This window comes from Tauraco erythrolophus, chromosome 5 (genome assembly GCF_009769465.1).
Source record: "Tauraco erythrolophus isolate bTauEry1 chromosome 5, bTauEry1.pri, whole genome shotgun sequence".
NCBI lineage: Eukaryota > Metazoa > Chordata > Aves > Musophagiformes > Musophagidae > Tauraco > Tauraco erythrolophus.
In genome coordinates this window covers 31196658-31257605 of record NC_141469.1, presented here as the reverse complement: position 1 = coordinate 31257605, position 60948 = coordinate 31196658, and the positions used below count along the sequence as shown (strand labels likewise).

Sequence of the window (60948 nt, the reverse complement as noted above, 5' to 3'; positions counted from 1 at the left end):
TTACTACCAACATGAAAAAAACCACTGTTTAATTGTAATGGAACCTTCCTACAAGTTACTTTACCTTTCCAGTTTGTGAAAAATATTTTTTCTTCAAAATATTTGTCCAGAGACTTATTTTTCTCTGGTGGGAAAAAAAATATCACTACTTGCTGTGCACTGTTTATAACTTAAGTTATCTGCAGCAGCTATCTATTCAAAATATATGGAATTTCACTCTTGTTAGCTCTTTGCATTCATACCATAACTTTTTTCCTTCAACATTATATTTTTTCTTCCGTTTCCATTTTCCTGACTTTTAAAATGTTGTGTTCCTTCTCTTCTCGGTAATTACTAGCTTTATTTGGAGACATTTACTTTGCCACTTTGCCCAACATGTTTTTTCCCCCATCTTTCCTTTCATCACAATCCACTTCTCAATTGCTTGCATGTTTCTCCATGTCTCTTTTTCTTACCTGCCTCCCTTTCATTCCATTTTTACATCATTTTCAAAGTCACCTGCCTCCAGGCCGTGTATTTCCTCCCCTATTTATTTTTTCCATTTGCACCATCTGTGCGTATATGAAATACAGGCGCTTCATTTAGTGAAAGTGATATCATACTGTGTTGACCCCGTTACTGCCCTGAAAATAAGAAATTCGTTTTCCTGTGCTACAGCTTATTTGTTGATCACACTTCTAGAAGCCATGAGGGAGTTCCTTTAATGTCATAGTGACAGCAATAAACTTGAGTAACCCCTGATGTGCTCCCCTTGAATACTTATTACACTCTAAACTCCCTACTCATACAGATACAGAAGCAGGGTCTCAGTTTTGCAAAACCAAGAATTCTACTAAGCGTTTTAATTCTAGGCAAGTCTTTCAAGTTATAATTAGTTTGAATATCTCAAACATTCAAATATCTTTACCTGCAGCTAACTGTCCCATATAGATGAGAAATCTGTGCCTACCTTAAAAAAAAAAAAAAAAAAAAAAGACCAGAAAAATCACTAAACTTATTTTTTCAGGTAAATCTTCAATCTTCACTAAAACAAAACAAAACGAAAAAAAAACAGCAGCAAAAGGAAACTATGAGTATGTAGGGAATTTTCAACCTGTTGTCAAAAAAAGCATTAGAAAAATGCTGTCATACATGAAAATAGATTTGTCTACAGCAATTCTGTGTTCCCTCTCCGAACAAAAACGGCTAGAAGACAGGTAATCTGGAAGGATGGGGATAAAGCTTTTTGTTAAAGTGATGAGGTTTTAAAATTGATTTTCTAAATTCAGCTGCTAAAAAGAAAAATGTTTCATATAGAAATAAAATCTGACAACCTTCAGAAAACACCACTTCCTTTAATGCAGTCCTGTAAAACAATGTCCAGAGTCTCATCTAGAATGCTGTGTGTCATTCTGGTCATTTAAAAAGGATGAACTCCAAGAGCAGTATCAGCAAAACAGTCGTCAGAATAATCTCTACCTTATAAAAGAGTGTTATTCTGAAAAAAAGGCTGCAGGGGACACAACCTCTGACTTTCAAGAGTAAACCTTACAGAAAGCAGCAAAATCACAGTGGTGATACAAGAATTGGTATAAATTGACCAGAAATAATCACAGAAGCAATCTTCTAAATTTCAGCTTACTCATCTGTAATGCAGCTGCTCTTAAAATTCTGGGGACAAAACACCTAATTCATTTTAAGATACAGCTACACCCATATACAAAAGGGATTATACAACATGATTGCTTGTGGTAGCAGGCAAGGAATCCCGGGATTTCCTCCATTCCTGTGTTCCTACAGCTCTGGAGTAGCAGAGTAATCTCACAGCAGGTAAGGAGAGAGGCCACCGACTGACTCTACGATACAAGGTTCACATATGCTGCCATTGTTATTGCTCTTTAATTGGATTTAGTTGCTATGAGGTTCAAGTAGATAATATCAGTAAATATTATTAACTCCTGTGGAGTCAAGGGAGAATTTCTTTGTATCTTACTGTGAACAAGTTAAAGTGTCAGGAAGCACTAAAACATGGATACATCAGCCTACCTGAATCTGTGACGGATCTACATTTGGAATGTGTAAAACCATACATAGCAAAGCGCAGCACATAGATTCCCTCTCTCTTAGCCGGCTGTATGACAATGCTCTAGCAAGCGTTCTGGTCATCTATATGACGTTAGGAACCATCCTGCTTTTACCAGGAGTTCTGGAGGGAGAGGTAGAATAAGGTTTCATGATTCTCTTTCAGACATGACTAAGTCAATTTACATAGAGAAAAGTATGCGGAATTTCAGTTTTACTAACAGTCAGCTGTCACCCTGTCTTTGCAGAATCACACCAGACACTTGCCCTTTTTCCACCCAATCGCTGTAGTACAGGTGGAGTAGAGGAAAGTTATTTCCTTTATACTTCAGCAGCCACCATTTTCTGCAGGTTCAGTCTTCTGCTACATTTGCATTATCTTGTTATCATAATTTAAACTCTGTAGGAATGGGCCACATTTACATACTTAATCATTCTTAATTTCATACCTGCAGGATCTTCTAAGAAGTGTTTCCACATGTTATTAATTTGCTTGGTGACTATAGCCTTTATCCTGTTCACTAAGCATAATTACAGATTAATTGGTTGGGTCTGGGTTTTAAAATAGTTTAGCTAATATTAGCTTAGGCAACAACACGTTAATTTGTATAGAAAAACACAGATATCTTCAAAAACAGAGTTTCAAGAGCAGACATTATTTAACAGTGTGAATGGAAAAACGGCCTGGTTTCCTAGTAATAACATTAATTCTATACTTTCTATACATCTATATCCGAATCTAACCTTCAGTCTTGCAGATATAGTGAAAGCAGCAGAAATATTTTTTCAAGGAGAATGCTGAAAGAAATGATATATAGGGAGTTCAGCTGACGAATTTTTGAATTTATGTTAAAGGTTATTTCAATGTCATATTTCATTGAAGAACCAAACACTTGCTGGTACTTCATTTTAACGATTTAAATACAATCCTTTATGCCTCCAGCTCCCTCTCGTGGTGTATCAATGTTGATCTGCCTTACAGACCACACCGTGAAACGTCTGATTGCGTACCGAACTTGTCTGCCACCAGCAAACACTGCTGTAGAGGTGTCGAATGTTCTTCCTGACTTCCATCTCTATATTTTGGGCCTCAGTATAGGAGATCTTTACACTGCAATTAAGAATCAAAAATCTTTGACCGCGGTTATCTCTCCCAGTATTTTCACTGTCCCAAAGCATGCTATCTGCCCAGCAATAATAAATAAGTTTCTTCTTTTTTTTTTATTTCATTTGATAGATTATATATATATATGTATATATACACACAGTACAATATTTTTCTTTTGTGAGAATAAATGAGAGTTTTCATTGCTGGTTGTTCATTAAGTCAACAGATTCCAGTTAATAATGAAAAAAATTAAACATTTAATATCAAAAGCAACTTCAAGTATCTTCTATAAATTTTAGTATTCAGTATATAGTAAGGTGGTTTGGGGGTTTTCTTTTTATATCAAAAGTGTATTTGAATAGACTATTTTTACCCTAATACTTTAGAGTACTATATATCAGGCATGGAGTTTAAAATGACGTATCTCGTGGTCCCAACTAGCTCTTCACAAGAACCATAGGTCACTTGTACAATCACGGCGTATGTTTCAAAATAGGGTTTAATCATCAGCAAAGTCATGATGCAATTACCATGTTTAGAAATGCACTATTTCATTCTCCTACAACAGGTCAAGCTATAGTCCTCGATGTGAAGCAATATACAACACCACTGTTTGTAAAACAATAGCTGACCTAGGCATAAATAGTACTGAAGTTCCCAGAGCTATTCATCTCTTAACCTTTCCGTACAAAAATAAGTCAACTTAGGCATATATTGCACTAATTTTATCATACTGGACAGCTCTCACCCTGCATCACCTGTTCTTGTTGCTTAACTAAGATTACACTAGGGTTTTAATTTCCATGGAAAACCTGGGAATAGGGCAACAGACACACATACGGTGTGCATATAAAGGGATATCCATAATATCAATAGTAATCTCATAATCTCAGAGGCATTCACAAAAGAAACTACACATTAGATTTGGAGATCATTTTCTCCAGTAGATTCATCATTCTCTCCTGTAACTGTAAGCTTTGAACTTGAATGATGTTTTGCTGATCCAGAATCCTGCGCACTTCTCTACAGGTTTCTTCCATAGCTCTACTCAACTTCTTTTGTTCTTCCAACATGGCCTCCATTAACTTTAGTTTCTTCTTTTGGAAGCTGCAGCTTTGCATTTTTCTTTTCTTAACTGGTCTCTCTTCAGCTCTGAAATGTGAATATTTTTTAACAATTAAACTCATATTTATAAAAAAAAAAAACCCCACATGTTAAAATCTAAAATTCTATACTACATTCTTGGCCAAGCTACAATTTTGTCCTAATTTTAAGCCCCACTGTGCTCTCCAATAAATTCCCTCTCAAGCTCATGACAAAACATAAGTATTTACTGAGTATTAACTGTATTATTGCATAGTATTACAGACCGTAAAAAAAAAAAATCACATTGTTTTTAATGAGAATTTTCCCTGCAGAATGGCAGTACTGAACTACACATCTTAAAACCTCTAGTTACAGCTGGATAACTTCTAACTTAAAGTGGCAAGTCTACATGTTCATTCACACTTGTTGGAACTCAAGACTGAAGTCCCCAACATCAAAGTTATCTCATGGTAGGTCTTGAAGTCCCTTCGCACAAACAGCAATCTCAGCCGTGTTCTGCCAAACACAGTATCCTTTCTGGGTGAAATGCAAAATGAGATAGCACAGTTGTGAGTAGTATGCCATGTCAACACCTTGCAGATCTCAAGACATCTTTGAATAAAGGTAAATTGAACTCTTGAGGAATGTGTTTTTATTCATGTGAAGAAGGGGAGTGGAGAGAGGTCACTCAGATGTGGCAGATTTGTATCATAATTTCATTCATGTTCTTATGCTACTTGACAGGCATCGTGCGACAGTGAGTGTGACATTCAGATCTCTCAGCAAAAGAAATGAATAATCCTAAGCACCTGAAAGACTTAATGCAAATATAACAAAAAGACACAAGCCCCTTGACATTTAAGAGCGCAATGACCCGAAAAAAGATGAGGTCTATGAAAAGAAACAAGTGGATTAAATTTAATGCTAATAAAATATTAGAGAAAAGAACTTAGAATTGGTCTTGAGGGAAACTTTGAGTACTGCTCAGTCATTTGAGTGTGATGTCCCCATGTGCATAGGTAAAAAAGAACAACAATCTTCCCTTATAAATGTACGCTAACTTGGTGAACAAAGACCACTGCCTTTCAGACTATTCAAGAATTTAATGTTACATGTACAATTCAAAGGGCTTTATCACCGTTACACTGCTACAATGATGCTAAGGGGAAAGGAGGAGTCATCGTCTTCATGCTAAGCAAAACTTTGGAAAGTATACAAAATAAACTCACCTCTCCAGATTCTATCATATTTGATTTTGGGCATCAAATAAATGTGCATAAAATAAATGCACGCTGCTCTGCTCAAACTGTGGGTCAAGCTTGCAGCTGATCACTGAGATTGTCACAGCCAATCCTGCAAGAGTGCATCTTGACTGACAGAGAATTCTGTTTGTCCCCATTAACTCTAAGGGCCAGAATGGTTTGAAATGTGGTTCTCAAGGAGGTCAAGCGAGTGGAAAAGGTCTACAGCAGTCAAAGGACTGTAACACTGAATCTATTATTCCAAGGTTCTCATCACTACACTCACATTCACAAAGAATGCATGCTTTCTGTTAGGCAGAGCAAGAAAATTTCTGGAATGATGGTATTATTTCAGCTAAAGTCACCTTTTGAATTTAAACTTATCTTCACAGAGGATTTAATTATTGAAAACTCGATGAATCTCTATCCTCTTCCTTATACCATACTAGAAAGTAGCTATGGTAAGACTTGTTGTCTGAAATAGGTAAGAACTGGCTCCTAGAGCCATAAAAGGGCTTGTGTCTTGTCAAAGTAAGCCCTGATGAGACTGTTCCTTAATAAGGAATGAGAGAGGCACATCAATGGTGCTGAGCTGCACTAAGTACTGCGTGACTTTATTGACGATCGTGGCTGCCATTTGGTTTTTAATTTCAATCAAGATCAAAAAAAACTTATGAAAAAAGGAGATGGAGTGATTTGGATTGAAAGATCTATAATAAGCCTTGTTTGTGAGAGAAGAATAAAAATCTTTCAAGTATTGTCCTAGAGTCTGTACAGGATTTTATCTGTTTTTCAGTTGAAGAAATGTGGTCCATCAAAAACCTTTAAGACATATAACCGTATGTCCAAGACAATAACTGTCTTGTGCAGCTCCAGAGAGGAAAAACAAGCAAAACGTCTGGTGGTGATGGCAGCTACCTGGGGAACTGTATCAGCAGTATCTGCAGTCAGCTAATAACTGAGAAAGCACCCGCTGACAAGTGCTTGCTCCAAATCGGGTTTCAGCACAGAGAAGCCTCCCCAAAAGCCAGGGCACAAGGAGTCTTCAAGGTCTCCTAAGTACTCTCTCTGTTTTCTTACAATTAACAAACAAGACTTGGTAATTAGACAGCCTTAATTGAAAAGAAATACTTATTTCACACATTCTTAGCTTTGGTGGTGTTCCCAATCTCCTTTTCTTTCCAGCCATAGCGACTATCAATGAGAGGGTTTTATGATCACTCACAAGTCCCTTTTAAGGTCTTGGAATTTACTCTCTTCTCGCAGAACAGCTCTTGAAGGAGGGCTCTCCAGAAAGCATCTATAAAAGAAGGATCTAAAGAATCTAATTTACCAGTAAAGAACTCTTAGCAACATGAAACAATGTAAAACGTCCAGTGACGCCTGAAGGAGTTATGTGAATACTGAAGTGCTTCCTCAGATACTGAGCCATCTTTCTTGAGAAGTTCTGGGTCTCCTAAGTAGTGTGCTAGAGAGACCTCTCCAGTGTCAATAACTTTTTATAATCAAAAGTCAAGAGGGAAGCAGGGATAGGAGTATGGGTTCAACACTGAGTAACCCACCAGCATCAGTATCCTCAGATAGTTTCAGGTAGGAGTATGTCTAGTTTGGCAATCCACAGGCACCAGCATGAGAAATTATCAATGTTTGCTGTAGCAGACACCAATTGGTTCCTGTTGCTGATTCTCCATGTTGCATTCCTGGACCAACACCACTATGACAATAGAGGTGCAGCAGATTCTCACAGCATCCATAGCCTCTGCCAAAGAAGCATCTCCACTCTTTGCCAAGCCTAGTCTCTGAAGGTAGATTTTGAGATCTGGAGGAAAGAGGGGTCTAGGATACCCAGGACATCAAACACAATCTGCTGATACTCTTGGGCCTTCAGTGTCTGTCGGGGAGCCTCCAAGAGAATTGACACTGATATTCCCCTGACCAAACAAACAAAGTGCGGAAGAGCTCTGGCATTGGGACCATGTTCCAAGCAGGACCTTTCCACACTATGCTCCAAACCAGAAGGCAGGGTTCAAGTGAAGTAGACCAAGGGGAAAAAAATGTTCCTTCTCATCTAGGACGCTGAGCAGAAGTGGAAGTGTGCATTGGGGACCAAGGGGAAACAAAGCAAAACCTCCAGATGTAATTAGGCAAGATATTAGGCCTCAAATGTATTTGCTATCTACCTATCTAAGATCAATTTAATTCACTGTTCAATTGAAAGTTCCTCAATTGATTGGCTACACTTACCTAATAAGGTTCATTTCAGGGATGCGTGTGAATAATTAATGAAAAAGGAGTTGAGTACAAAGAGTAATCTGTCCACCAAAATGTGTTACCTTCACAAAACCATAAAAACAATTCTTCCTTTCTGACTACTTCATGGCAAATGAGTTTCTGGAATTTATAGCTTTCAACTGTTAACTGCTGTCTCCAGCTTGGTTGTGCTTTTTTATCTATGTACAAATCTGAGTAGATCTCCATAACCCGTAGCTTTACAGAAAACAATTAACAATGATCTGGAAATAAATAATACTAACATTAGAGATGGCACAAAGATCTTCACAGTTTGAGGACTGAGAATCAGGCAACCTGGATCTTCTGGTAGACTAAGCTCATTCAAATACAGCCAAATGCATTCAGGAATTAATGCGGCTCATTCTTGAAGTAAAGTATAGAAAAGAACCACAAGAATGGCTTGGAGCCTGGGCAAAGCATCTTGCTATGATAACAAGTCTGCATAATGAGTTAAGATGCACTACAGAATGAGCATAGCCTAAAGTTCAAACTTCTTTGTAGATGCTGCCTCTTCAGATTTTAAATAGCCATGGCATGATTTTAGAAAGATTAAAAGCTTTGCCAAAGCTTCTATTTCCTGAATTTGCATCGTCACCAAGTTTTAATGCCCTTCTGTTAAACAATTCATATCTTGATTAACTTATGTTACCAATTCTTACTCTTTCTCCATTTGTAAACCTTCTGCACGAAATTATTTAATCTACATTTAATAATTAAAGAATACCTAAGATAGTATGACCATGGTACAAAACTGCCTTGAGGCAAAAAGTGAAAAATACTGAAAGGGTCTCCAATATACTGAAAAGAAATATAAATAGAAGCAACATCTGAAAGTTTAATTTACTATATCCACATCAGAAACAAGACACTGGTTTAAGCAAGGGGTTAATCACTGGAACAGATCCCTACAGGGAAGACTGAATTCTCCGTCTTCTGAATATATCAGATCTAGACTGGATATCTCGTAAAAAATTTCCAAGAGTCATAGAATCCTAGGAACAAAGAAGTGGAGGACAACAGAGACATGGGGCTTCTGAGTGCAGTAGTCCTCTGCTGAAGGGGAGCATGTCACAGCACCCTCTCCATAACATTTCTGGGCTCCACACCACAATAGCTAATTCAAATACATGGATGGTATTTAACAGGAAGTCAGACTAGATGACGTAGTGGTTGCATTATGGTCTATTAATCTATGAAAGTAACTCTTTCATGGCAGAACAGATGAAGTCTGAATCACATTCACAGTCTGTATAATTGTGTTCTGTCATTACTTTAACAATGAAAATAAAGACTACAAATTAGTCCACAGGGTGAAAAAACACTGGTTTCAATTAGATAAAAAGTAATTTATAGTGGTGTCAGGAATTTTAATTTTAAAAGTTTAGGCTGCAGTATAAGACTCCACCACATTGTGTTATATTATCTGACCATAATAGAATAATTCTATCATTGTCAGATGTTTTACGGACATTGCAGTATAACACAAGCTTTGTTGAAGCCCAAGAGTTAGAACAATGCTAAACCAATCGCAGGCGCCCCATTAAAGGGAAATAAGGATTCCAAATGTTTTTGTCATCTGCAAATTGCAACAAAAATAGAAATTAATTTTATCCCATGTTAATTGTATTAGTACTAACTAGCGAAATTTGTTTTTTGTAAAAAGGTCCCACACTCAAAGAATTTAAATAAAACACAAAGACGCCCAGTTTCAAGTATTTTTAGCTTGAGAGTATGCATGTATTGATTGAAGTATAAATCTTGACATTTTTCTCTGTCATGAAAGCTAAACATTAAATTCAATAATTTTTTTAAAGTTGTAATTTATATAGCCAAGTAGCCTCCTGCTATGTTCAAGGATAGTGTGGAAAATACAAAGCTGACACTCAAAAGCTGTTTGAAAGTTTAAGGGAAAACCAGTAAAGTTTTCAGAAGTTTAAAAGCTGGCTTTAAAAAAAGTACTGTTTGAGATTTTTTTCACTGCCCATTGTTGCTATAACATCATGATTTTTGTTGCTGGAGAAAAAAATCCTATGGTGTAAGCTTACTTTCCACACCTGATTGATCTGTGTATGGTAGGCTTCACAGAAAAATAAGAAATATACAATGGTAAAATATACAGCTGCAAAATGCATCTATATTTAACATATAGATTTGTGTGTATATTTTTCAAAATATGTTTCAAAATAATTGTTTCACATAGCTGTAAAGTACTAAAAATTGAGAGAGAAATGGAGGACCTGAAACATTCTTTTAACTTCAAATCCCAGTATTGTCTTTTATTCCTTTTCTGAATCTGTTAGACCAACTGTGTACTGGGTAGGGGCAAGGACATTTACAAAAAAACCAAGATGGACACAAATTTTGTGTGCTAATTCTTTTCTTTTGTTGGCTATTTCAAAGTGGTTTGCAAATACAGGATGGCACACTAATTGCTTAAGCTGAAAATTGCTTCTCAGTTCATAGTTTTCCATTAGTAATTCCAAAAGAATTATCTTCCTTGTCTTACCACGGCAGCTCTAGGTAATTTTAACCCATCTGATATTATTAGCAAGCGCTATATTTCCTTCTGGCCAAAAAAGGGTTCCCTGCTCTTCTCTCATGGATCAGGCTAAACTAAACAGGTCAAAGCTGTACAAGCATTTCAAAACCTCCTATGACTACTGTAATACCACTTTTCCTCCTTCCGGGTACCTGCCCCATTAATACTACAAGTGCCTTCTAATTTTTAATCCAATCACAATGCTCACCTGAAATGTTACACAAGTCTCCTAAGTGGTATCTACTGATGAACCTTTTTTTAAACAGCAGAACTGTATTTCAGCTTGTGAATATGTACCTGTATCTTGCTGTTAAGTGATATGCACAATATCATATCGCACAAAATTCTTTTATAGTAGAGGCTATGAGAGCATGGTTGCATTAGTAAGTTAGGGACCAACGTATCATGGAGGTCCTACCACACTGACAGCTGCCCTTCCCTGTAGCTCTCAAACACTGTTGCACAGCCACCCTTAGCAGGCAACAGCGGTGCTGCAGCCTGAGCTACTGCAAGGACAAAGCATCCTTACCTGCCACACAGACTTGCAGCCAGTTGAAAGCCAGCCTGTGCCATTAAAGGCTAGATTTAAATCATAGGATCAGAGAATCATAGAATGGTTAGGGTTGGAAGGGACCTTAAAGATCATCTAGTTCCAACCCCCTGCCATGGGCAAGGATACCTTCTGGTAGACCAAGTTGCTCAAAGCCTCACCCAACCCGGCCTTGAACACTTCCAGGGATGAGGCAGCCACAACTTCTCTAGGCAATCTCTTCAGTGCCTCAACACCCTCAGAGTGAAGAATTTCTTCCTTAGATCTAATCTAAATCTACCCTCTTTCAGTTTAAATCCATTGTCCCTTGTCCTATCACTACACACCCTTGTAAAAAATCCCTCTCCAGCTTTCCTGTAGGCCCCCTTCAGGTACTGGAAGACTGCTATAAGATCACCCCAGAGCCTTCTCTTCTCCAGACTGAACAGCCCTAACTCTCACAGTGTTGCTTCATAGGAGAGGTGCTCCTGCAGTTTCTAAATTGGCCAAGTAAAGTTAAAATATTTTTTTTACTAAAACAGGTTAGGTAAATACTTTGAACAAAATAAAAGAAAAAGAAAAATCAAACCAAAACCCAAACCACTGAAACTGAAGCTGGTACAAAAGGTACAAAATCTGGGTTGTCCTGCAGTTGTCCTTAAGCTGAAGAAACTTAACATCTGGCATTTTTTAAAAGTCCGATGTTATCAAACAGTCTATCGAATAAACTGTACCTCTTGCTTGTGGAAAAGAGACCGTCTAATTAAATATTAAACAGTATTCTTGGAAATCAAATAGTGAATTGGGAAAAAAGTTATTGCATCAGAAATGTGACCTTGGAGCTTGCAAATCCTACAATCAAGACAGACTGTGTATTAGGGATATCAACTACTTACAATGAACTACGATGAAAAAAATTGTCACTTGTGAACAGAAGGTTGCTACAGTTCAAGACTTATACACCCTAATACATATTCAGTTGCCAAAAAAAAGTCTTTAAAAAATCATCAGCTATTCAAGAACTATTTGCTTGAGTGATTGAATGAATTTACTCTAGTTTTATTCATCCAAGAATAGGGCTGGAAACAATAATCCAAACTTGTTAGGATGGTGGTTCTTCCAGCTCAACACCTTCTCAGTTGCATGACTGACAGATAATTTTACTCTTATAGTTAAAGCCTCACAGACTCATGATAAGGATCTCTAGGATCAACTTTTTTTCCTGCCAGAAAACTGTAATCAACTCTTATTTCACACCACTCTGGATGAAAAATGAGACCAGTAAAGTCTGAAATTTGTATCAAGTGTACAACTCTGCCTTTTGTTAAAATGCTGCCTTCCAGAGAACTCCAACGTTATCAAAAAAAGGAAACACATGTTTGCATTCTCAAACTAGCATTTACTTTGAAAAAGTGACATTCTCGATTGTATTTAAAATGTTGCAATGTACTTTCAAACTGCATAAGTAACATTTCAGTGTCCACAGAAATACTTAGTTTGCATCTTTTCACCATTTTAATAATAGCTGAAGCCAGAGACATTTCATACTCATATCAAAAGCAAAACTAGAGCAAGCCAAAAACCATCTAAGCAGTATGTTACATCTCTGATTGCACTGCAGGACTGTCTTGAATATGCCTTATACTCCTATTACAAACACTCTACCTCATGCGAGCAGTGACACACATGCCGAGTTTTGGCAATATTGTACAACTTTTTGCCCAGTCCTCCTGCTCCCTTCCAATCTCTCATAAAAGAATAAAGAAAACGCCCTAATTTAGCAAAGTGGCTGAGACTGGGGAACAGATCTCATCTGTGATTTACAGAAAAGATACAATGGTTATTAGAAAAAAATTTGGTAGGACCGCCCCTTCACGCTGCAGATCCAGGTCATTCTGTGAAATACAAGAAAGGGGGAAAAACAGACGCTACCTCAGCTTGTAAGAAAGTAAGCTTGATGAGCTCTCTGAATGCTCATCTTCAAAGCACTCTTCCCTTCCTTCATATGTAAACTGGTTATATGGCAAATACAGAGGTGTAGACTTAGCTGATGGAGACTGCGAGGCCTCCGTCTGTGACGTAGAAGGACCTGGTTGCTGACTTTCATGCATTTTCACATCGCTGTGGTCTGTCACTTTGGATAAGATCCTGTCAATGGTTTTGTAGTAAGGCCAGTCAGGTGCAACAGTTTCACTGTCAGTCATGCATTTTAATTTCCTGTAAGAAAAGGCATACAACATTAAAGCTTATTTTCCTATAAAAGTAATTTTCACACAGATCCTCTGTCTCAAAATAATCACATTCTGGTCGCATTTAGGAGTCAAAATGAATGCTTTTACTGGGAATAAAATTAGACACTGTTTTCTTTTAATCTCCAATGAAGCCTTTCCGTTTCTTTTCCTAGTTTTGCATGTAAACCCCAAATGACACTCAAAACAAATAAAGAACATTATAACCTCTAATGGAAACAGTATGATGTTGGTCATGGAATAAATTTTCTTCGCCTTACAGAATGCCAGACTAACCAATCTGACAGCAGTCCCTGACAACTGTGAGCAGGCAACACACCACAGCCTTTACCGAACTATGGCCAGCCCTGTCCTACCGTGCTTTGATGAATGAGTATTTATTTTCCATGATGAATACAGGTGGATATAAATATAATTCATATCCTTTTCCTAATATTGACTAAAATCTCTGAATTGCCCAGGTAAACATCCTACTAACAATCATGAGATGTAGATGTCTGTTCATCTGTTACAGAATAAAGTCAGTGTAGGAAGAAGTATAGAATTTCGTTAATTTACAAAAAAAACCCACCAACAAAACCAGTTAATAATGCATTATAAACAGCATATACAAAAACATTACAGCAAAAGGACTATCAACCATGACCTTGTCTTTGACATACATCTTATAATAAGATCTATTATGCAGTCCTAAGGCAAAGTTCACTGCTATCCCACTTGGTACTCACCGTTGTTTTATTTACTTTTACTCAGAAATACAAAACTGAAGTGTATAGATGAATTATACAACTCAAAGAAGCTCCAGTGCCCAGCTAGAGTCCCAAACTTCCTTTTCATTTGCCTTTCCCAGTTGGGATCCTGTTACTCTGAATCAAAATGTAGTAAGGGAACAAAAGAGGAAAGGCAACACCAATGACAATGCCCCATTTTCAAAAACAAGATTTCATTCAAATTAAAGAAAAGCTGAACCAAATCTGATTCTTCCAGCTGGCAAGAAGCTTCCATTTCCAGAAAAAAAGGATTAAAACTATTCCTGGACACCTGGCCCACCCCCTTTTCTTGAAGCCTTTCAAGTTTTTCCTCCTGGGAATCCATCCTGCCTACACTGGTCCTGCAAAGGATAGAATTAAATAACATGTAAACACGATAAAAATGGTGCCAAACTTAAAAGTGAGAACTTGAAGTTCTTCCTTTTAAACAGCTCTCAGCCTAGGGTAAGGGGAAATCCACCAGTGAGAAAAGAAGGCAAAAAGATTTGCTTAGATTTTAAAGCCATTTAAGGATCCTTCTTTTTCTTTTCCCATCCTTGCAAGGTCTGATGAGCTTTTCCAGCTGTTTAGAAATGCACATCATAGTCCTGCATAGCAAAGCCTCCACAGCCGTCCATATTTTTATGCCCTCTATGCATTCAAAATTTTAATTTCATACATGCTTCACAACCTACTGCTGCGATTTCATAGTCAGAGATCAGAGAATATCTTGTACAACCTACAAATACGTGCATATCCATCAAGCACAAAGATAAAATAGCTAAATACAGGGCTGACAGCAACTATCACTTGATATTGATTGGTTTTTGTTTAATTGTTTAGGCTATTTGCATGAAAAGCATATCAATTACACCACTATAAGCTACTAGCCAAGTCTACATCCCACATTTGTTTGCCCATGTTGAAATCTCCAGCATATTCGAGCAACGGAGTTCAAAACTTTGCCATCTCAGCTGCTCATTCACCACGGTTGGTCATCCCCGTGGGCAAGAGAGCAAAAAGCCATGCGCGAGCGCAGCTCAGCCATGGCAGTGCAAAGTCCAGCAGCTGCATTAAGACTTCACAGGACATGGTTTGAGCCTTGAGGACTGCAAAACATTGTGCCAAAAAGGACAGGAAAAGGACTGACTCAGAGCCTGTCCATCCTCAATCTGTATCAGTGCAGGGGATTCGACCATCCCAGGAGTAGGACTTTGTGTTTGTCCTTGTTGAATATCGTGAGGTTTCTGTTGGCCTGTTCCTCAAGCCTGTCTGGGTCCCTTCAAACGGCAGCCCTGCCCTCGCATGTGCGCTCCAGTTTGGCATCATCTACAAAACAGTGAGCATGCACTCCATGACCTCCTCTTTCAGGCTGTTGATACCACACAGGGCATGTCGCAGTATAAACCCCTGCAGTCCCCTCGCTTGGAATGAGCCTCTAAGCAGAGTACAAGCAATTACTCTTTGAGCCCAGTGGTCCAGCCAGTTTTTCACCCAGCTGGTAGTCCATCCATTTGGAGTATAACATCCCGACTTGGATACAAGGATGTTCTTGAAGAGCGTGTCAAAAGGGTTTCTACTGTCAAGCTAGCCAACATCAATTGCTCTGCTGTCATCAACAGATCTAGCCATTCAATCACAGAAAGCAAGCAGGTCTGTCAGGTATGATTCACTCTCAGTAAGTCCATTCTGGCTATTTCCAGCCACCACCTTCTCCCACATGTGACTGGAAATTGTTTCCAAGATGGCTTGCTCTGTATCTTCCCAGGAGTTGAAAGGAAGTTGATCAACTTTTACTTCCTGTTCTTGCCTTTTCTGAAAAATGGGTTCAACAGTGGCCATTCTTCAGCCCCCAGGGATCTCCCTCAATCTTCACAAACTTTCAGAGATGATTCCTGACTCAGTCCTTTTCTAAGACTGGTATTTCCTCTAACCCTGCTTCAGGCACACCAGACAGAGACCTGAGCATTGAAGACTGAGATAAAGAAGGTATCCTCAGCCTTATCACTTGCACCTGCCGTCACTAAATCACCCACTCTCAGCAGAGATTTTCAGGTCAATTCCCGGTATCAATACAGGCTGATGGATGAAGGGATTGAGAGAAGCCCTGCAGAGAAGGACTTGGGAGTGCTGGCTGATGAGAAGCTCAACATGAGCCAGCAACCGCATCCTGGGCTGCATCCAAAGCAACGTGGCCAGCAAGTCGAGTGAGGTGATTCTGCCCCTCTACTCTGCTCTCATGAGACCCCACCTGGAATACTTCCTCCAGCTCTGGGGTTCTCAGCACAAGGAAAACATGGACTTGTTGGAGTGAGTCCAAAGGAGGGCCATGAAGATGATGTGAGGGCTGGAGCACCTCTCCTATGAAAAAAGGTTGAGAGAATTGGGGTTGTTCAGCCTGGAGAAGAGAAGGCTCTGGGGACACCTTTTGGTGGCCTTTCAATACTTAAAGAGGGCTTACAAAAAAGATGAGGACAGACTTTTTAGCAGGGCCTGTTGCGATAGAACATGGGGTAATGATTTTAAACTAAAAGAGGGTAGATTCAGACTACTCAGAAGAAATTTTTTAGTATGAGGATGGTGAAACACTGGAACTGGCTGCCCAGAGACGTGGATACTCCATCCCTGGAGAAATTCACTGTCAGGCTCGATAGGGCTCTGAGCAATGTGATCAGGTGGAATATGACCCCGCCCATGGCAGGAGGCTTGAACTAGATGATCTTTAAAGGCCCCTTCCAATCCAAATCATTCTGATTCTAGGATGCTATGAAAATTTTTCAGGAGCAGGTATTTTGCCAGAGCAGGTTAGTGCCTTATTTCTTTATGTTTGAGCTCAGCTGTGTACTCAGACCGCATTTTTTACAAGACTGTCATAGAATCACAGAATCATTTAGGTTGGAAAAGACCTTTAAGATCATTGAGTCCAACCATTGACCTAGCACTGCCAAGTCCACCACTAAACCATGTCCCTAAGTATCACATGACACCTACACGTCTTTTAAATACCTCCAGGGATGGTGAAACAACCATTTCCCTGGGCAGCCTCTTCCAATGCTTGACAACCCTTTCAGTGAAGACCTTTTTCCTAATATCCAATCTAAACTTCCTCTGGTGCAACTTGAGGTCACTTCCTTTTGTCCTATCGCTTGTTACTTGGGAGAAGAGACCAACACCCACCTCGCTACCACCTCCTTTCAGGTAGTTGTAGAGAGCCATAAGGTCTCCCCTCAGCCTCCGTTTCTCCAGACTAAACAACCCCAGTTCCCTCAGCCACTGCTCCCAAGACTTGTGCGCTGGACCCTTCACCAGGATTTTTTGCCCTTCTCTGGACACACTCCAGCACCTCAATGTCTTTCTTGTAGTGAGGGGCCCAAAACTGAACGCGCTATTCAAGGTGCAGCCTCACCAGTGCCAAGTACAGGGGGACAATCACTTCCCTAGCCCTGCTGGCCACACTATTTCTGATACAAGCCAGGATGCTCTTGGCTGTTTTGGCCACCTGGGCACAGTGCTGACTCGTATTCAGCCAGTTGCTGACCAACACCACCAAGTCCTTTTCTGCCAGGCAGCTTTCCAGCCACTCTTCCCCAAGCCTGTAGCATTGCATGGGGTTGTTGTGACCCAAGAGCAGGACCCAACACTTAACCTTGTTGAACCTCATACAATTGGCCTGAGCCCATTGATCCAGCCTGTCCAGATCCCTCTGCAGAACCTTTCTATCCTCAAGCAGATCAACACTCCACCTAACTTGGTGTCATCTGTAAACATACGGAGGGTACACTAAATCCTTTCATCTAGAATAAGATATTAAACAGAACTGGCCCCAATACTGAGTCCTGGGGAACACCACTTGTGACCGGCTGCCAGCTGGATTTAACTCCATTCACCACCACTCTTTGGGCCTGGCCATCCAGCCATTTTTTTACCCAGCGAAGAGTACGCCCATCCAAGCCATGAGCAGGCAGTTTCTCCAGGAGAATGCTGTAGGAAATGGTTTCAAAGGCTTTACTGAAGTCTACGTAGACAACATCCACAGCCTTTCCCTCACCTACTAAGCGGATCACCTTGTCGTAGAAGGCGATCAGGTTAGTCTAGCAGGACCTGATGATTTTGAAGGAAGAGGTGCTGTTTATTTTCTGCCTACACAGCTGTAAAGTCGCGACTATATAAACCCAGGTATTTCTCTGGCTCTGAATGCATTGAATGGATACTAATTCTTCCATTTCTGATTGCCTACCATAGCTCTGGGCTAAAAAAACTGGGATCTACCAGCAGGTAGGCGAGAGGACTTTGTTAACTTAAAAGCAGCACTAGCAGCAGCCATCTACCTGTATGGAGTCTGGCTCATACATGAAGAAAAAAGGATGAAATACATGGAGAGATGAGAAGTTAAGGGGGGAAAAAAGGTCCTTCGGAAAAAAGGTAGGAACACTGCAGTTGGAGACAAACAGGGAGAACGTTCAGTGGAATAGTGGTGATGGTTTAGCTTTCTGGTAAAAACAAACCAAATAGCTAACTTGGTAATATTAATATCAAGTTTCAGGATTCAATGTTGGTTTTTTTTCTGCAACTGCCAGAAGTTCAGAAAACCTAGTGAGACAGCTGAGAGTTTTGCCTGCTTCAAGGTAAGCATAACCCTGGCAGAACTGAAGTCTAAAGCAAAGATGGATTTTCTGCTGTCAGTCAGGCATTACTGTACTTCATCACAGAAGGTCTCGGTTGCATCCAAGGAGTAAAGTTGCTTTTTTTGTTTGTTTTGTTTCCCTGTGGTTTTGGGTTGTTTGTTTGTTTTAATGAAAAAATGAAGAAGTTAGAAAGAAACAGGACAACAGTAAGGCTGAGATGCAATAGCCCAGAAACAAGAAAGGAAGATGAGCCAAACATTCAACACTTTGAAATTGGGTAAAACAGTGCTTGAGCAAGCAAGCCAGGCAGAAACATTAGGTAAGAAACAAAGGTAAGTGAGAAAGTCAGCAGAGCTTGCAAAATAAATTCACACGGAGTTTATCTAGACCTGTTGCTGTTTCGTGAGGCTCTATTAAAATCCAGCTGGGAGCAGCAGCAGCTGAGAACTCTCTCCAAAAAACTCAGGGACCAAAGTCGAGTTTCCAGTGGACAAATATCTGAAGTACATTGTCAATCCAGTTAACCTGAAAGATGATTGCTTGTCCCATTGCGAAGAAGTGAATAAATTAATGGGTTTTGACATCCTACTGCCAAAATGTTAGACTGAATGGACTGAGACACCAGTTAAGTAATTTGTGCTCTGTTGAACCACCTTCAGAGTTTGTTCTCTGTGCCTGTTAATCCACCTTCTAAAATAAATTTATTACAATAAGATGTACTAAAGAGTTTTTTTAAATTATCATTATTTAGTCAGTAAAAAGCAAGCAATCTATCATTTGCCTTTTATTTTTTAGTCTTTGCTCAAAACGCTATTGCTTTTTTATTATTATTACAGTATTTGATATTACTACTTGCCTTAAGGAATGGATACAAGATCCACCTCTTGAGGTTTCTGAGAAAAGCTTTTGAAATAAATAATAAATAGGAACTGTTCACGAACCAATCAATGGTGAGGAAAAGAAAGATGTATGAAAGTACAGTACTAAGTTGTGCATCTGCTATAAATTATTGAAATTAAAGAGAAAGCTTGTAAAATATTCAAATTTAACTTTCTGCAGTAATTTAGCTGCACTTATATTTTATCATTTGCTGTAGCAGAGGTCAAATATTCCAGTTGCTTAATGTCATAGAATGTAACAACGGATTACACAAGCAACGATGTTTAACTGCTATCATGTACACATGAAAATAAAAAATTAGACTAATCTTTTATTCAAATCATGAGACTGATTCAAATTTACCAATCATTAACATTAATTGACTGCAATTCAAATCAAAAAGCAACAGCTGCATCCTGCTTCCTAGGCTTTGGGGAGGGTGATGTTTTTGAAAACAATAAATTTGCATTCACACAGTTATTTTTGAACATCAGAAGGAATCAGTCAAAGCTGCGGACCACTGAGCAAGCTTTACAAACCCTGCTTCCTTCTTATAAGCCAGTATGTATTATGTCAGTGGAAATATTATACCAGATACAGTGCACTGTTAGACATTAAGATCAGCATATTAGCTGTGACAGGACAGTACTTTCTTTTAGAAGAACTAATTATAGGTTTATATGTGCTGAATGCCCCAAGTAGCCTACATAATAGAAAGAACTCAGCACATACTGTAAGTAATGCGAAACTGCAAGAGCTGGCATGCTAATCTCTGCAAAACTTTTGATGGCCAACACATCAGAAAGCTTAACTTTGATTTCCAGCACCTCTGGCTCAGCCCTTCCTCCTTCCAAGATGGATAAATAAGGAGGTTCAGGCAGCTTACTGCACAGGTGCCTTTAAAACTATACATTAAAAACCTGGTGGCTGATCTATCCACAGCAGATATTTCAGATTATTCTGCAATTCCTAAAAGTGGAATTTTACTCAAATGCACCTGCAAAAAAATTTTCCTTCCACCTGTGGTGCTGTGCAGAATTTTCCACCCAGTCAATTTCCACAGTGGATGAAACAGTCCTTTGATATACTGAGATTCCAGTAAGAATTACCTCAAGTCATGGTATATTTTTCCCTTAATAGTTTCCTCCAAATGCTCTTGGACTACGGTAATGCAGAGGAATACAGGAACCGCTCCCAGATCAGCCCATCGAACCGCTGCCTCACTTCTGACACAGGTCAGTGCGAAACACTTCAAAAATTATTTTGATGGACAGGTTTTGGGGGGAACACTTGTCCAGAAAGACTCTTGCTTTTTCCATCAACAACTAGTAATACCCTGAAATCCATTGTCTTTTGTAACTCTGTCTAATTTGAAGAAAAACAATGTTTGCATTTTTATTTAATAAATCTAAACTTTGGTAAAAATAATAATAATACAACAACCTACCCTCTCTTGGTGTCAATGATTTTCAGTGGTAATGAGTTCCACATGCTTATTGTGCAGTGTAATACAGATTTATATGACTTTAACTAGTTTTACATTTCTTGTTTTGTAATTCCAATAAATAACTTGTTGTATTATGGCAAAAGAAATATCTGCTTTATATTCTGAAAAATAGTACTGTATATTTTTATGCACCTCTAGAACTCCTTTATATTTCTTTGCCTTCTTTCCAAGTGAGTCACAAGCTTTTCCTTTGCTCTTAATAAAGAAAGCTTTCCACATCTCAGCCTAATTTTGTGTAGTCAGAAATAAACACAAGAATTCAAAGAAGAAATAATGACATAGAATAGATTTATATAATAGCATTTTAACATCTGAATAATGTTTTTACCTCAGATGTGGAGGAATGGGATACAATCACCCTAAAATTGCTTTTGTGACAGATGCTCATGCGCACTGAACTACACCAGAACTAACTTTATCTGACAGCAGAAAATTCCACGTGGGATCCAAACGTTCCTAGAACCAGGGTGAATGCTCGGGCTATGAGCCCGTACCGAGCTCTGTGCCACTGTAACTAGCAGCAGCAACTGCAATAATTACTGGCTAAGAAACACTTCTCCCCTACCTTTGAATATGTTCATCTAACTTTGTCTCCTCCTGCACAATGAGTAATGGCTTTCACTGAGCAAAATCAGCAAAACAATATTTACAGAACTGCATCTTAAAATGCTATGGGATCCTCAGACTGGAAAGCATTGTTATAAAAGTGCTGTCTGCTTTCGATTTCAGATCCTTTAACGTTTCAGATCATTAATATCTGTTTCAAGAGATGTCCCAAGATAAGACGCGCCAGTTTTAACACTGAACTTGAATATTTCTACTAGTCCTTTTAAACAAATACTGCTTTTTTTTAATAGAAAAAAATATATGTATACATGCATATACCTACATATAGCTATTTGTAGGACACTGATTGTCTTTATGAAATTGTGACACATCGCTAAATAATACTATTATCTGATTAAATATTCCAACTCGGTTAATTTCTGACTATCAAAGTAAGGCCACAGATCATAGCATCTTTGCAACACTGTAAACAGTTGCCTAAAAAAGTAGTCCTGAAGCAGTGGGAAGAAATAACAGCTGGGGTGCAGAACACCCCCCTCTTTCCTGCTGGTGCTACGTTCTCCCATGCCACATTTACTAACTCTACGTAATCATTACAATGTATTATCTCAAAATAGAGCATTTCCCCCACTCTCAGGATCATCTTTTTCAGTTTATGCCACAGTGCAGTGATGATGCCCAGAAATGCAGTGAAGTAAAGCATTTTCCTCAACTATCCTCCAGGCACCAAGACGTGGATTAAAACTCAGCTGCCTCACAGGAAAGCCAGCAGTCGGTGGCAACTCAAGTCATTTACAGTTTCATCGCAACGTTTCCTAACCTCACACAGCAACAAAAAATACACAGAAAAACTAGAAATTGTAAGTCACAGCTTTTGTTTGTCCCTGTTTTCTCTACCACCTCTCCCTGAAAGCGAAGCACAGGGGTGTACTTTGGATAGGGAAGAACAATAAAAAAGATGCATTTCATAGTCAAGAGTACAAAATGAAACAGCACCGTGACAGTGCAAGGCAGTTTTCTAACTCTCTTAAATGAGCAGCTTAATCAATAAGTAGGGAGCTACAATGCACTGCAAAACAGAAAAGCAGCATAACAACGGGCAACAGAAGCAGTCTCAGAAGTTCACAGAAACATAAGCAGAATTTTTTCTTAAAGTGCAGTGTTTCCCCCAACACACACAATGTATGTACACGAGTGATTTGATTTTATTTCTTCCCTTCCCTCGATGCAACTTTAAAGTAAATGCATAAAGTAGAAAAACCCAGATGGTCTGATCGATGACAACACTGAAAATTTAGAACAAAGGCTGACAGAAATAACCTATTACACTTGACAATTACGGCGCTTAAATACCGTGTGGTGTTGCTAGACACCTGTAAAATCTCGGTGCCACGAGATGTATTTCTCAGCAGGGAGGACTGCAGATTTCGCAGACTAAGCGAAGGCCTGGGAGCCACCAGCTCCCGACTTCTAAATCTGCATCCGAGTGTGAATTGCTGGGTGATGCTGGGCAAAAATTGATCTTACTTCCAGCTTTCTCATCTACAGTCTGGGTGAAGAAAATTGTAAGGATTCCAGCAGGGCTCGTACAGCGTTTTGGAGCCCTTAGCATTTGCTACAAGACATCAAATTTAATATTATGGGAAATTATGTTTAAGATTATGCTTGTAGATCATACAAATGTAGGAGGACATTCAAAGTTAAGGGGTTTACAGGATTTCCCCTAGTTTTCTATTTGATGAGTAGTCTCTGCATTAAATACAGTAAGGGTGCCTTATAGAAAAGCGAGCAGTTTTAACATGGTTGCCTGCTGTAATAACCTTTTTTATTATTAATATGAGCTTTGAGGAGAGATTAAATAAGAGTCACATATTTGATTTTCTTGCATTACAAGCACATAGCTAAAATCACCACTCAGGATTTCCAGTATGAGGCAGTTTGTGCCTCACAGAGATAAGAATTAAAAAAAAAAGATATGCAAATATTTCTGTTAAGTTCTAATTATTCCCCTCCCCCCCCCCCCCCGGCCCCCCCCATACAACAAATGCACAAACGCCTCGCATTTTCTAAAGCCAACTTCCCCTCCTGACTGACACTGCCTGTTCTTTATCATCCCCTTGTAGACACCTCTGCCCTCCCCCCGGCTCCTTTGGAGCAGTATTGACTCTGCACATTGATTCTCTCTCTCTGCAGATATAATAGTTCTTTCGCTGCTGCTGCTGCTTATAATTATAGCAATGTGTGTCACTCAGTAATAAGACATTCAATTATTCTTGGCCCCACGACATGTAACCCTGCAACTCATGAGAACACAATCTAGGAGCTTCAACTCCCCAAAATATTGTTCTGGGTTATTTTGGTTTGGTTTTGGTTTGTTTTTTTTAAAAAAAAAAAAACTTTGCCTTGCAATACCGATTCTCACTGGCCACTTCAAACTGCAGGAGTTTCACTGCAAGGAAGTGCTGCCCAGCGAACACAATCAGTCCCCTCAGCAAAGAGAGAGAAAAAAAAAACCAAAACCAACACTCTCTTTTCCCACTAAATACATTTCCATCCCTCTGCATCATAAGAACGCTAGCTAATTATAAAGAAACAAAGTTGCCCCAGAGTTTGACATGAAACGGAGGAAAAAAATTAACAATGACGTAACAGCACTGGCAAGAGAGAATTTTAAAAGCGATATGAACAATCTTCAATCTTTTATCGACAGATTTCCTCTAGGAGGCTTCTTTCTGAAAGGCAAAAATCACTGCGTCGTCCCTGCTAAAATCTCTTAAAATAAAAAGAATTAACTGAAGCTTACCTGTACTGGAATGTCATATTTGTAATTTTTATCTTTATTTCCTCTCCGTGGCGAATTTCTCCCGTCATTTCAAAGAGTTTGTTAGCCATTTTCTCATAAACTTTGGCATTCCTTTTAGTTTGTTTCAGCTCATCAAAAAATTCTTCCCAAACCAGCATTAGACCTCTCATTTCTGCATCGGTCCAGTTTCTGGCCCTCCTGTGTTTCTCAGTCTGAGAAGAGACAATGTAACTGGGAATTTCTGCTGCAGCCATTGCTGACTGACCTAAAAGGGTTTTAAAAGAGGACACTTAATATAGATTGAGTTTTTAGCTTAGGTTTTTTGTAGTGCAAGACATGCATATGTGGATAAAGAATTTGAATGACAACAGAACATATGAAACCTTTTTGCAACAGCTTGAAGCTTGAGTGCACAAAATGGGGCCTACATCTGACAGGCAGGAATTTAGTTAAAAGCTTTTAAACAGAGAAACGTCATTTTGATGTCACGTTTCCATAGCAACAGAGCAACTGCATAAGCTACAACAACAAAAACCTTTTAACTGAAAGCCAAAGAATCAGGACAAAGTTGACAGGCCATCAATATTAAAGCTTTTAAACACTTTAGGTTTAACAAAAAAAAGATCCATGCAGCCTTTGAGAAGCTACTTTTAAGTTTCTACTTCTTTTTTAGCTTTCCCTTACCTTTTAGGCAGACAATCTGCTGGCAGGGGGTCATGGTCGCCTGAACGAGCTTTTAAGTTGCGCCTTGACAGACTCTCTAGGAGGTTGCAAGGACTGAGGCCATGTACACACACACACACAAAAAAGCTTTTTTTGCAAAGATATTCTGCAAAAAAAAAGCTTCAGCCAGCTTTATGAAAACTATACATCTCTAAGCTAATAAATGTTTAAGCAGGCAGGCTCATTAAAAAGGAGCCGGCATCTGGGTTTAAGAACATGCACAAAACAGTATTTAAGTGTTTAAATATAGAGAGAAACGTATATACAATTTCAATATAAAGCCACTTTTTTTTTTCCCCGAGATGTTCTGCTGCTGATAAGCACACACTGCAGTCCTGTCAGTATGAATTTGCCTTTGTAGGTATGTATTACTGTATGTGTATTTTGTATTCCTAGTAATTTAGATGCTATTTATGCAGCCTGTGTTCTGCCTTAGGACTGCAGCAGAAGCATTTCACCTGCTTTATGGGGAACCTAAAAGGATTATTCAATGAGTTAAAAAAAGGCTGCGAGATGCTTAGAACTGTGAATAAATTGCTTTGCTGTAAAACAAGCATTTTGAGCTGGTTCCTGTACAGGGCTAAATTCTGCCAGCAGTTATGCCAGAGAAGCGCCACTTATTCATCGTATTAAATATTGTGCAACACCAGCAGTGGGCCAAATCCTGCCCCTGCTTACACTCCTGCAGTCTGACAATAATCTTTCACAAAACAGTGAGATGCATGAACTGCATTAACTCAAGCAGTACGACCAGCTAAAGAGAAAGACGTGAATTCCCTACAGTCCCGATACAACCCTGTTATGTAAAATATAAATAAACAAACCACGGACCTTCCTTATTATTATTTTCTGTTTCAGCATATAACAGCAATAACGACCTCACTGCAGGGCATTTCCTGAAGATTAATGCCAGGCAGGGGTTAATGGCCTGAGGCTCACCCAGTCACTCGCTAATCCCCAGGAAATGTTCTGTGCCTCAATCCTTAATGCTTAAGTATCCTATAAATTGTAAGTCTTCTCATAACCACATCCTTGATCTTAACAATAGTTTAAAAACACAGAGCTTGGTTTGCATCCTGGAGATGGCAAAGAGAGCACATAACGTTCCTAAAAGGTACACCAGTAAAATGTGTAGTATCATGGCCTTCTCTCTATTTTATTTATTCCATTGTTTATTACAAAAGGCACAACAGCACCCCAGAGAATAAGAGGGGGAGGGGGATCACATATACTGTACATAGGAACTTCCACTGCTCCAACCCTAAACATGTCTCTGTCAGAAACATATCTGCTGAGTCACTGGCTTCCTCAAAAAAAAAAAAAAAGAAAAGAAAAGAAAGAAAGAAAGAAAGAAAAAATCCCCTAGCTTCCAAATAACTACTTTTAACTACTAGTTTGACAGCCTAGCAAGTATTACCTTTAAAAATGTGTAAATAGCAGCATATGTTGTGATGATGATCTTGCATGGTTTGTCTCTTGGGTGGCCAGCTGGGAGACATCACATGATCAGGGGACAGATGGTGGTCAGAAGAGGATCAGCTGGTGACACGTTCATTTTATTAATTTATTGTTTTGGTTTGTTTTGAAATTCCTATCACTTAACCTTGGGCTCCATGTAGCAGCTACGTTCGTGAAACTGTACCAAATTGGGCTGGCTGCAGGGGCTCGGGATCTCCGGGACAAGTCCAAGGAAAAAATATGGTGTCCGAGACAAAAGCACCACCGGTCTCTCCTGTTATGGTGCTAGGTCTGACCTGGGACCAACGCACACTCCTGCAAAGCCACGCTTGCTTTTCAACCTTTAATCATCCATTTGAGGTTTGGTTTTCCCCTCCGGACGTTAATCCACCTAGGTTCTGAAAATGCCGATTCACGTCACTGGAACCTATAGCATGATATACATACGTTGTAAAAAACCCAAAGATGATCTCTGCTTTAAAGGATTTTTTAAATCCGGTTTCAAGCATGACAACCAGGACAGGGTGAGAGAGAACCTGTCCAGCTGCAACAAGTTCTTTCTGTGATGGTCCGCAACTATTCCTTCCCCTTTTCATCCACACGTGCCCAGCATATGTGCAGCTGCTCCTTGTGCTCCGTGCCGTCTGCTGAGGCCGTACCCGGCCCCCGGCCCCAAACCCAGGACCCTGCAGAAGGGGAGCGGGTGTTACCCTGTACAATTCACATCTCTTAACTCTTCTATACACTGTTTCCTATTAGTGTAATTGACATATTGATATAGTGGTATAGTGCTATTTAACATCTGTTAAATAAAAGAAATGCTTTCTAATAATACCTCCCTTATTCCCCTCCGCTCAGCACCAGAAGGGAATCTAAGTTTCCAGGACTCAGGTTTTATGCCCTCCTCTGAGAAAGTCATTGATATTAATTATGGAGACTCCGCATGCTTCTTCTGCCTCGCTGAAGCACACGTGCCAAGTGGTTGATAAAGTGACTGTTTTCCTACGCAGAGCTGAAAGCAAGGAAAGCCTTTTTACTCCCAAATAATCCCTGCAATCCTCACCAGAGCCAGGGGAGGAAAAAAAACACCTCTCTCTGCTGATGTCCCGCAGATCTGCCCAGTCCCTGGGAGCCTCTAACCCTTTGTCCTGGTCCCTGAAGCAGGAGGAACAGCTGAGACAGGACCAGCAAACCTTGAGAAGATCAGCCTGGTGATGGCAGCAGAGCTGTCCCTCCCCAGGACCAGGGCATTTGGAGGAGATGCTCCCTTAGCATTCGGCTGCTTCTTTCCTCTCTCAAGCTAGAGGCCAGACAAGATTTGTCATCTGTCTCCAGACTTGCTGGTCACCAGAATAACTGCTGGCACGACGAGCTGCACCTCTGCCAGACCAAGGCACTGGCAGCCCTGCCCTCACACACTCTGTTCTGATGTCTTTGCTGACATCAGAGTCCTTCACCATCAGCCACCTCCAGGCTGAGGACCAGCCTGGCACCAAGTGCCTCACAAACAACTGAAGTTGTTCTTTTCAGTAAGGATGTTACTTCTCTTGGAAACCACTGAAATACGTAATGGTGCTTCTGAGGACACCTTTGTAGATGACTTCCCTCTGTAGGAGAAAGCTGTTCTCCTCCTCCACTCTCCTGGTCACTCCAATCCCTCCTCTGACAGGCACCGCAATGCCCATCTAGAAGATATTCCTATGAATGCTGACGTCAGTGGGCTTGAGGATCTCACTATGCCCTTTCTTTCAACGCACCACTGCTCCTAAAAGCTCAGAGGAACATGAATTTAATGATCTTCTCACAAATCTGTTCTTTGTATTATCTGTCTAAACTTCCTACCCATTTTTTTTTTTTTGCAATGGTTATATATCAGCTTGAATAATAGCTCTCACAGCTGTTCCACCTTTCATGGTGATCGCTAAAGATAAACCTCAAACAGGGTAAAAGGGTTTCTAACTTGCAGATGTGGATCTAATGAAGTTCGCCTAAAGATGTTTCTATCACAGAGTTCAGACAACTCCATTAATCGTAAAACAGTTGTTGACTACGCTTCAAGAGATCTGTGCTAACCAACTGTATGTACAGCCTTCAGCTTTGCAAGTGTGGGCTAACACATGGCAAATAAAACTTCCTTTAGCCAAGTTTTAGGGAAAGGGGTTTTCCCTTGCATTTGCAGGGAGATAACAGCTTTAGTCAGTCAATTATCGGAACTCAACCCACAAACTGTAAGCCATTAAACTCTGATTACAGAAGAGCATGTCTGATCCTGCTGATGGGGATTGTGGTGGAAGTCAGGCAGCACCTCCTTGGCAAATCAGAATTTATCCCATTAGGACGCAAGAAATTTCTGCAACTCCTTCTAAATGTACTTCTGTTTCTGAAACCCCAATGGGCAGCTGCCGGCAGAGAGGCGCTGACATGCAGGTCACTGCCTATCTGCATTTCAGAAATCGAAGTACATCAGTCTTGGTTCAGGTAAGTCTTGAGACCAGTTGCTCTGGTCCCAGTGTTAGGAGCACTGGCAGCAAACACCGCTTTAGGCAGTGACTCCGAGCAGTGACACTGTGGGGAGGAGGTCCTCCCTGGCGGGCCATCAGAAGCATGCGTCACCCTTCAAGGACACAGACCCAACTCTAAAACATATGGGTATTTCAGTACGGCATCCTGCAATGTCTTGGTTACATCTAACTCGAAAACCAAAACTGTTTGCACCCCTGTTCTGTTGTGGGCAAGCTGTAGAAAGCAAGGTCCTCCAAAGCACAGGCTTGTCACTGCTCCTTGCAATGTCCAGTCTGGCCCACCAGCAGCATAATGCATGTGGGGGCAATAACAAATCTTGAAATAGGGTAGTGGCTGCAGAATACATGTTCATCCTCTGGTTATTTCAGTGCAGATACACCTTGATAACTCCAAAAGAGTGTGAAATCATGTGTGTGTCTGTTTAAAAACAAAGGCATTTGGGTGTTGCATTGCAGTGGGATACTATATTTTAAGTTCAAAAAAAAAAGCTGTCTGCATGTGTTGGGAGGCCTTCTCCTGGCCCACATTTTATTGTCCCCAGGGCTAAACAGCCCACTTTCTGAAGTCTTATTAAAAATTATGTATTTAGTGTCTCTCACGGCTGCACACTGCAATTTGCAAAGAGGGATAAACACAATGAGAGAAGAATTCCACTGCTTCTGAAAATCTTGGCCAGAGGAGACAAGCAGGGGCAAGCAATCATGGAGGAGAAGCTGCCTTCTTTTCTCCTCCATTGAAACGACAGGTCCATAGCAGCAAAGCCATTGTGCTCAGGAGAGTGCTGGAAACCAGGAGCTCACCCCAAGGTAGGGAACCACCTTACAGACAGCAGAGCTGGGTTTGAGGACTCTGGTAAGTTCCAGGCACCCTTTGGTCTGCCAGTCTCCTTGGGTGATGGAGTCGTGTGGGTTTGTAAAGGCTCAGAATCTTTAGAAAACCATACGGGTTATGAACACAGAACCATCAGGTCAGTGCTGTAAAACCACACGTGAAGCACAGCTCTCACTGTTCTAATGCCTGCGAGGGAAGTTGAACAGAGGAACAGTACAACGCCGTCAGTAAGGGAAGCAAAAAGCTGTCTAAACTGCAGGAGGCCCTATTTTACAAAGACAAAAAGTTGTTCAGGCTGAGGAATTATAGTAGGTGTCCCATGGTACATAAAAAAAGGACAGTCCCTTTAGTCAGAAGGTCTGCAACTTAACTGGGACATGCCACAAGGGAAACAAATAGGATGGACCGGGAGGGGTAAGTGACAGCAACGCATTATTGAGCAAAGGTCTTTGCACAGTTGAAGAGCTTTTATGCATATCTAAAATAAATAGAACCTGTGCAAAGAAGTCTGACAACAGAAATGGGTGCTCTGGAGCAAGCTGGCTGAGGGGAAGGCATCCGGGCTGACAAGGAGTGGAGAAGATTTTGCTATGTCAACACTCAGAACAAAAAGAACAAGAAAAAATTAACATTTCCACCTAAATGGCCTGCCACGCGGCTGTCTGTGCGGCAGGTTTCCCTCATAGCAGAGTAGTGGACTGGACAGCCCAGGAGGACGGTGGTCTGAGAAGATGCCGGTGAGCTGAAGAAAGCTGACAAGGTTTCTGAATTAATTTTGCTACACCACATCCTGCTTGAATTTCACTGTAATCAGAACATTTCCCAAAAGCATTTTGATCTTGCTGAACTGGCAGATTCTGACCAAAAATATCTCCGTTGCCTATTTTAGTAGTAACCATGGAAGCCAGCTTTGCACAGACATTCAGTCGGAGAGAGAAGGGTAGCAAGACACAGAGAGGTGAACACAGACAAGCCGGGAAACAAGGCTTCAACAGTTTTTGTGGTCAGAGCAGGAAGCATTAGCACAGACAAGGGGGACAACTGGAATTATATGAGACTTTAGAAGAAGGAGCTCACGGACTGCAGGAAACCCAAGGAATTTACTCCTTGGAGAAACGAGGTGTAGACTATGTTGGTAGTAATTAGATTAAAAATTGCAGTACTAAGAATTTTTTTAAATTATTTTGTGTTTTATTAAGTTTAGAAGAAACACAAACACTCATGCTACAGACCCCGGTTTAGCATATTAGGGAAAAAAAAATTCCTTCTGTTCCTTCTTTCCAGAAGTTACAAACAACCACTCTCAAAACATCTGGCACTTATAACAGATGGAGGCAGAATGCCAGACTAGATGGACTTTCATTCAGGCATATGTCTAAATTTTCAGGTGTACAGAGAGAGACAGGCAATATTCTTAAAAATTTAGTTACATAGTATAGAGAGCAAAGCCATCAGTTCTACATGTGCCATACTCCAGTTCAATTTATGCCAAACAGAGCATTTATGAGATTTGCTTACTCTTAAGAAATCATTTGCAGGTCCTTAGCGTATCAAACAACCCTGCAGTACGTAGCAGCAGACACATTCTTTTTCTGGTAAGCGAGCAACAAAGCAGATTACAATGAAAATCGCTCGGTTTCCAATGAATGGCTTCCCAAATCCCACCTGAAATAAATTATTTTGGCCCTGCTTACTTATGGAGGTTAGTCAGTAAGTCCTCCTGCCCATGTTTGGTTTTTAGCACATTTTAGCAAGCTATGTGTTCAAAAGTGTCTAGTTCATTAAAAACTGCTCCTAAAATGCTATGCAAATATTTCTCTTTCAGAAGTAAATTCCTTTGAGAACCTGTTCTCAACAGATCACTTTAGACGTAGACTGTGATTTAATCCAGTTTGGATTTGAGATGTATACAAAAGAAGAAAAATAATCCCCGTTGCGCAGAACTCTGCCTTGTGCTGAGCACCGTTTCCACGACTCAGCAGGGCAGGAGAAAAACGCCATGTCCCAAAAAAACAGGTGACAGCAACTGGTTTGATCACGGTGGTGCTGCGGCTGCATGCAGTGGCATTTCTGCCCCAGCAAGGATTAATGCTGCTGGTGCCATCCCTTGCAAACAGAGTAAAAGTTAGTGATATTTAAATAAAGGCTCCAAGGAGGTTATCGATTCATGGATCTACTAGCGAGAAGCCATCCCAGGATTCAAACAGATGAGAGCGAGCCAAGTGCAGGGAGCTTGGCACCGGCGCAGGACTCCAGCTAAGCAAGTTTTTGCGTCGTTTGTTGTAGCGAGCATTAGAGCTGCATTGAATAAATGGGTTCTAGCTTGCTGTTCTTCCAGAAAGGAGAGCGGTTTGGGCCCTTTTCCAGCAACCTCAGAGAAACTGCAGTGCAAGTTGCAGGCAATTCGCTGCCAGAAGCCCAGCCTTGCCGCTCAGAGCTTGCTACTAGCTTGGCAGCCTGCTGCATCCACCTAGCAGCTGTCTGCATCCCCATGCTGTCTCTCCCTGACTCCCTGCCAAGGCCCATGATGGACGCAGGGAGGCTCCCAGTCCCTTGCCGTACCCTGCCCTCTGCCTCCAGCCACGCTCCAGGTGAGCCCAGTAATTACCCCAGCACAGCCAGGGAACACCTCGCATGGGCTCGTCTTGGTGGGGGACGGTGGTGGAATTAGGTCCAGGTGTTCTGCTGTTTAATCAGCCATGGGCTTTGAAAACAAAAAGCATTAAAAAAAAAAAAAAAATCAAAGATGTCTGCCAAATCCAGAAAGACAAGAGCTTCTCCATCTCTCCTTTTTCCCTTCTGCTCGGAGACCCTGGACTACTCCAAATGCAGATTTTTCCCCTCACAAGGGTGCACTCAGCTGTCCAGCCCCATAGAAGAAAATTTACAAAATTAAGAAAAAAAAAGTTCAGATAAATATTTAGAGCACAGGAGGTTTTCATATCAGTTCATAAAAGATTTAAATACTGAAAAGTAAATGGCGTTTTGGGTATTATTACGAGGCAGCCACAGGAATAGAAATTCGAGTAAAGCATTGCAACCTATAAAGTCCAGACGATATTTGTAAAAGACTGCGTGATCTGGGAGCTGCCAAAAAGATAAGTAAAACCAAATTCACCACCACTGCTGTGATAGCCAAAGAGCTTATCTGCTTAAGTGATAGCTAATGGAAGTTGAGACCGTACAAGAGGTAGCTGTCATTTCTGGGACAGGCTGCCCGTGATGTCAGCCATCCCGCAGCATCTCCCTGTCCTTCCATGAGAAACACGTATGGTTTTCAAAGGATCGAACTGGAAGTGTCACACAGCAGGTTGTGGTTGGTCTTGACTTTATTCCCAATGCCATGCTCAAAGCGTTTCAGAGAAGTTTAGTGCCCCATCGGAGCACTACACGGAAAAGCTGCTATCCCCAGTGAAAACACAGAGGGTTTCCAGTAGAAGCACGTGCTTCCACGTTGTCCCATGGAGGCTGTGCAGCCATACGCCTGGGAAGTCCTGTATGACCTGTGTTGGCAAATGCTTTCCCCAAAAGGATGACTTCTGCCTTTGTGGAGATGATCCACACAAACCCTTCAGCTACCGGGACACTGAGCTGCAGCTCCAAGACAAATGCAGCTTTGGGAACTTAAGCATTAGTTCTCACATTTCGTGATAGGCAGGAGGATGACCCATCTCAACGTATAAAGGTTTATTGCCATATGTATATATCGTTGCCCCTTTTAACACAAAGTGGTTGTATGGATCATCTGGCTCATAGATCCAAATCAAGTTTCTTGAAATGTCCAGCACACAGGCGACACAATGTCTAGCACACAGGTGATACACAGGGATGGGGGAAGGGGGTGGGGGTCGTGTAGAAGCAACCCAGCTTTGTATTGCCTTGAGGCAGAGACAACCCACCCATGGGGCCCTGTGTAGATAGCTCAGCCCTGAGTTGTCTGATGAGTCAGTGCTGCATTATTCAAAGAACTGAAACCTGATTTGAGCCTTGAAATCTCTCAACAAAGAATATGCCCTGAGTCTCAATCCGACCATTGTCCAGTTACCTGAGATAAGGTAAAGGGAAGCTGGAAGGTTTCTGCTTCATAGAATCATAGAATCTGATGGGTCTGGTTGGAAGAGACCTTCAAGATCATCGAGTCCAACCATTCACCCTGCACTGTCAGGGTCCCTAAACCATGTACCAAGTCCACAAGGTTTTTAAACACCTCCAGAGATGGGGACTCCACCACCTCCCTGGGCGGCCTGTTCCAATACTTCACAACCCTCTCTGTAAAGAAATTTTTCCTGATATCTAACCTAAATTTCCCCTGGCACAACTTGAGGCCATTCCCTCTCGTCCTGTCATTCATAACGTGGGAGAAGAGACCGACCCCCATCTCCCTACAACTTCCTTTCAGATAATTGTAGAGAGCAATAAGGTCCTCCCTGATCCCTGTGGCTTCAGCCACAACTTTGTGTATTCAGACCATCGATAAGGGGAAACTCCCTGTTACACTCCCAAAGACCTCCTCCTCAGACATGGTACCTACACAGTCATGTAAATCAGGTGACAAAAGCCCTATGATTTGGGTTGGGGAAGGTGAGCTGCTTCTCCAACTACACAGCTGGTCTGTGAGGAGATTCTTCCCCCCTTGATTGGGACTCCGGTCAAGGTAACTTCCCTGGGATTGAGAGCCCTTACACGGAGGGGTAGGTGATTGTTTCGCAGCTTTAAGTCTGTGCGCTTGCGTGTCGTCTCTTTTGTGTGCTGCAATAGTGCATTCCGTGACTCTCCTGTGTGTTGTGACAGCGTATTGTAACAGTGTATATTTTGCTTTTAAAATTGCGATAGTGCCTTCCCCATTGTATCCATAAAAACCCGCAATAGTGGCGTATTGAATCTGCAAGTGCAGTTCGAGTAAACAGTTATCTTGAGCCTTGCAGCTAAACCTGTAAGCGCAGTGCAAATAAACCGTTTGCTTGGACCTTGTAGCTGAGTTTCTTTTCGTCACAGGGGTCTTGTGATTCCTCTTGGTTTACAGCATGCATTCTTGTACCTGGACATCCCAGGGACAGCCAGGAGGGTTTATCTCTCCCTTTCGCATCCAAGCATGCCCCTCCAGCTGCCCTTCTGCCCAGGTATGCTGGTATCCTCTCGCTGCCTTCACTCTAAGCCAGTACTGTAACAGCTTTTATCTTTCTCTCTCGTTTTTTCCAGCTGTTTTTCCCCTTTCAGTGGCTTTCTGCTGTTTATCAAACCTCCAATGCTCTGCTCCAACCACTCTCCAGCCACCGGGGTTCAGTTTATATTCCAGCCTTAACTGCTCCTCTGACCTGGGCATTAGCTTCTACTCTTTTGGCTATCACTAAACCAAGGAATGTGCATTTGCTTCCTCTCTTGACCTCAGCAAAATGCTGCCAGCAAACCTTCCAGCCCACGGATCAGAGAAACCTTTTCCAGCAGCCACACGGAGGAGCATTCTGGCCAGCCTGAGGAAGTCCGTCTGCCTCCTTTCTTAAGTTCTCCTGAACTAATGCACACCCACAAACCACTTCTGGATGCAAACTTTTCCACGTCCAGCACCAGGTGTCCAACACCACCAGTGATTTTAAAATCCTCCCCTGCGCATTTAATTCCATGGGGCAAACCAAGGATGTGCTCCAAATAAGTATGGATCTGTGCAGGGAAAAGCAGTGTGATTTGCTTGCCTATAAATATCCACTGCTATCTGGGTATTCATAGGCTCACAGAATATCTCAAGTTGGAAGGGACCCATGAGGAGCATTGAGTCCAACTCCCTGCTCCTCGCAGGACTACCTAAAACTAAACCATATGACTAAGTGTATCATCCAGACACTCCTTGAACTCTGACAGGCTTGGTGCCATCACCACTTCCCTGGTGAGCCTGTTCCAGTCACTGACCACCCTCTCAGTGAAGAACTTTTTCCTAATGTCCAATCCGAACTTCCCCTGACGCAGATTTGGAGGTGAGAAAATTTAATATTACCAAAAAGAGGGCCAGAGTACCTGCCACCATCCACTCCACTGCTGAGTAGATCATGCGAGTGCAATCAACAAGAATAGTTTAAATTATGGATTAACTGAACTGAGTTCACCTGCAGCAGATTAGCAAGTGCTCAAATGACTCTTTTTGGGCAGCCAAGCTGCCTCCAGTAGGTGAGCAAAGATTATTTTAAATAGCAACAAAACTGAAGGCTTACAGACCAGATTTTCAGTACCGCAGAGCCTACCTATTTCCAGCCAAACTCCACAGGGGGCTGGGCACATTCAGCATAAAAAAAAGAAACCTAACCCAGATGTTTGAGGAGGGATTTGGACAGAAAATGTATGGAATTTAAAACCACACAGATGTAGGAGACATCCAGCTTGAAGATGGAAGTACAGACAAGCTGTCCGAAGGGAGACCGTGGCAGATGTGAATGGCAACAGGGAATTCTTATTTTATTTCATCCCTAAACATTCAATTGTCAGACTTCTGCATAGCCAGAAGGAGCGCTTTTGGACCCCCGTGTGCTAAGCAAATCTTCCGGTGTTCAGAAGGTTGGGATTTTTTGGTTATATAAAACAGCTTTCATGACTGTAAGACCAGAGACCTCCTAAACAAAGCAACAAGGAACAACCATCTGATTGCAGAGATATGAGACTAAACAATTTATGAAAACCCAAGCCAGTTCACAACACAGTATCTCATCCTCTTTAATAAAAGCGGCCAGTGTTTTTCATTTACTGCACAAACAGAAAGCAGCAGTGTGTTTCCCAAGGGAGACACTCTTGTGCAACTGCTTACTGGAGGCAACCAGCCAACTCCAAAGGACTTAGGGAGTCAGTCCTCTTCTCCCCTCACCTCACTCACCCTACTGTAAAAGGGTATTATAAAAACTACTTGGGCTGGCTTTAGCTCCTGTTTTGCTGTGGATTTAAAAAAAAGAGCTGAATGTCCTGACCCACAAACCTCCCCAACCAAGGGCAGAACAAGTATGACTGCTTCTTGTCAGCACCTCGCTAGCCATATAATGAAAATATTCTTCTCTGCTAATATATTGCAACTTTAACCCAACAGTGGAGGCTTACATGCTTGAACATACTGTCTGCGCTGACTCTTCCCCCACGCTGCCTTCAATGCCCTGTAGCAATATCCCCTGTGGCTGAAGCCACTCAAGCAGACCAAAAATGCATCACAGGCAGCAGCCAAAAATATTCAATCCTAACGCCACGGTTTTCTCCATTGCAACGTCTTTCCTCTCTGCACACTATGCTTCTTGACAACTGGACAGGCAGGTTATATTAAAGCTCGTGCATACCTTTTCAAATGATTTCTCATCAAGTCTCAGCGGGAACTAATTGAAGATTAAACTAATCATTCCTTGAGGCCTCTTACGGAGTGTTTTATCACTTTTTGTGATTACATTATGGAAAACTTCAGTGAAGTGCTGATCTGGCAGGACCACTGAACGCAAGCTGGAGTGGCTGGACATGTCTGACCATGTACGTAAAGCACCAGAAAGAAATGGAGGACGGCAGTGTTGATGTTGTCCCAACACACATCTGGGAAATAAGGACTCGGGATGTCCTTAATAAACGGGACAAGACAAACCCTTATCCATTTCTTCTGGCTGTAAAAACCAATCTAGCAAAACCACAATAGTAAACATTTCCCAAAATATCATCCTGCCTTTCTGAAAACAAAGGAGCAATTCTGACAAGAGCTGTTTGACCTTACATGAAATATTCCTGACAAACTCTCTGATCCTCTCTGCCTCCTGAAATCTGGAGGTGCCCAGCCAAAACCCAGCTACCGTAACTTGTGTTGATCTCTGCTTTAACCTGCTTCCACAATAACCAAATTCTTTCATCTGCAGCTCCATCCCTGACCTCTGATCTGCGTAATGCCTCTCTGGGTAGTGTACACGGCTATCAGATAACGACAACTGACATCCAGACTTCTACCAGCCTCTGGGTAAAAGCCATAATGTTGGGTCATGGCAGACCCCCAGACAAAAAAATAATGGGCTTTTTCTGCAGTGCCTTGCAGGGTTAAGAAGTCATTTAACCAGAGATGAAAAGTGAAAGAAAGGTCCAAAAAGGTTTTGAAGCGATAGAAAATACCCCCTGTAATGTCAGAACCAGATGCTTCACTCTAATAAAATCCATGGTCCCAAAAGCAGGATCAGATATATCCTTACTAGTGTTTGCTTTGACAGAAATACACATTTTTCAGGTTTCTCCTGCTGTAAAGGCAGAAGATAGTCTTGAACACTAGACACAACTATTGGGAATATTTTGGGAGTATTTTATACATCTCATTACTGTAAATGTTTTAGAAACATTATTGTGCTCTATTCTACTCTGCCTCCCTTTGTCGTTCTTATCTTCAAATGAGAACTCTTTCAGGCAGGCATCACATGCAAGTTCTCGTCTAAGCATTAAAATATTACCGGTGGTGTGAATTATCAGTCAAATTTTCTGGAATCACTCTCACTTTTAATATAATTTAGATGCTTCCCACTATTTTCCGCATACTATGGGAAAGCAAGATCAGCTTTGTTTTATATTATTAACATTGTACGATTGTAGTGCACTCAGAAATGGTCAAAAAACAACTCTCTTTCATTCCTAAATGCTCAATTCTGTATGAAACTACAGTAAAACAGTAAGTAAATCTTGTAAATAAGGTTTTCATTTACGTTTGACTGTGCTAATTATTGTCAGCCAGCCAACATCTGTGCCGCTCCCCATTTTATTTATACACACACACATATATATACACACACGTGCTTTTTATATCTTTACATATATATACACACCACAAATATATATACACACACGTTGTTTTATCTGGCTGATTTCTAATAACAACTATTGCAACATAAGTCTTGGAAGAGGACAGGAAGGGACAGCTGAAGGAAGACCAGGCCATTGCCTCTCAGCAGAACCCGGGGAAACCTCACTGTGTGCAGAATAACCCTCAGAAAGTAGAAGAGCATTGTATCTTCCCTCCAAAAATTCAGAAATGCATTGCATGTCCCTACAGACTCCACACCATCTCAGGAAAAATCCAAGACTGCTAAACATCAAAAACATGCTTGGATGCCACAAGTTGGTTTTCTGTGTGCTGTAGTTTTACATAAGAATCACCAAAAAGAGAAATTACTTTGTCTTTATTTAAGCAACAGTCTTGTCAGAAACCTGCATGTAAAAGCTTGGGGAGACAATGAGACCGATTGCTGGTTTTTATGGTGTGGAAAACCTTCAGTACCTGCTGTCCTAGGAACAGAAGATCCTCCATGAGCTTTGAAGTCAATGCAGGAGTCCTCGCAGCAGATCACCGACCCGGAGCAGAACTTCGTGTCTGGGGGAGAAAGAGTTTGACAGAAAAACGCACTGTGTGGGGAGGGGAGCAAGGAAACATTGAGAGTAGTTAGGGAGGAAAGTCAGCCCTGCTTAACCAAGGTTGTCTTGTAAAGGTCCAGATGAGGTGGGTTTAGTTTCGTTTGCAAACTCTAGCCTTTCAAGTAGGTCGGACAAACATATTCCTCATGCTGTATAGTCCCATCATAAATGACTTGAACTGGCCCCTAAGCCTTCAACAACCTCAACTCCTGTGTGCTGAAAGCTTCTCACTTTAAGCCAAAAGAATATGACAAACATCCTCATCCACTCATCTTACTGCTGCCAGTAAAAGGTGTCTAAGAGACATTCCAGCCTCACCCAGGCTACCAGCAGACACAATTTTTCCCTAATATTCTCTCATCTGTCAAATTCTTTTATTAGTGAGTTAATGCTCAGTGCGTTGTCCTTCAGAGGATGGCAAATCTTTTTAAAACATGGTGGGTTCTGAAATTATTGTTATCTCTATTTTACACAAGGAGAAACCAGAGATAGCAAGAGAAAAAACTTCAAAAGCTTCTAAATTACTGTGAAGCTGAAGTAATTTTCAAAAGAGAATTGGACACTCCAGAGCTGAAGTCAACCTTGCACGTCCTTCAGTCACATCTCAAAATGAAACACACTCTCAATTCACTTAAGGCCAGGTCCTCAAAGCCACAGAGGTACCTAACGAGTATTGCAGTGGGAAACAGTTTCCAAGCCTAAGATGCAGAGCTAAATTAGCCATGACTTCTCCCCTTCTCCAAGAAAATAACTAATTAGGTACCTAACAGTTCACGGGAACCTATTTTTTTCCACCGAAAGAAGGTATTTGGGTACCTCAAGTTTTTCTTCCTCCGTGCTGGGATCCCACCATTTTGGCTGAGCTGATCTCTTAGCACTTGACTCGTGAAAGCCACTTGGGTTTGGGAAGTTGTGAGCACAGCTAACGCTCCTCAGCGCAGCTCTGGCATCGGTGCGAGGGAGCAGCCGCTCAGACTTTCATTTAAAGACGTGGCTGGAGGAAGAGGGTGTGGTTGGGGTGGCACGAAAATAGCACCTGCTGCCAGGGCAAGATGGTTGCAACCTCTCCCTGTGGAGAGAGGTGCTGGGTTTGGACTCTGCCTCCAGGGCCAGTTTTGATTTTTATCCAGTGATGTTTTCATGCAAAGCGTGTAGTAAGCAGCCTTGGGAACACCGCCAGATACCTGCTCCCCACCTCCCTTCAGGGGAGGTCCCAACTGGCAGACCACAGTCAGGCTCCCACTCGCTTCTCCTCTCCGGCTCTGCGAATACTTCTCCACACCGTGGCACAGCTTCAATAGGAAGGGCTGAGAGGTTGCCTACAGCCAGGGAAGGGACAGGTGGATTTGAATATCCCTTGGGAGAAGGAGGACCCAAACCCAAGTTCGACCACTTCTGAGACGAGTATTGTAACCATGAAGTTATTACATGAAAACCACCGCACTGATCATTTGTATCTCAAACGGTGAGCACAAGGCTGCGAGCCGAGGCCTTGGCAACAGGGGCAGGTTTGACTCCCCTGGCCAGGTCTGGAACCTGCAGAGTGTGGGAGCTGCTCGGGGGATGCAGCGTGAGAGCTGGCATGGGGACAGGCAAAGGGTCTCCAGAAGCCAAAGCAGATACCAGTGCAGAGAGCTCAAGGGACAAGTACTGGAGAGAGAACAAGGTCCTGCAAACAAGCCCTCTTGAAATCACCAGAGATACATCAGTTCCCCCCATTTAAAAGTCCTAACCTGTTACTTCAGGGTTAAAATGTCAAACTAAAAATCTCTTTTGTTACCACCAAAGTGCTTTTACCTTGAATTTTTAAGTGCTTGTTTAAGTTGAGGTTAAAAATAGTTTGGGGTCCTTGACTGTTAAGTAGATCATAAGACTCTGTAGTCCAATAGGCTACAGAAAGTTTCTACAGTTTTACTATTGTGTCTCTGGTCTAGCCCCTGCACCTTCTTCATCCTCAAACTAAAAGAGTTCAGCTGCAAAAATTTAACTAAAGGGGTTTCTTAAAGGAGTTTTTAAAGCAGCTGTTGGCCAATGTGTTTTTATCACAAACCAACACAATAAAGTAACAGCTAGCTCTACATTTAATTGTTAGAAAAGAGTATGTTTGGAATTAAAGTGCAAGTCTATACATGCGTTTTTAAATCCTGTGAGCCTGATTTTCTTCAATTTTGTTGTTTCTTCCAATTCTTTAAATATGTATTTGAAAGAAGTGGAAGGACAAGTAGTGCTATTTGAAAGTTGCAAATAAGTCTTTTGAGAAAATAAGTACATACTAATCTCACTGAAATATACTAACCATAAAAATAGCACCCATGCAGTAGAAAAGGGATGCTCTTTGATAAAACAGGAGGTATTTAGAGGAGATATCCCTCTAAATAGGAACAGATGAGTAGGCTGAGTAAATAGAAATATTTGCAATTCATTTTAGACATTTGTCAAGATAATTTTGTAGGCAGATGTGTGCAAGAGCTGCAGAATTTGTTTCAGGCCCGTTTGGAAATGAAGCCTGACACAAATCATTATTTTATCCAAGAGCATTAAGAGTGAACAGCAGTGCCCCTAAACCTCCGCTCACAAAATACAAAAATTATAGCTAAAATTCTATCTAAAAATCACTGGTGTGGAATGATGCAGAATTTCCCACTCACTTTCATAAGGTGATAATTTAAAAATCTCTGCCAAGGAATACAACCTCCTCGCTGAGCTCCTCGGCCCTGAAAATACCTGCTGGTAGAATTTCATGTCCTGTATCCAGAGCATCAGAAAGTGTTTGGGAGGCTTGTGTTAGGAAAAAGTACGCAGTTGTACAGAGACTAAATTCCTTGGAGTTCCTTTTTATTCTAAGAAAAAAGAAGAGAGCGTCCTACATTTTGACAAGTCTGAGCATAAGGACACAAACATGGCTTATGTTCCTTTCAGCCAAGCACCTGTTGGCGCTAGAAGGAATACCATATAGTTGGTCTCTGCTGACTTGCTACGGCCATTTTTTCAGCATTTGCAACGGTGTGGGAGCATTAGAAATTTTAACATTGCTTTTGGTGTTTGGAGAACAATGCTGGCCGATCCTGCTTGCACTGTCACGTTATTTAATTAAGTATCCAAAAAATTAATTATGCCACATGCCAATACACAGTGCACTCTTACCAGTTTTAGAATCTAGCTCAGTCTTCAATACGAATGACACTGCTGAACAGGGGGAACAATGTGGAATGAGCAAGAGCAGGACGCTGCCTACCGCCACGCAAGCAGAGCTGAGCAAGCTTAATGCCTTCAAACCGGAGACCGGACCAGCAGCACTCGGGAAATACATGAAAGCGCTGTACGCCATGGTGCCAGCAGTGGTAGAGGGCTGAGCACAATGACTCCAGGGGTCATGTTTAAGTTCTCTTGATACAGAAACCATTCTGTATGGATCATCATTATGGCAGCTTTTCTGTGTACCATTTCTGTGTCTACTGGATTCAAGACACAGTTATCACATTGTGTGACACTTGGGCATATTGTGGATTTACACGCAAATCAATATTTTAATTTCTTTTAAGTTGTCTGTAAGGTCTTTAACATCCTAGTTATCTTCTTGAGCACTACTAAGGATTGAGCTGGACTTTTCCAGGAACTATTCAAGAACGCACAGAGATGTTTTTCCTGAAAGGGCACATCTCTATGGATGCACAGGAACAGTTCTTTTCACTTACGCGTTACTTTCCAGTTGTCTAGACTGGCTGAGAAAATGGAGAATCACATTCACAGCCAGATTTAATTTTGACTACCTTGACAATTTTTTATATGTAAAGTTTGTCATCTCTCCTTTTTTCCTAAAAATTAGTAGATGGTTTAGCAGTAGAGATACCAACAGAGACCCCTGTAGCCCAGTGACTTTCCTGCAATAGGAAAACTAATGATTCAGTTCCTACCCTCTGTCTTATGACCTTTAACTAATTAGAGCCATAGCCAGTTCAAAATAACATGAGTGCTTTCCCTTTTATTTCTTGAGAATTTAGGGGTTTTGATGATGATTAGTAAGGGACCTTGGAAGTTCAGCTATATCTTACCAATTGAATCACTTCTACCCATAGGCTGCTGGGCTTCAAAGCACACAGATTCGTGACAGCTTCCTTCTCAAAATCCGTTTTGACATTTACCCGATGTATCATATTTACTTTACAAATTCAAGTCTTCATTTTAGTTTCCATGAATTTGCCCAAGGAAGGCTAGATTTACCAGTGTACATAGCCCTTTAAACATCAATTACATTTGCCACCTTCACTTGCCACAGCAAATATTTAATTCATATCAAACAAAACTATTAATTCAACAACTCCACATTTAGGACTTTTGGGTGGCTACCACCTATTTTTATCAATAGTATTATGCATTTTATCCAATTGTTCTAAACCTGTTCTGCTGACACTTCAATTTAAAATAGCTCTTTTCAGTCTTTCGGGTACCAAAATGCTCTAGAAGAGAAAGCTCTCCGAGATCCTTTGTAATGAACAGCAAAGCAAAGATTTATTTAGCCTTTCTGTAATAGCCCTGTGTACTTTGAGTGTTCTTATTACGCTGCAATTGCCTATCAAACCTACTGATGGACAGACTTCCTACTCTTCATGTGTCTAAAGGGGTTTTCTCATTGTTTCTGTGAGTTTAGAAAGTTGTTCCTCAAAATTTTACCTGTGTTGTTTAACTTGCCTTATTTAACTTGAATGTATGCTCTTTTCTGTTTTCTCTGTTCAAACATAACCTCCACTTCTGAACTTCTAACACATCTCTGCTCTTCCATTGAACAATACAAGCTTTTCAGAGAGTTCTGCTCAAGCCTTTTGATAGAAGAGCGATACACACTTCCTTGAGTTCACGTTATAATATCTTCTCACCGCCTGCATGTTCTCTGCAAGTATCTTACTCTTTTAGCTGTTGCTTTGAACCACATAATTGTAAGAATCATTTTTGTATTCATGTATTCCACCTCTTACAGATTTTTTTGTTTGCACAGGGACAAGAAAATTGAGTTTGTCCTGGTCATTGCACATTGCTCTGGGTTAAAACCAGTGTTGTCTTTTTCCTATTAGAGTAAGTTGTTTCACACTCATACATTGCTTTCCCTGTTGTCTCTCACATCAAGGTCTTTTTCCTCCTTTTCTGATCCTATGTTTAGTGTCACTAATGGTGACACTAACTACTAATGGTAGTTCTCCATTTACTTCTGCAGAGAAAGGCCCTTTCTTCCCTTGTACTTCCCTGAATACTCTCTTGATAACAAGCATCTCAAACAAATACAAATCTCTCTTCCAAATAAAATTGCTCGTATTTCCAAAACAGAGATCTCTGATTTTCTCAGCCAGCATTTTGTTAAGGAGAATTTTCCAGACAGTTTCAGGACCATGTTTCAGTCATCACTGTAGGATAATATTAATTACAAACACAGTCAACACCATCATCAGCACTGCCGCTTCCACATCTCTCCAAGATAAGAAATGTATTCCCATAACCTTATTCTTTCTTTGCTTCCCACAAGAGCACTGAATTCTCCTGGAAGGGCAGTTTCCTCTCACCTCCAGCCCAGTTTGGATGACAAGTCTAAGAAGATGAGCTTCTGTAATGTTTTCGAAAAAACACTGTAAGGAGCATCACTGACACAGATGGCTGATTTTCATCCAGGAGATTCTAGCATTGTTCCACTATCTCATGCATTTATTAGGATTTCATTTCCTTCTGGAGCCTCAAGGGAAATTTCATAATCAGCACACCTGGTATGTGTAGTATAAATAATTAAGGGGATGCCCTCTCTAACCATCTATGCAGAAGTCTGTTCTGCTGTAAGAAATGGCCTGGATCATAGTCTTGTTAGAAGAAAGAATTAGGATTATGACATCTTCTCAATTTTCAGATTCAAAAAAAAAATCTCATGAACATTTACTGAACCAGAGTCAAGGCTCTACCTGACCTATAGAGGAACCTACTCAATCAGTATGTTTATGAGTTATTTCAACGCCATTCTTTCTACGCTGTCAGCGTAGATGGTACTTTTATCACCGTTTTTCTATCCCAGAACATAATTTATTGCTTGCTTTAACAAAAAGATCATGACACCAATTTAGCTTACAATCACATCAAGAAAAATACTTTATGTGACAAACTTGTCAATAAGCCAGCACTACATAAAACTGGTTTGATGACAATGATACTTGGAGCAAATCCCGTTAAAGGGCACAGAGATCACAAAAAGCTCTCCATACTTAGTTTTAAGTCTTCAACAATTTACAAGGGCAGTATAGCTGTTACAGTCCAAGCTCCAGTCTTCTTTGGAGGCTTTCCCCTAGCCACTAAGAGCACTGAAGTCCTGACAAATTGGCCCTTCTAAGAAGGAAATATATTATTGCAATTGGATAAAATGATCAAGACCTCCCTTACATTGCAGGACATGCAAAGTCATGTCTGATGGCTCATGGTAACCTGTTGGTAGCATCTGTATTATTTTGATCTGAAAAGGTTATTTTGCCTTTTTCTGAAGGCAAAGTCCCTCAGTAGCTGGACAAGGATTGTATATCTACAAACTTTCAATTGAGTATTTTGTGTCTTTCTCTGCTTCACCATCAGAACCCTTTGTTCTGAATTCGTCTTTTTGCTACCTTTGATTAATTCCCTGCCTTAATCTGTATTTAATAATTAAACTCCAGATCCCTCACTTGAGTTCAGGTTTGGAGAAAGAAAAAAAGATTTCAAGGTTTACTTTAAAGCTTCAAAAAAAGTGTTATATGAGTGTACTTCACTTTACGCTGCCATCTGTAACTGAAGTATAGCACAGCAAATGGCATATCTGTGATTTGGAATCCAGTTTTGCAGATAAAAGAGGTTGAACAGTTCATTTAAATATGTCTCTTTGATATGTAACTGAAATAGATTCAAACACTGAGATCTGCTCACCATCATTACTCCTATTTTCCAACACATTAATTGGATATAGGCAGTCAAATTAAGAAAATCAACTTCTCATCAAGGGCTGTGTTCTAAATTCCAATTATATTTTTTTTTTTACAGCTAAAAATGCTAATGAATAATTTACGACCAAAAGATTAAATCTGACGTGAACAAAACCAGGCATATATGCAATATTGCCTAAACATACTCCCACCCTTTCGACTTGCTCAGTTACTTTCAGTCCATCTAAGTGCTTATGCGTTTTTCTAAAGCAATCAGATTTGAAAGACCTATGACTAATTAAATCTATTGCTGTTAGTGTGAGTAGGCCATACTTAAAGTCCATTTTTCAATGGGTTATGAACAAAAGCATATTAATTACCAGAATTTCTCCCTTTCTAAAAGCCTGGTACTACAATTGGATCTAACTGGGCATCTCCTTACACCTACATGGTGCTTTAAGGGGACTCTACTTGAGTGCATGGGTCCTCTAGAACCAGGGCCTTCAGTTGCAGCATGATAAAGCATCACAAGATTATAGTAGTGTTCCTTAGACAAATAAAAGAGATTTGTATTTATCTTCTAAGTTAGTTTGTATTGGTAAAATCAAGACCTTACGCCTCGATTTAGAAAAAGAGCAGCAGGAAGCAGTTACCAAGATAGAGGCATCCAGGCATCCTGTGTTAAAATTCAGTATTCGGTGTCAGTGTTGCCCTCTTCCTATCTTACCCAGAGCAGTAGGATGCACAGGATATGATTCATTAACCAATTTCAGAACCCTCAGCAAAAAGTGGATTTCAGTTTATAAAGTGATAACAGGAGGACTCTGGACAAGCCGGAGGGAGAAGCCCACTGGTAAGCTTCACAGCTGAGCAACGCTTTTCCTCTCTTTGAGAAGTAAATGTGTGATTCAAAAGCCTGCACAGAACAGATTCACATCCATGGGACAAGCGTTTGACAACTTAAAAGGTATTTTGTGAAACTCACCTTTCCCCACCTGCGTGCTTCGTTCTGCTCTAGCGGAAACCTGCGCAACCACCCACCCTGCTCCACCAAATCAACCAGCCTGTTCCACGCAGCCACTAATACCAAACGTGCTGTAAGTACTCCCGAGCTGTAGGGCCTAAGGGGTTAATCCAGCTAGCAGGCATACATTAAACCCTGTTAAGAGCATTCCACAGAAATACCATCCTGAGCTAGCAGCCTAGAAGGAATAGCTACCCTGACACATGCTCTGTCCAGGCGACAGGCAAATGCACTCGCTTTTTAAACTCAGCATCAATAGGACACTTTGCGGGGCGCTCGCGAGACCTCAGAAACTTGTGGCCATAGGAAATCAGCTGCTGTATGGGCAGCTGCATGGAGAAAAAAAAAAAAAAATGCCACCCTGGAAAGCAGTTTATGCAGCATTAGCTGTGAAAGTTGTCCTTTGCTTCCAGCAGACTCATTTCGAGATCGCACCACCTATTTAGAAGGCAAAAATATTTCCTCATTCGTTTTTGAAGCCACAGCTCTGCCCCCCAACTCCTCTTTGCATAAAGATGCTGTATAGACACAGACTTACAGAAGAATAAAGAACCCCAGTTGTAAGTATCCCAGATATTGATCTCTATCAGGCTGTATAAACCAGCAGTTTTAGCAGTCTCTCAGGAGTTTGCTGTAACAGCAACTGGAACTGCAATTAACAACAGCACATCTTAGGATAGGGAAAGACTTCTAACTAGAAGCTAATTAGGAGGGCAAACACTGAAGCTTGTTAGCTGAGATGCTAATGAGAATTATACTTGAGTGGCAGCAGACTAGCTATTCAGAGTTAATTAGAAACCTCAGCTGATAGTATATTGCTCTTAAGAGCTTTCAAAACAAACAACTGGAAAAACTGTCCTGCAGCTAAAGATCCAGCATGCCATGCTGGGGAATTCACAGGCACGGGGAACAGCCAGAAAATTACACTCAGGCATGAGAGTAATTTAACAGCATGTGAAAAAAGTAGAGGGGAGGTTTTTGGAGGTGCATGCCCTCCTGGATTTTCTACAACAGCTCTGTTCATTAGTGGCAAACGTGGTGCTGCGTTATACGCTGCCATTTACGCTGCCCAGTTGCACCAGGGTGTGAGCTGGAGGGCTACCGCACACCCCGAGCATCCACATCGCTCTTGTGCAGAAGTGGGACAAGGACCTGGGCTGGTTCAAGAGCCCCTGACAGCCTTCCTATCCCACCCACCAGCCTCTCCCATCCCAGCCCTCGGCTCTCTGCAGAGGAAAGCTGCTGGCGTGAGGGTGAAGCAGCAGCTGGGTGCGGGTTGCCCTCGCTGTGCCTCTGCCTTCCCGGGGCATGGGAAGGTTTTACTCTCTCCCCTTCTTCGTGCAGCGAGGAGGCGAAGAGTAAATCGAGGCGCTTCGAGGGGAAAAATTCGTTAAACGTAACGTGGCAACAATGGGGATGGTGAAGCGTGGCCTTACCTGGGCTGAGTTGCATGGCTGATTCCTGCTCTGAGCAGAGCCAGGGAGGCAAAGCAGAGGGGCTGCGTGTTTAAATGTTTCCTCTGTGCCTGATTGGAAGCGCAAGAGCCAGTCAGGGGCAGGGGAGAGGCTGCTAAACTCAAAGTGGGTTGCTGGTTTCAGGAAAAGATTGGATACTGGAGAACCTGCAGCCGGTTCGCAGCGCGTTTGAACGCAGGGAAACGTTGGGGTGTCACAGGGGAGTGAAACGCTCCAGAAGAATCAAGGGGATTTTCCGTTTCGCCGAGGCCCTGTTTGCATTAAAACTTGCAGTGATTTAAGCAAAACCTGGTTTTGATTCTATTTATTGAAACCAACAGCAAACCCACGTGGGTACTCTTAAACAGATTCAGCTTTCCAAAAGAAAAACCAATGCGATGCAGGTTTCACTGAAAGGACGCAGGAGAGCACCCACAAACAGTTTTACACCGGTGTAATTAAACAGATTGCAAAGTGTAACTTCAGCCAAGCAAACGTGGCTTTTAACGCAGCTGTGACCTCGTAGGCACTGGCTGATGTGTGAGAGGACGGGAACTTTGCACACTGAAACCTTCTTGCAAGAGTTGCGGGAGTGAGTATGTGTAAACCCACCCTTCACACAAGCTTTGCGGTATCTGCAGTGGAAGGCGTGTGAAAGTACAAAGAATTAAGAGTAGACGCTAACACTGGCAACTGTAATCCACAAATCCTTCTGCTTCTTAAAGCAAAAAGATTCCTAGTGCGTAAGCAGTATTCTGAAGAGACAAATTTACTTCACCGAAGCTTTGGGAACCACCGTTTTCACCTGATGCTTTTGAAGCGAGAGCCCCGGATTGTGGTCAGTCAGGTTTAACAGGACTTGTAAATGCTGACTGAAGCCAGAGGCAAAATTCCCTGAACACCAAAGCGATGCAGCTCTGGGTTTGACCACCCTGCAGCTCACTGGAGGACGGGTCTCAGCCACCAGCCACGCGCCTCAGCTCAGCAGGCAGCAGTCCACTGGTGATCAGGATGAGAAGGTGGGTTTGCCGAAGCTGTTTCTCGGATCTGAACTCCCCTGCGATCCCCACGCTGGCTGGAAGTGCGGGCTGGGTGTCCCCTGGCTCGGCGTGAAGCATAATGAGCCACTTGGCAACTCAAACCAGGCTAAATAAAAGAAACCCAAGAGATTTAAATGCAAGTAGCTTGCATTAATGCTGCAGGAAAGATTTTCTAGTGGGGAACTAAGGGTATAGGTAGCGATACCTCAGACAGTCCCAGCAAACTGCTCTCAAACTGGCACAGCTCCTAGGAACAATCTAGTCAGCACAGCACGGAGATGAAAGGCAGCTGCTTTCCTCTGCTTCTCAGGGCTTATTCCCCTCACCCCACCCCCATCTCTCAGTACTTCTGGTAGATTTTCCCTATATCAAAGACTTTCAGGGAAGCAACCTCTCCAGAGCTGCAGCCCCAACTGGAAGCAAATTGGGGCAAGGGTTTAGGTGCTTCCAGGCTCTGTATTGCTGACAGGCAGCAGGTACAGCCATGGGCCCAGGTGGGCAGAGCTCAGAGATGGCCATAGAGACACTTTTGTCTTCCCTCTCTCCTTCCTTTGGCTCTTCTCATGCTCCCTCCATGACCATCCAGTGCCTGGAGCGGAAGGCTGTCGGTGTCTGGGATGCTGGTGTCAGACACAGCATCATCTACAGGATATGGTATCTCTGAGGAGTGCTGGACACTAATTCCAGGGCCCAAGTTGACAATGAAAAGCACATATTTGTAATTTGATAAAGGTCTTGTTCACCAAGCTGAGTAAGAACCTGTATGTAATGTGCAAAATTTGTTAAGAGAAAAGAATCTCTGTGAAACATTTGATTCCCTCACGCATTTAAAAGGTCAGTTTAACCAAGACTGAGGTTTTCTCACAGCAGGCTGATGTTTTTCCTCTGCTTGAGCATATTGATGCTTAGCTAGCTCTACACCAGTGACAGTGCCTTTACCGACAGCAGAGGACCACAGCAGTGCCTGTCCTTTCAGTGCTGCAATTGGGCAAACGTACCCTGATCTCAAAGTCCTATCTGCCTGGGCATGGTCAGCCCTAACACCAGGAGTCAGGAGGCACCTGCCCGTACTGCCGGGGGCTGTGTTCATCCCTCTCGAGCCTTTCTATCTACCATGGCATATTGGCTCATCGTACTCAATCAGAGTCCATAGGGGAACACAAGGGTCACCCATTTCTGTGAAAAAGTACCTGAAAACGCTCGATAAACTTCACTTTCGCCATATTACCTTCAGCCTTTGGTTTCTGCACTCTTCTTCAGTTTCACAAGCTTCAGTTTGGTTTCTTCAAACTCTTCTTCAGTTTCACAAGCTCTTTAGCAGGACTAAAACCTCAAGCCCAATAGACATACCTGGACAGCAGAGCTCTGCACTTGGCTGCGGCACATGTTAAGCCAGACAAGCAATTCCCGGCATCACTCAGTGGGCCAGTTTCTCTGTGCCTCCTGTCTCCCAGACAGGTATTTTTGGTGAGGCGTTGTGGTGAACAACTTTAACATGTGATGCTGTGATAACATATTTAAGAAAGGGAAAAAGACCCCAAAAAACACACAACAGCAGACAGAAGAGAAGACTGAGAATATGTGAGAGAAACTATTCTGCAGACACCAAGGCCAGTGAAGAAGGAAGGGGAGGAGGTGCTCCAGGCAATGGAGCAGAGATTCCCCTGCAGCCCTTGGTGAAGACCATGGTGAGGCAGGCTGTCCTCCTGCAGCCCATTGAGGTCCACAGTGGAGCAGAGATCCACCTGCAGCCCATGGAGGACCCCACACTGGAGCAGGTGGATGCCCAAATGAGGCTGTGGCCCTGTGGGAAGAAGCCCACACTGGAGCAGGATCCTGGCAGGACCTGTGGAGAGAGAAGCCCACGCTGGAGCAGTTTTTCTGGCAGGACTAGTGACCCCGTGAGGGACCCACTCTGGAGCAGTCTGTTCCTGAAGGACTGCACTCCATGGGAGGGACCTATGCTGGAGCCATTCATGAAGAATGGCAGCCTGTGGGAAGAACCCATGTTGGAGAAGTTTGTGGAGAACTCTCTCCCATGGGAGAGACCTCACACTGGAGCACGGGAAGAGTGTGAGGAGTCCTGCCTCTGAGGAGGAAGGAGCAGCAGAGACAGCGTGTGATGAACTGACCGCAACCCCCATTCCCTGTCTCTCTGCACTGCACTGGAGGTAGAGAAACTGGGAGCGAAGTGGAGCCCAGGAAGAAGGGAGAGGTGAAGTGAAGGTGTTTTTAAGATTTGATTTCTCATTATCCTACTCTGATTTGATTGGTAATAAATTAAATGAATTTCCCCAAGCCAAGTCTGTTTTGCCCGTGACAGTAATTGGTGAGTGATCCCTTCCTGTCCTTATCTCGACCCACGAACCTTTTGTTACTTTTTTCTCTCCCCTGTCCAGTTGAGGAGGGCAGTGACAGAGTAGCTTTGGTGGGCACCTGGCATCCAGCTGGGATCAACCCACCACATCGCCAGACATGCCCAAACACAGTGATCCTTTTGCTCCCTTGGTCCCTCTAACACCCCAGCAAGCACACGCCACAAACTAACTTTCCCAATTTGTTACGTGTACTTAGTTCCCATCTTAGCTCTGCAGGGATAAATGTACAACTCCAACCCTGGATTGCAGCTATTTACCTTCCCCTGCCTGCGATTCCCTTTCGGTATCACCGGCTTCACACTGGCTTCTGCACAGCATCCAACACTGCAGAAGCCCAATTTCCCTTTCAGGCTGATGATCTGCTGCAGTGGCATCAGCTCCCCCCACCAGGAAGTCCTCCACACCAGCCCTCCTCTGCCCACCCTGCACACCTGCAGCAAAATGACACAGTCTGTTGCAGATTTTACCTCTTTTTCTTCCCCCAGAACCAAGCTGCAGCTTAGCTTGCGCTGCAGCTCCCTGGGGATCCATGTTTTGGCTCTGCGGGCCGTACTACACTGCTCCAGGTCTCCGTATTGTAGTGGTTTTAATTTTTTATCATGCCCAGAGCACTGACTGCTGTCTGTTAAGTTTTCATATGCACTGGGAAATCTTTGCTTGGCAAATACTTGTGGGTTTATCGAGGATTATTTCTGGGTTTTCTAATAATGAGGTTTCCACTAACGCCTCTGAATTTCTTTCTTTTTTTTTTTTTCTAATTCAAAGTCTGATCTCTCACAACTGACATAATGGCCCAAAATTGCAACACTGTACCTTTAATCTTAGATCACTTACCAGTCCTCTTTATCTTCAGGGAAGAAAAGAGGGGGGAAAAAAAAAAAGAAAAAAAAGGTAGTGTCAGGAGCAGAAGTCTCTTCTTTGTTGAAGCCTTTGGCCTCGGGTCAAGAAGGCTTTTCGTGGGAAAGTCCTGTGGTTCCCTGGAGAACTTGCACAAAACCCCATTCTCTGCTGCCACCTTCACCTCTGTGCCCTCTGAAGGCAGCGGCTGTATCTCGGTCTCCCTGTGCTGCTTCCTTTCCTCAGCACTTGTGTTTTGGTAACCAAGTACAGCTATTGCATCCCGTGGGAGATGACTAAAGGAACTAGTGAATCCATGATGCTATTTTCCCTATTGTATGAATTATTTGGGTTTGTTTTTTTTGGATATTTATTATTAAAACAATTTGTCCACAGTTTAATACGGATATGTTTCTGCTTTCATTTGCATTAAGTAGCCCTGTGTTTTCCGTCATCCCAGCATGCTCGCTTTTCCAAAACACTTTGTCTGTACCGTACTACGATCCTGCCATCATTCAATTTTCCTTTGGCTTGGCTTGCTGCAAGTTCATCCTCTTCTCTCACGTCAGGCTGAGGCAGTCTCTGAAGCCCCACGTGTTCATCGCTCCATCCCTGTTTGCAGGAGCCGCGCTCCTTTCCCCGAGCACGCAGCGCTGCTCTGCACTTCACGAATCGTTTTTGCTGCTTTGTACTAGTCATACCTGCAAAATCTCATTCTCCGAGTCACCACAGGTGTCTTAACGCAGTGCTTTCCGTCGCCCTGCATTCATCTTTTCTGCTGACTTTGTTGTAATGATTACTTTTACTACAGTTATGCAGATCATCAAGCTCCTCATTGCATTTTATCTCCTCCTCTTTGCATCTTCGCTTCTTGCCTTTGCACAAACATAGGTGCATCTTGCAAGGTGCTTTTCCTTGTATCCCTAAGCTAGCTCAGAAACTTTCTTTGTTCGCATACTTCCTCTCCAGAAGTTTTGTATATGTCCTATGGGCTGTGGGAGATGGACGGGAATATCTACACATTATATTCTGGGCAGAAGAAACTTTGATGTTTTGATGGGGCATGGGCACAGGAAACAACTGCATTAATGGAATGCTGGGACAGAGCTAACACACCCTGCTTCCCGCTGGCCCTTCTTAACCTGGGCTTGACCCCGCAAGAAGGGCAGTACTTGTAGGGATCACTGGGCTGACGTCCGCCCAGGTCATGCTTGTACAAACACCATCAGCAAGGATCACAGAGGCTACTGAGCTAACAACGAGTTCAAGCATCCTCCAGCATTTTCGCTCAAGTTTTTATTCCCGTTAATCACTGCTGAGTTCATCTTTGAAGATTTGTGAACATCAGACATCTTGCACAGCTTGGCCATATAACTTTCCTGATTCTTCGTAACACTTGTCAATACTTTTCCTATCCAACCTCATTAGGGTATTTTTTTTTTCCCCCCTTCATTTTTCAGAAGTAGGATTTTACCTTAGCTTGGCAAGTCTGTTCCTGTTCCCATCTTAATCCTGCTAGAGAATGTACATTGCTCATTACCCTTAATAACACATCTGCTTTTTTTTTTTCTTTTCCTTTTTATGTATGTCTGGCAGTTTTGTAGCTTTCCTCCTGCAAGCTGAATAAAGCTCAGTTTCTGCACCCATTTCTTTTCCTCCAAGTCCAGCTGAGGCAGTAAGCCTAGGAGCCCTCACCATGCCCTCCATCCATAGGGCAATTCTTCACTTCTTGTCGCATCCAGCTGCCACAGCCAGCTCAGGTTTACCACTGGGTGCAAGGAGAAAGAGGTACCTGCTGCAGAACAACTCCTCAGTTTTATTCCTTTGACTGACCATGCCCCTCTCCTTAACCACCTCCTGAAAGAAGAGCTCTTCCTCTCCAGTATATAATCCTGTTGCAGCACTCCCTGTCAGAAGATTGTCATAAAAACATCTACCTTTCACCTGCAAGAGAACACATATTGCAAAAAAACTCCACAAATCCCAGTGAAGTACGTAAGTGGGCATCCCAGAATGAAAGGCTTAGTACATGTTTAATAACAAGATACAAGATACATTTCACATCTAGACCCAGACCAAAGCACAGATAACAGCAACTGGTAGCAGCTCGGATATTGCTGCTTCAGCCTGCTAACATAGGGTTTTTCCCTGCTATTTGAAATATAAGTCTGTATTTCAAATAAAACCATTTCATGAGGAGTTTTATAATAATTGGGAAAGCTTTCATGTCCCCTCTGAAAGGGCTCCTTGAAACAGATTAAAAAAGAAAACCTCAAGGAAGACATTAGGACAGTACCTCACTCTTTCATCAGTATATATAGTACATAAAGCACATCGGGTGCCACAGGAACTGCTGTTCAAGGTTAAAGCAAGGTCCTTATGAAAGGGACAATTACTCTCTAGTGACAAAAAAAGGAGAAAAAACTCAAAGCTGAACTGTGTGAGAGGAAAGTTAGGAGAGCTCAAAGTTAAGTGAAAAAGCTACAAAAGCCTTTACCTCGGGAAGAGACCACTTCAGAACCTGGCTGTGAATTCAGGTTTTTACCTGCCACCAACAGTCTCTCCTTCCAATGCCTGGAAGGCAGCAGCCATACCGGCTCAAACGAGCCCCATCACGGAGCAGACCTCTCCTCGGACGAGCCGTCTGCATGGCCGGTGGGCGCCGTGGGTAGCAGCAGGACGTACAGCTCAGTTTTACCAAGGGGGCCGTGCTCGGACTGTGCTGGGTTTCATTTCAAGTTACTATAAAAAAAAATTCCTGTTTTCAGCATCTTTGTTAGGTATTAAAAGCATAATAAAAGCTATTATTGAAAGGAAAATGAGAACCAAAGCTCAGGTCCAATCTAGAGCCAAATTCGGTGGAGAAGGGATTATTCGGCAAAATTATTCAAATATCACTTTGTTCAGAGTTGACATAAAAACATATTTGAAGGCTCATGATAATAGCCTTAGGTGTCGGGGTTTTTTTTTGACATACCCTGATTTGCCTTGCAGTTGGTCTCTGGAATCTTTTTACAGATCCAAAGTTCTCACATGACAGAAGACTGGAGGAAAAGATGATTGTGACCACAGGAAAAAGATGTCTCATTGCATTGTCCAGGTACACCAGGTCAGCACACACAGGAATGCTTAAGTTGCCTTCTGGATCTTTGATGGCTTTTGGTCGTGCGACAAACAGCAAAACTTTCAAGTTAGGCATGAATCCAGGTGTAGCCATAAAAATTTCATACATTTTCCTCTATGCGCGAAAGTACACCAGAACATTCTCCCGGAAATAACCATTCTTTAAATTCATTTTCACTAATGCCGTAGCCTTGTGTTGCTCCTTGTCCATAATGAAAAGAGTTAACAGATCTAGATATGCCACCAAACACTCCCACCTAGAACAAGCCTCTCACCGCAGTTCAGCATTTATGTTTCTCAAAGAAAGAAGCTAGATCAGCAAAAAAGGTTTATATCTACAGAGAAGTCTTCCAGTAGGCACAGCTGTTTGTCTATTAGACATGTGACTCTTCCATACTCTCCCCTTCCAGTTGACAAAGCTGAACTGGCCAAATTTAAGTTCAGCTCCACATATTTGAGTGATGTACATGGACAACATTTAGCATGGAGGGGCTTCTTGACACCACCACTGTATGACTGCCTCTATCACTGGCCAAGATACACTTACTGCAGAGGTGGAAACACACAAGTCAAAAAGCAAAACTCTAAGGAAAAGAGATTATTTCAGCTTCAAAACAAAAATGAACAAAGACTTGGAAGGGGCTTCTAAGAGGTCAAATTTTCACTCTCAGTCAAGCATAGATGTTACTGTGTCAGAAGAAAAGTCCAAGTCCGGTGTCCTGTCTCTAACAAAGGCCGAGAGTGGTGATCCAGAGATGTGAACAGAACAAGCATACAGGAGAATTCCCCAAGGCATTCTCTTGGCTTTCAACTGTTCACAACTCAGGGACTTCCCAAGACAGATGTGCACCCTGTGTATTTAGTAATCCTCAATACTGCACTCTCTGATCTTGTCTAGCCTCCTTTTGAAGCCATCTAAAACCCTTGGCATCCAAACATCCACGATTTTGGAAAGGAGTTCTGCAACTTAACTACTTGCTAAGTGAAAAAACTTCTCCTTTTGCTTGCTTTCAGCATGGTTGCCCCTCATGTCGTATGATACTCCCTTCAGATTCACAGACGGTGACTTAGATGCCCAGTTACAGCCATCCTGCCTGAGCATGCAGCAATGGGTTTAGGAAAGCCAAACCCCACCTGGTGTTGAAGCTGGTGAGAGACATGAAGGACAAGAACGGCTTCTAGAAGTATTAGCAGCAGCAGAAGGCAGACAAGGGCAAATATGGGCTCAGTGCTGAACGGGGTAAGGGAACCGGTGACAAAGGACATGGAAATGTCTTCGCGTCAGTCATCACTGGTACTTTTCTTCCAGCAATCCCAGTCCCACTCATGGGAAGGTCTGGAGCAGTGAAGGCTCATCCTCAGTGGAAGAGGATCAACTTGAGGAACATTTAAAAGAATTTGACCTACGCAAGTTCATAGGATTTGCTGGGATGCATTCATGGCTGCAGAGGGAACTGATCAATGTCATTGAGAGGCTGTAGCAATCAGGGGAGGTTCCTGAGGACTGGAAGCAAGCATCACTTCTGTCTTCAAGCAGGAGGATCAGGGGAAGTACAGGCTTAGCCTTACCTTGATCTTTGGGAAGGTGATGAAGCAAATAATCCTGGAAACCATTTCCAAACATATGAAGGACAAAAAAGTCCTACTTTCTATATGGCAGTAATTAGTATGGACTTAGGAAGGGGGAAGATGTCCCTGCTTATTGCAGGGGGGTTGGACTAGATGACGTTTAGAGGTCCCTTCCAACCCAAACGATTCTACGAATCATGCCTGACTGGGTGAGTGCTTGCTTTGATGAAATGACTAGGTCAGTAGATGAAGGGAAAGCAGCACATCTTGTTTATCTTGACCTCAGCAAGGCTTGAGACACTGTTCCCTATAACAGCCTCACAAACTGATCAAGCATGGGCTGGGTAAGTGGACAATGATGTGCACTGTAAAATGGCTAAACTGCTAGCTAGGCTCAAAGGGTTGAGATCAGTGGGATGAAGCAGATTCCAGTCGCTCAGGGAATAATTCAGGGGTAAATACTGTGCCCAGTACTGTTCAACACCTTCATTAGTGATGGATGATGAGGCAGAGCACACCTTCAGCAAGTTTGCAGAGGATGTGAAACTGGGAAGGGTGACCGATCATAGAATCATAGAATACTGACTGATGCACCAGATGGGTGTGCTGCCATCCAACAGGACCTCAACAGGCTGGGGAAATGGGTCAGCAGGTACCTCCTGAAGGTCAACAAATGGAAGTGCAAAGTTGTGCACCTGAGAAGGAATAATCCCATGCACCTGTATATGCTGGGGCTGACTGGCTGGAAAGCAGCTTTGCAGAAAAAGACCTGAGGGACCTACTGGACAAATGAAACTTGAGCCAGCAACTTCCTGGGTTGAGAGAGACAGTGTTGCATGCAGAAAACAGTTTTCAGGGCTGTATTCAGCCCCTGCATGATTGTATTTACATCAGGCTGAAATATAAAACCTCAAGGATTGGACAAGACCAAATAATACCACAGAAAGCAACTACCCCTTTCCCAAAAAGCATTTTGGGCAGGAGCCATCTTCATCCTACCAAACCCCTTTTCCCAACGATTTCCCTGACAACAGGGCTGCTAAGCACTACCCAACATTTAAATAGTTAGGAATAAGCTGTTCAACAACAAGTTTATGCAACTGATCTCCAGTCAAGCTTTTTTTTCCTTTTTTTTTAACATTATATCAAGAGATCAGATTGCAAACCCAGAAACAACCATTGCCTGATAAATCTTAATGTTCCATATGTTGAACTCTGGTATATCATAGAATGGTTTGGGTTGGAAGGGGCCTCAAAGATCATCTAGTTCCAAACCCTCTGCCATGGGCAGGGACACCTTCCACTACACCAGGTTGCCCAAAGCCTCATCCAACCTGGCCTTCAACACTTCCAGGGATGGGGCATCTACAACTTCTCTGGGCAACCTGTTCCAGTGCCTCACCACCCTCACAGTGAAAAATTTCTTCCTTATATCCAATCTAAATCTCCCCTCTTTCAGTTCAAATCCATTGTCCCTTGTCCTATCACTACACACCCTTGTAAAAAGTCCCTCTCCAGCTTTCCTGTAGGCCCCCTTTAAGTACTGGAAGGTTGCTCTAAGATCATCCCAGAGCCTTCTCTTCTCTTCTCCAGGCTGAACAGCCCCAACTCTTCTCTCAGCCTGTCTTCATAGCAGAGGTGCTCCAGCCCTCGGATAATCTTCGTGGCCCTCCTCTGGACTCGCTCCAGCAGCTCCATGTCCTTATGTTGGGGACTCCAGAGCTCAACGCGGTATTCCAGGTGGGATCTCATGAGAGCAGAGTAAAGGGGCAGAATCATAGAATCATAGAATCATAGAATCATAGAATCATAGAATCACCTCCCTTGACTTGCTGGCCACGCTTCTTTTGATGCAGCCCAGGATATGGTCGGCTTTCTGGGCTGCCAGCGCACATTGCCAGCTCATGTTGAGCTTCTCATCCACCAGCACTTCCAAGTCCTTTTCCTCAGGGCTGCTCTCAATCCATTGTCCGTCCAGCCTGTACTTGTGCTTGGGATTGCCCCGACCCATGTGCAGGACCTTGCACTTGGCCTTGTTGAACTTCATGAGGTTCTCACAGGCCCACCTCTCCAGCCTGTCAAGATCCCTCTGGATGGCATCCCTTCCCTCCAGTGTGTCCACAACATCACACAGCGTGGTGTCATCAGCAAACTTGCTGAGGGTGCACTCGATCCCACTGTCCATGTCACCAAGAAAAATGTTAAACAGCACCGGCCCTAGTACTGACCCCTGAGGAACACCACTTGTCACTGACCTCCACTCCACATCACGATTTTATAACTTAAAAATATGATCTTTTCAAAGAAGTAACTTTCTAGAACATGATCAAGGAAAAAATAATGCAAGACTATTATCTGTGAAAATTCAAATCATCAGATTGTCACTACAGAAAATTCAGCAATATGAGGGGGTGTAACTGTAACTAGAAAAAAACCAGAAAAATATTTACTTTTAAAATTATCAGGAGAGAAAAAATAAACCACACTTTTTTTTCTCAGCTAGATGAAAGACCACAGTATATAAAGAAGAAAGATAGTTCTGGCTGACTCTGGAATAGTAATTTACAGGGAAAACGGTAGTTCAAAGAAAAAAATGTATTTATTCTTTTTATAATCGAATATAAAGGAACACTCAAGTTAAAGTCTAATTATAAGGGTAAAAAACACTACTAAGAAATAGTTTCAAGTTCTGCAACCCTCCTTCGTCTTGCCATCACAGCTCACTAATTTAAAAATGTGTTTCCTCTCCTTTTCTTGCAGCTCTATAGACACCCATGCACCCAGAGAAAACTAAACACGAAAGCTGGAAGCAAACTGCAAAAACGCTCTCAAACATTGAACAACAGGCAGGAAACATTTTCAGGCATAACGTGGCGAAGTGGACACGGCCACTGAAGATGAAGACTAAGATGATGCTAAGTAGAAAAAACAGGGCCCAAACATATGCCTGATGATAAAGCTGCTCAAGCAAGCTACGCCTCATGCCTTCCTACCATTCCTTTGTCCCCGGGCTGTACCTTGCAGCCACGTTACACGAAGCCGTTTCCTGCCCTCTCTTCAGCTTGAAGGCTCTCAACCCCTTTCTCAGCAGCCTGGACACTGTCAGCCTGGCTCTGTCCTACAACGTCCTTAAAAACGTCTTCAGTGCCTCTCCGTCCTTGCGTGTACCACAGCTGTCTGGTCTCAAGGGAGAAGATACCGTCTTCAAGGTCCACAAACTTGCTTTGACCATATGTATTCACATGAAGGCTGCACAAAGGAAAACGACAGGTAACGGGCAGCAATGTATCATCTAATTGCTTGGGGCTGGGATTATTTTTTGATTTATGTTTTTTAAAATATACACTGATACTTTTCTCTGTCCATAATTGGCCATCAGCAGACAAAAAGGTCCTTCACTCATACTTAGCACACAGAGTCCTGTCCTTGCTTCCTGCATC

The 60948-nt window shown here is 42.2% G+C and overlaps 1 protein-coding gene across 1 annotated transcript; it reads right to left on the bottom strand.

The window, feature by feature from the left end:
- Window positions 1-4080: 4080 nt before the first annotated feature.
- On the bottom strand, window positions 4081-48559 carry MSANTD1 (Myb/SANT DNA binding domain containing 1). Its single transcript, XM_086612284.1, has 5 exons — window positions 48544-48559; window positions 39030-39122; window positions 24236-24500; window positions 12789-13073; window positions 4081-4321 (listed from the first exon to the last, which is right to left on the bottom strand). Exons 1-5 carry the CDS (start codon window positions 48557-48559, stop codon window positions 4081-4083), a joined length of 900 nt encoding a protein of 299 aa, XP_086468410.1.
- Window positions 48560-60948: the final 12389 nt, after the last annotated feature.

Coding starts and splice junctions, on each gene's coding strand:
- MSANTD1 (XM_086612284.1), bottom strand. Junction 24,501..39,029: donor TTCTGTTCCTAGGACAGCAG/GTACTGAAGGTT, acceptor AAACCCTTTTAG/GTCAGTCAGCAATGGCTGCA. Junction 4,322..12,788: donor TTACTTTCTTACAAGCTGAG/GTAGCGTCTGTT, acceptor TTCACATTTCAG/AGCTGAAGAGAGACCAGTTA.